The sequence below is a fragment of the Chionomys nivalis genome, chromosome 5 (assembly GCF_950005125.1).
Source record: "Chionomys nivalis chromosome 5, mChiNiv1.1, whole genome shotgun sequence".
Taxonomy (NCBI): domain Eukaryota; kingdom Metazoa; phylum Chordata; class Mammalia; order Rodentia; family Cricetidae; genus Chionomys; species Chionomys nivalis.
In genome coordinates, this window is record NC_080090.1 from 67,326,758 (window position 1) to 67,387,705 (window position 60,948).

General features: G+C 45.2%; 1 protein-coding gene across 2 annotated transcripts; it reads left to right on the top strand.

The window, feature by feature from the left end:
- Window positions 1-18,106: 18,106 nt before the first annotated feature.
- Npl (N-acetylneuraminate pyruvate lyase) lies at window positions 18,107-60,685 on the top strand. Of its 2 annotated transcripts, none has more exons than XM_057770041.1 (12): window positions 18,107-18,373; window positions 22,478-22,561; window positions 31,666-31,739; window positions 32,606-32,693; window positions 36,706-36,763; window positions 39,720-39,795; window positions 43,828-43,920; window positions 46,296-46,444; window positions 46,559-46,605; window positions 50,133-50,217; window positions 52,082-52,121; window positions 59,682-60,685. In XM_057770041.1, the coding sequence occupies exons 2-12, from the start codon at window positions 22,494-22,496 to the stop codon at window positions 59,864-59,866; spliced, it is 963 nt and encodes a 320-aa protein (XP_057626024.1). In that variant the 5' UTR covers window positions 18,107-18,373; window positions 22,478-22,493; the 3' UTR covers window positions 59,867-60,685. The 2 variants fall into 2 exon arrangements, with proteins under 2 accessions (XP_057626024.1, XP_057626023.1); XM_057770040.1 differs by having other exon boundaries at window positions 18,107-18,369.
- The last annotated feature ends 263 nt before the right edge of the window (window positions 60,686-60,948 follow it).

Consider the following 60,948-nt stretch of genomic DNA (forward strand, 5'->3'; position numbering starts at 1 on the left):
GCATGCATCATCATGCCCAGCCTTTGAACTTGATTGTTTGATGGTTTTTATCATTTATTATTATTATTATTATTAATTCATATGTGCATGCATATGATTTTCGTTGTTGTTATTGTTTGGTTTTTCGAGACAGAGTTTCTCTGTGTTGCTCTGGTTGTCCTGGAACTCATTCAGTAGACAAGGCTGGCCTCGAACTCACAGAGATTCACCTAACTCTGCCTCCTTTGGTGCTGGGATTAAAGACATGTGCCACCACCACGTACCCAGTCACATTTGCTTGTTGTTTTTGTGTTGTTGTTTGAGAAAGTTGTCTCTCAATATAGCCTTGGATGTCCTGGAGCTTGCATGTAGACTAGGCTAGCCTCAAGCTCATAGAGATCCTCCTACTTCCACCGCCCAAGTGTTGGAATTAAAGGCATGTTACCATGCCACACTGTGTGTGGCCAAGTGTACGTAAGTGTGTGTGTGTGTGTGTGTGTGTGTGTGTGTGTGTGTGTATTACATGTGTAGGGATACCTAAAGAAGCCAGAGCGGGTATCAGATGCCCTGAAGCTGAAGTAACAGGTGGAGTGAGCTGCACAATGTGGGTTCTGGGAACCAAGCTCTGGTCCTTAGCAGAACAGCAAGTGTTCTCACCCACTGAACCCTCCCTCCAGCTCCAGGCCTGTTTTGATGATAATGATTGAGACCGGATATCTCCCAGGTACTTATCCCTGCTACCACATCTTCTGCATTTACTCGCGGTAAGACCTATGGGACACCCCAGACCAGGCTATGCTTCTGCCGCTTTTCCAAAACTGTCAGTCTATTCCCTGGTCTCTTCTTCCTAGCTGAGGCTCACTTACTGGGCTCCAGTTAGTGATCAGGCAAAACACATGATAAAACCATGTGTGGTTGTGTATGCCTTTAATGCTGGCACTCGGGAGACTCAGAAGGCAGAGACACAAAGATCTGTATGAACTTAAGGCCAGTATGGAACTCTTCATAGTGAGTTCCAAGGCAGGCAGTGTTACATGGTGAGACTCATAATATATATCACCAGGGTGTGGTGGCCCATGCCTTTAATTCCAGCACTCAGGGAACAGAGGCAAACAGATTTTTATAAGTTCCAGCCAGTCCAGAATAATCTATATCATGAGTTGCAGGCCAACCAAGAATAAGCAGTGAGAGCCTGTCTTAAAAGAACAAATAAATAAATAGAAAAATAAAGAAAGAAAAGAAAAAGTAGGATACCTAGCCAAGCAGTGGTGGCACACGCCTTTAATTCCAGCACCCAAGAGACACAGGTAGGTGGATCTCTGAGTTCAAGGTCAGCCTGGTCTATGGAGTGAGTGCAGGACAGCCAGGGATACACAGAGAAACTGTCTCAAAAAAAAAAATAAGATAATTAATAAGTAATTCAATTTTAATTTCAAATAAATGACACAACATTCACTTACACTAAAAAGTGCTGTGCTGTTGATCTGGAATTCAGGTTTAACTAATATATTAGTTGTGTCAATGCTGTGATCAAATGCCTGGCAAGAAGCAGATTATGGGAGAAGAGGTTTCTTCTGGCTCCCAGTTCAGGTATCCATCTATCATGGTGGAGAACACACAGAAACAACTGGGGAAGCATGGTAGTAGGAAGCCACTAGTCACATTGCGTCAGACTCCGGAAGCAGAGAGTGGACAGGAAGTGGAGCCAGGCTACAAAGCCTCAAGGCTGGTCCAGCAGTGACCCATTTTCTCCAGTTAATCTTCCGAAAACAACGTTACTAACTGGGGACCTCGTCCGTGGGAGTAAGAGGAATGGGGTCACACTCAAATCACAGCTGGGTTTACCTAGCTAAACCACAGTTCCCCCAACTACCCTCAGCCTGAGGCTGACCCAAGGTCTTATCAGCGCGCCCAGCAGCAGCAGCCTCCTGGACAGACCGCTGAGTTTCATGCCTACTACCTCAAGGAGACCGCTTCCCTTGTTCTTGTCGTATTGGTTCTATATGGGCACTTTAAATGGTTGCCACACTTAGTCAAGATGTTCCGTGTAGCCACAGTAAAAGACTTCTCATGTGAGCTAGTCTGCCATGTTCTCGGAAGTACTTAATTGTGTTCTATAAGCCCCTTGCTCTCCAGCTGAGCAATGTATTACATCACTCAGTAAAAATGCTGCAGTGCAGAGGGGCTATTCCTCACGGATTAGTCAGAAGACAGGAATGTCCAGGATATCCTGTGAGCATCCTTGCTGCCCATCTCAGTAAAGGAAGCTTTCCGGGGGGAGTGACGACCTAGGGCCCACACATGCGGGGCAAGCACTCTACCATTGAACTACAACTCCAACTTTCAGAAGGATTTTTCTATAAGGATTTTCTTAAAAAAAAAAAAAAAAAAAAAAAAAGATTCAAACAGGTTGGCAAAATGATTCCAGAGATGATTCCTGATGACCCAAGTTCCATCTCCAGAACCTATGGTGAAAGGAGAGAACTCATTCCGGAAGTAATCCTCTGGTCTACACTTCTCTCTCTCTCTCTTTCTCTCTCTCTCTCTCTCTCTCTCTCTCTCACACACACACACACACACACACACACACACACCATACACTATACACATAATAATAAAATAATTTTCAAAGCTTAAATAAAAAAAAGCAAGGGCTGGAGGTGGTAGCTCAGTTGGTAGACCGCTTGCCTAGCATACAGAAAAGGAAGACCTGGGTTCAGTTCCTAGCAGTGATAAATCTGGGCATGGTGGTGCAAGCCTGCAATCCCAACTCTTGGGAGACAGAGACAGCATGATCAGAAAGGTCATTGTCATCTTCAGCAAAATGGTGAGTTTAAGGCCAGTCTGGGATACAAGAAATTCTGTCTTGGAATGTTTTTCTTCATTTTGAAGAGGTAAACATGTCCCCGTATTGACTAAAGTTGAGTCGTAATGATCACCTCTGCATTCTTGGAGCACAACCCTTCTGACCTGGCTGTGTTTGTGTTTTCACTGAGCCAGTGTAAAAACGAAAAGTGAGACGGAAAAACTAAAATAGAAAGCCATCGGCTAGAAAGGGTGAAACATGCATATTTTAAGACACCATATTAGTCAAAATCTAGGAAATGGAAGACACCGAGTCATAGGCTGAGAAAGTAGTGTGGTTTAGTGTTGGAATGTTCCAGAGAAAGGCCTCTTTCAAGACAGCGCTATATAAAGTTCTCAGAAAAGAAGACTGCTTTGTTCTCATTTTAGAAATGGAAAATCCCCTGGACCCAAAATTCCCAAGTCCTCTACACATATTTCTGACCCCCAACTCCCACCCCTACCCCAATAACCTCATCCTCCGCACAATTCTAACCAGGCCTAGGTTGGAGTGATCCTCATCTCAAACTCAGGCCTTTGACATGATCTCGCAATGAAAAGCTTCTTTCTTTTTATTTTTATTATTTATTTGTGATTAGATATCATTATCATTCCTTTATCAGTCAGGGACCGTGTAAGAGACTTGATGGTACATTCCTAGGAAAGGGCTTAATAAAGAGACTTTGGGGATGTGCTGGAAGATCAGAGGACAACCTTGGGATGTCCCAGCTCTTGTGGATTCCAGGGACTGAATTCAGGTCCTCATAAGAACAAGGACAGCATTTTACCAACTGTGCCATCTCGCTAGCCTCAAGAAGAATTCTTTCCTGGCTACATAGTCTCCGAGTTAACAGTAACAATTTGTCCAAGACAAACATTTTAAAATGTCACAAACTTTGAGACTGTTTCAGCACATCTCAATTTTTTAAAAAGTATTTTAGAAGTCTTAAAAACTGATCCATGCCCGGACTTCCCACCCCCTCTGGCAAGCTCTGCTGCTAAAACATCACGTTATCCAAGCTTTTGAGGAGGATTTTCTCCCAAACAGCTTCAACAAGGATGAGAACTCAAGGAAAAAAGGCAAGGTTTCCGCCAATAGGAATATTTATAATTCAACACACATGGACACATACATACGCATATACACGTAGAGATGCCAAAAACGAGCCGATAAGATAAAATGCGATTTTAAGTTTCTGTGGAATTTTTTCTGTAGCATAACTAATATAGAACCAGCACAGAAATAAGGTTTCTCTGTACTTGATTTCCTTTTCATAGAGAAGGCCAGCTCTCTGAGGACTCGCTTTCTGCCCTCTCTGGAGTAGAGCGACGCCGGTGCAGCATCATCCTCCTGAACTTCATATTCCATCTCCCAGCATGCCCCGGGTAAACACATCAGCGCTGAGATGATGAGAAGCCTTCCCTGAAGAGCGCAGCCCACACTCACCCATCCCTTCCCTGAACTCCTATTATACTTATTGTCTGTACCGCACAATTAGCACTTTATTACATACTGTCTTGTTCTCTAATTGTCTGTACCACACAGTTTAGCACGTTTATTACATTCTGTCAGATCCTGTAACTGTGTCATGTATTTTTGTCCTCGTTCTCTGCCTGGATTACAGGCACAGGGCGGCAGGGTCCGCGCTGGTCCTGCTTTGCCGTTCCCCACGCTATGGTTACTGCGCCAAACACAAGCAAATGGACCCCCAGTCTCCTGGCTGCAGGGAGACGAGGAGGTTGAAAGGTGGCTTGATTGACTTTCCGGTAGACTTTAAACAGGCTGAGTTATCTAAACTCGGAGCTAGAAACAAAGGAGGCTCGAGGTAAGGAAGGGTCACCATTGGCTGCAGCCTGTCCCTTTAGTCCCATCTGCCCTGATGCTTACTAGGCATTTAGTTTGATTTTCTATGCAGACAGAACAGGAACACCCAAACATATGACAACACATATGTTCCAACGATTCTACAGTATAGCACTCTCCAGCTGGGGAGGTACTGCCATGAACAGGAAAAGAGATTATTCCTGGGAATTAGAGAGACTTCGAATCCATTGGGTCATCTTCAGCTGACTGTTTAAACTTTCTCCTCTCTCTCTGGTGCTAAACACTGGCTCTCCGTCCTGAAATGATTCCAGGGTCTGTGATTATGCAAGATGCCACCGAGTGTCGGTAACCTGCTGGAGTAGTTTTGCTTTTCTCAATTTCTCCCACAGGAATGTCTTGAAGTAAATATGAAGCCTTGTTATAAACATAACTAGTATAATTAATACTTCTGCTTGCCTCACACACTCCTTGGACAGTGTCTGCTTTGCCTGTGATTCCCAAGTTTGTCCCTCAACAAGTGTAGAAAACAAAGTCAGACCGAATTAAGCAATTTAATTTCTCTTCCCAGCTGAGGTCGTTTCTATTGGATGGTCTACCACATGACATCAGAGTGGCTTCTAAAGTAACAAGAGAAGGAACACCCCGCCTCCAGAACTTACGAATCCCTGACATAGTCTGACTCTCACCTCTGCTGTAAACACTTAGGTGAACTGATCCTTGCATTTACCATGTTTCTCTGACTTGAAATGATGCAAAAAAAGTTCTGTGCCCAAGTGCCACCAGCTTTCCTCTTTCTGATCAATATGCTTTGCCACACCACACCCTTTCACATTTTTGTTCTTGTTTATTTTTTTTAACTGGTAGGTGCACATAAATCCCACCAAGGAGGACAGTGGCATAACTCGTGACTCTCTGGGGACTGAACAATAAGGCCTATCGAGGAAGTCATTCATGGAGGGGCTTTCCCATCCCCAAGGATCTAAGTAGACTTCTTAGGATCTTTAGTAGGACAGAGGACCTGCTTAAGAACACTTTCCTGCTGGGCGGTGGTGGCACAAGCCTTTAATCCCAGCACTCAGGAGGCAGAGGCAGGAGGATCTCTATGAGTTCAGGGCCAGCCTGGTCTACAAGGACTAGTTCCAGGACGAGCTCCAAAGCTGCAAAGAATTCTTGTCTCCGAAAACCAAAAAAGACTACTTGCCTTTGCTTGTACTGTGGAGTTTCCCTTTCATGAAACCACTTTTGCTATCTATGCCTCTATGCCAGTTGTCTGGGTTTGCTTGTTCTTTCAGAAGTGTCTACACAGGACAGTCATGACATAGGCTGGGCCTTGCATGCGGCAGAAAGAAAAATAAACATTACCCAGACAGAAACTCATATTCTAGGAAAATACAAGCTGATGAAAACAGACCTGCCAATAGACAGTCCCCATCTAGGAGCTCATTATTAATAGAATTTAGGTTCCTGCTTGAGCCGGTTGTGCCTTCCACCAAGTCAGTTCTGATGGTTAAGATCTAAGGGGAGGGTTGACCTGATTGTAGGTATGCTTTGATCCAAAGAGAAAGGGATTGTTCGAAAACTATGGTATGGTGGTCTCGGGGTGAAGAAGGTACAAGAAGGGGCATCCTCAGTGAGATGTTTGTCTCAGCCTTGGTTCCCACCCTAGCTCCATAGACTTTTGTCTGGACCAGCAGGGAGCCTGCAGAAGAGTGATGTGAAGGTGTGTTAGCTGCTTCGGAATGTGGGTGGAAAGCAGTGAAACACTCGTGACAGGGAACCTCTCCTCCCAGGTTTAGAGGAGGTGAGTTTGATGGCCCTAAGATACAAGAAGACATCTGGGCTGAGAGTGGCTGAAAAGAGACACTGCCCCCCAGTGGGAGGGGATGTCAACCAAGAGCCCAGAGTCAAAGAATTCTGAAAGGACAGCAGAATACTTTAGATGCAGCGCCACAAACCAATGGGGAGAGCTGCAAGAAAGCCAAAGTCTGCCCTAGGCAGGTTCAGATGCAGCTAACACCGTGTGAGCTGTGTGGGTCCCACCCAGGCTGCACCCAGAAAACCCAAGACGCACAGGTTCTACAGTCAGAACACTCAGGTTCTGGTCAGGAGCTTAGGCAAAGTGATGCCTTCTTTTCTGGTAATAATGAAATTGAAGTCAGGTAGTGAAAAAAAAAAAAGAGGCCCAAGATAAACATCAGAAAGAGACAATTGTGGGCCCTGAGTGAGGAGAGAGAACTCAGGTAGCTTCTCCTCCTTGAAGAAGTGAAGGAGCTTGAGCACTCAGTGGAGACTGGAGACAGACTGACTAGGCCAGCAGCAGGTGAGCAGACAAAAAATACCAGAACTGAATTCTGGCAAAAAGGAAGAAAAAAAAGGTATCCCCCTAAGTCTTGTTGACTGAGGGACTGAGGTTTCTGTCCACAGCCATTCAGTCCCAAAGAAACACACAGAGGTCTACATTAATTATAAACTGGTTGACCTATTAGCTCAGGCTTCTTATTAACTATTACATCTTAAAGTAATCTATTATTCTTGTCTGTGTTAGTCACATGACTTGATACCTTTTATCACTGAGGCATTCTCATCTTGCGTCCTCTGCGTCTGGGTGACGACTGCAGACTGAGCCTTTCCTCTTCCCAGAATTCTCCTGTTCTGGTCACCCAGCCTATACTTCCTGCCTGGCTACTGACCAATCAGCTTTTTATTAAAACAACACAAGTGACAAATCTTTTCAGGGTACAAGATCATTGTCCCACCTCAAAGCCTAATGAAATAAAATTCTGCCTACATACGCAAGAAACATTTTGAACAGTATTATAACATACATTCTGCCAAGTGTGCTGGCTCATGCCTTTAATCCCAATACTTGGGAGGCAGAGGTAGGTGGATCTCTGTGAGTTTGAGACCAGCCTAGCCTACAAAACAAGTTCTAGGACAGCCAAGGCTACACAGAGAAACCCTGTCATGAAAACAAACAAACAAAAGCATACACTCTGCCTCTGGCCTCTTTCCCAGAGAAACAGTGTTAAATTTGGATTGTTCTCCCTCCCTCCCCTCCCTTCAGAGGGCCCCAAAGTCCCTGGAATGCTGCAGGCAGAACCTCTATCATCTTAAAGGGTCAAAGCACAGATATCGGGGACCTCCAGAAACCCTCAGTTCTCAGGGCAGCATCCATGTATTTGCTAATGTGGAGCATTTTAAACATATCCTTGCCCTCCTAGACATGCCAATGCATATGTAGTTGTATTTTCCCTTTGGCACAGACTGGAGAACTAAATAGATACTGTTCTGGGTTTGGCTTTTCCTGCCTTCCTGGTCCACCTTTAAACACATCAAATATTGAATTAGGCTTTTTCTTTCAGAGGAAACACAATTCAGCCTACAGGAAGATGTCTAACCTGAGAAATGGTACCCAAGGGGAAGGGGGAAGACTCTGAAATATTCTGGGAGCTTGCCACAGGCCAGATGAACCTGGCCAAAGGGGGCACTGACAACAGTCCTGAAAGCTAGGGTCAGAGTGCGCCCACTGGCTGCAGGTTGACGGCTGCAAGAAGGTCAGGGGCAGAATCAGTTACATTCCCTGAAGGCCTAGGAGAGGCCTGGGTGCTCCCATCCTGGATAGTTAACCCCCAGCTATTAACAAGGCCAATGGAGAAGAAGCAAATTATACTTCAAATTTCACCTACTTCATACAATTCTCAGGAAGGTCTTTCTTTTGTCAGAGGCATATAAAATGAAATTCATTGGGGAAAAAAAAAAGCTGAAATGTTTTTCTCCTGGTTGTCCTTTCTTTTACTGAAAATGATGAGGGAAGACAGTCCTCCTCTGCCCTTCGCTACCCCCCTCTCGTTCCTCTCTCCAAGTCTTCCCATACACCCCTCCTTGCTCTCTTTCAGACTCATAACTCTGACACATGGTGTTCTAACTCATGAAAGAAAATACTAATTAAAATATTTGCCAGGCAGTGGTGGCACACACCCTTAATCCCAGCACTAGGCAGGCAGAGGCAGGTGGATCTCTGTGCGTTCGTGGGCAGCCTGGTGTACAAAGCAAGTTCCATGACAGTCAAGCCTACACAAAAAAACCCTGTCTGGGGAGAAAAAAAGCAAAAACAAGATTTATTAAAAGTGTGTGTGTGTGTGTGTGTGTGTGTGTGTGTGTGTGTGTGTGTGTGCATTTCATGGAGGTTAGAGGACAACTTGGGGAAGTTGATTCCTTCCTTCTACCCCATGGGTCCTGGAAATTCGACTCAGGTCATCAGGTTTGGTGGCAGATTCCTTTTCCCTTGGAGTCGTCCTGGCCTATAAAACAAGATCATCAATTATCTTCTACTTTTCAAGTAGTCAATACCACTGGGCATGCTGTCTGAAGTGTTTTGTTTTGTTTTGAGGCAGGATCTCATGTAGTCCAGGCTTCCCTCGACCTTGATGACCTTGAACTCCCGGTTCTCCTGCCTGCACCTCACAAGCACTGGGGTTACAGGTGTTTGTCACCACACCTGGCAAAACTTCCATCTGCTGGGTTTCTATCTGGCCTGTCCTGGAGATCCCACTCATGACTTTGTACACACTGTGATGTCATTGTATCACTGAGCTACATCCTCAGCCCTGGTATCCTCGTCAAAATTATCTGTCTCATCTTCATGCTCAAAACACAGGGAACCAGTGCTTGGGGGGAGGTTATGCTATTTTATTCCTATGGGTATTGTGCCTGCTTGTATAGTGTGCACCAGGGGCATGCCTGGTTCCTGCAGTGGACAAAAGAGGGTATGTTCCTTGGGACTCCAGTCACAAATCATTGTAAGCTACCATTAGGGGTGCTAGGAATTGAACCTGGGTTCCCTGGAAGAACAGCAGTGATTTAACCACTGAGCCATCTCTCCAGTCCTAATATTTTCATTGATTGCTAAAGTTTCAAGAAACTTGCAGTCTGTGAAAGAAAAAGCAATTTCTGCTGGTAGATTGCCATCTAGTGGTAAGTTTCTGTAATATAGTGCCTAGGGATGCTTGTGTGTTCTTGCACACAATAGCACACAGACTGAGCATTCTTCAAAAGAACTTTTGTCTCTTGTTTACGTGGATATTATCAAAGAAACCCTACCAATAAAAATTAATATTAACTTTCTTTTCTGCTAACAACCAATGGTTTGTTGATAGTTTCCTATGCTGATCATCAAATCAGGTTGCATTTTCAAAGGCTTTCCCCACTACTAGATTATTGCAAAGTGATGTATGTGACCAATTGTCACATATGCCAAAAGGTGTTATGGATGAATCAGAAGTCGCAGGTGCAGCAGTGAGGCAATGTGCCCCAGATTTAATCCTTGCTAGGGGGTTTCCTTTTTGCTCTGGAAGAGCGTGACAGTCTTCAGAGTCCTCAAAAGCTATTGTTAGCTTTCCCACTTAGCCACCCTTTTGCTGTCTTAACACCCACTACAGGCAGTCATCCTTCTTCTGCCGAGCTAATGGCTGTTCTGGGGCCACAGTACTGCCACGTGATCTGCTAACCATGGCTAGTCTGCTTTCCATACCAATCCATACCAATTTGACCTTGGTAGGGTAGGAACTCGAGTGTCCCAAAGAACAGAAAAGACCAGACACATTAGATGTGATCAGAAGAGAAGGTGCTGGCCATTAGGGGAGGGAAGCAGCCTCCCTTCCCACAAAGTGGAAGGGTCTGAAACAAGAGCTTGTATAAGGATGAGAAATCAGTGGGATGGAAAACATCCTGAGTGTATGGAAACCCCCAATCTTGACAAGAATTTGGGATCTCTGAGGAACTAAAGAGAGGCCAGCTTTCTATCCACTAGTCCACTGAATAAAAATACAACAGCATTTAGAAGGCAGAAGCAAGGCATTTGGAGAGATGGCTCACCCATTAAGAGCACTTGCAATTCGTCCAGAGAACCTGGATATGGTGGTTCACAATCATCTGTCACTCCAATTCAAAGAGCTCTGATGCTGTCTCCTGACGTCCGCAGTAACCAAGCACACATATGGTGTCCATACATAAATATAGGCAGAACGCTCATACACATTTTAAAAAATGGGCATTTTTTCTCTTTTATTAGATTTTGTTTATTTATTATGTATATTATGTATACAGTGTTCTGCCTGCATGAAAGCCTGCAGGCCAGAAGAGGGCACCAGATCTCATTACAGATGGTTGTGAGGGACCATGTGGTCACTGAAAGTTAAACTCAGGACCTCTGGAAGAGCAGCCAGTGCTCTTAACCTCTGAACCATCTCTCCAGCCCCAAATGGGCAAATCTAAAAAAAAAAAAAAAGAAAGAAAAAAAAAGAAAGAGAGAGAGAGAGAGAGAGAGAGAGAGAGAGAAGGCACAAGCAAAACTACCTATAAGTCGAAGGCCAGCCAGGTCTCCATAACAAGACACTATCTCAAAACAAACAATGGGGTCAGTGATATGGTTCAGCATGATGTTCTGAGAACTATCCCCAGAACCTCACAGATTGCTCTCTGCCCTCTTTACCCAAACTCACAATACACACACACACACATACACACTCACACACACACACACACTCACATGTAATAATGATAACAATAACAAAGTTTATTTAATAATGAAAAAAGGTTCCAAGAGTGATGGTGCTCTCCTTTAATCCCAGCACTCAGGAGGCAGAGGCAGGTGGATCTCTGTGAGTTCCAGGACAGCTTGGTCCACATAGTGAGTTCTAAGACAGCCAGAGCTGCATAATTGAGAGACCCTGGCTAAAACTACAGATACTGCTCTGCCCATTGCTCCCTCTCCTGATACTAAACTATTCTCTCAAGAAAGAAAGAAAGAAAGAAAGAAAGAAAGAAAGAAAGAAAGAAAGATCTGTAGGGCATGGAGGTGCACATCTTTAATCCCAGTGCTAGAGAGGCAGAAGCAGGCAGATCTCCTTGAAGTCAAGCCCAGCCTGGTCTGCAAAGTGAATTTCAGGAGAGAAACTATTTGAAGAATAAGAAGGAGGGGGGGGGAGGGGAAGGGAAGGGGGAGAGGGAGGAAGAGGAGGAGGAGAAGAAGAAATGATACCTCAAAAGCCCAGAAGGTTTAAAATCAACAATCACAACAGCCATAGTAACCAAAATAGAAACAACCTGAATCCATTGACTAGTAATGGACAGACACCATGCGATTCATCCATATGTAGAATATTAAGCAAACACAGAAAAGAATGAAGTGTGGCATACAATATGGACAACTCTTGCAATACTGTGGGCACACAGCCCTGTTGGCAGAGTGCTTAGTTGGTGAGTGCTCACCTGGGATCTACACACCCCAACCAACAACTCCAGAGGTGTCACACCTCTGCGGGCTTTATAGTTGGCTTCTGGGAAGAGCATTATCCCTCTTATGGGGTATAAAGTAAACACATATTATATATGCACACATGTATGCATTCCCATGCATATATATCATTGTACTTTGTTGATTTTTACCCACATACATACTACCATAACCCCCAACTCCACTGGTCCTTTCCTCCCTCAAATAGTCCCCTTTTTATACTATTAAATGTAGATTTTTTTCAAAAAAAATCTAGATTCTTCATTTTTCTTTGTCCCCCTTATTTTCTCTTGCTCCCTTCTCCTCCACTCCCTTTGAACCCCTCTTTTCTCACTATAGTCTCCCTTCTACCTCCATGTCACACACATATATAAAGAGGAATAATCTCTGTGGTTAAGTCCGGTTTATTAAACAGGTGCAAAATAAAAATACACTCACAATATAGAATGAGGGAGAAACACTGCTTCAGCTGCAGCTGTTGATCCTCTAGCTCCCAAGGACTATCAGGGAGATCGGGGAAGGTCACCAAGCCGCTGCTGCCAGTGACCCGCCACAGTGGGGGGGGGAGCTTTGCCCCCACCCTGGCCTTTTATTTGAAGGTCTTTGGGTCGTGTAACCCCAAAGAAGACCATGCCCATTGGCCAAGCCTCTTCAATACGATTGACCATCAGATCGAATTCCCACAACATATACGTACATGTGTGTGTTAGGACATATATGTATGTGTATTAGAACATATATATACTGTTGTGTATTAGAACATATATATGTGTGCATATTAGAACATATATACATACGTGTGTGTTCTGCAAATTAAAAGAACTGTGTCTTTGTGAATCTTGTTCATTTCTTTTAACAAGATGGTCCTCAGTTCTATCCATTTCCCCACAAGTGTCATAATTGCATTCTTCCTTATGGCTGAACAAAAGCATTACGTTTTCTTTACCCGTTCACCTGCTGACGTCTGGACTGTTTCCATAGCTTGACCATGATGAATAATTGAATGGTAAACATTGATATACATGAATCTCTGTGGCACAGTCCCAGGAGCGGTACAATTGGATCTCATGGTAGTTTTTATTTGTTTGTTTGCTTTTCATGGGGAATATAGTAAGGTCTGATGTAACCTAGGCTGACCTTGAACTCATCTTACCTCTATCTCCCAAATGCTGGGTTCACTGCGTACAACACCACACCTGTCTGGTATTCTATGGTTGGTTTACTAAGAAACTTCCATACTAATTTCCACAGTGGCTGCACCAGGATCCTTCTCTCAACACATCCTCAACAGCTATTGGAGTGTGTGTGTGTGTGTGTGTGTGTGTGTGTGTGTGTTAAAAAGTTTAATCTTTTGTTTTGTGGGTATGGGTATTTCTGTGCACCATGTGCATGCAGTGCCTGTGGAGGCCAGAAGAGGGCATTGGGTGCCCTGGTACTGGAGTTAGACAGCTGTAAGCCACCCTGTGGGTGCTGGGACTGGAGCCTAGGTGCTCTGGAAGAGCAGTCAGTGCTCTTATCCACAGAGCCATCTCTCCAGTCCATAATATTTTTAACATTTACTATACGTGTGTGTGCACACACATGTCACTGTGGGCATATGGAAACCAAAGAATAAATTGTGAGAATCAATTTTCTTCTTCCACCATGTCGGTCCTGGGGACTTAACTCAGTTTGTCAGGCTTAAAAGCAAGTCACTGAGGTCTTTGTCTCTGCGCCATCTTGTAGAGTGCTTGCCTAGCACATACATAGGCCTGAGTTCCACCCCCAGAACCACTTAACACCGATCCCTGTGTCATACATTACGCTTGTGACAGAGGCCAACCTGGGTTATAGATGTCCCTTTCAAAAACAAAACAGGCATTCAAAAGACAGAAGCAGTGATTCTCCAAAGTTCAGCCATGGTCTACAAAGCAAATTGCTGGCTAGCCAGAGCTATACCATGAGATCCTGTATATAAAAGAAAAAAATTACAAAAATAGTTTTTAATGTACAAGGCTGTGCTGGCTAGTCTTGTGTAGCACGAATTCTGATTGATATTAATAATAAAAACCCAGAGTCAGATATAGGTATTAATGCTGAAGACTGAGAAGCAAAACGGCCAGTCACTAGAGAATTTTTACCTCTACCAATGCTCAGACAAAAAGGGTGATCCTATCTCTACAAATCTTCAGACTGCATCTCCAGACTGCATCCTCAGACTTGATCTGAGCTCCTGTCTCCTCCTGTCTTATATTTCTCTCTCTGCCCAGCCATATGCCTTCCTGTCTCCATCTCTCTAGGGCTGGGATTAAAGGCATGTGACTCCCAAGTACTGGGAGTTAAAGGTATGAGCCACCCCTGCCTGGCTCTGTTTTCCTTTTAGACTGGATCAATTCCGTGTAGCCCAGGGTGGCCTTGAACTAACAGAGATCCGTTGAACACACAGAGATCCGTCTGCCTCTGTCTCCTGAGTGCTGGGATTAAAAGTGTGTGCCACCACCGACTGGCCTTTATGGCTAATTAGTGGTTTAGCTCTGCACTCTGATCTTCAGGCAAGTTTTATTTGTTAGATTACAAACAAAATATCACTACAGTCTTATGTTGTAGGGAGTCGCTTGTTTGTTTCCCAGCCTCCCAGCAGCTCAGATCCAAAATATATTATCACACAAAAACTATATTATTTAAATTACTGACTAGCCCATTAGTTCTAGCTTCTTATTGGCTAACTCTTACATCTTAATTTAACCCATCTCCATTAATCTGTGTATCGCCACGTGGCAGTAGCTTACTGGGTAAAATTCCGGCATCTGTCTCCAGTGGGGCTACATGGCTTCTCTCTTCTTCTGCTTTCTTCCCCGCCAGCATTCAGTTTAGTTTTCTCCACCTAGCTCTGTTCTACCCTATCAGGTCAAGCCAGTTTCTTTTATTCATTAATGGTAATCACAGCATACAGAAGGGAATCCCACCTTATGACATAAGGAATCACCTTATGTCTACTTAACACCAAACTAGAGTTATCTGAAAGGAAGGAATCTTAATTGAAGAAATACTTTGATAAGATCAGTCTTAAGGCATTTTCTTAATTAGTGATTGATGAGGGAGGTCCCAACCCATTGGGGGTGATGCCATCCCCGGGCTGCTGGTCCTGGGTTCTGTAAGAAAGTAAGCTGATGCTAGGCGGTAGTGGCGCATGCCTTTAATCCCAGCACACAGTAGGCAGAGGCAGGTGGATCTCTGTGAGTTTGAGACTAGTCCTGATCTACAGAGCAAGTTCCAGAAAAGGCTCCAAAGCTACACAGAGAAACCTTGCTGCGCGGGGGGGGGGGGGGGGGGGGGGTGTAGATTGAGCAAGTCATGGTGAGCAAGTCAGGAAGTGCACCTTCTCTGCATCTGCTCCTGCTTCCAGGTTACTTCCCTGTTTGAGTTCCTGTCCTGACTTCCTTCAGTGATGAACAATGACGCAGAAGTGTAAGCCAAATAAACTTTTCTTTCCCAACTTTCAGTTTTGGTCACGGTGTTTCATCACAGCAACAGAAACCCTAACTAAGACAAAGGCCTTTGGTCTGACACTCAGACTTCAATGGGAGAGAATAAAAGACCACAAATTTTCAGACTCATGAAATTAAATTACAACTCCATCTTTTGTAACATTTGACATTACTGAAGTTCTTTCAGCCTCAGCTTCTGAGCCATAAAAAGGAATGGTTCTTCTTCTTCATTCATAGTAGATAAATTACTTTTAACATGCATAGATCCAAATGGGATAACACAATTTTCTCTATTGTTATTGTTGGTTTTAAGATGGGTCCTATTATGTAGTTGTGGTTGGTCTGAAGTCTGTCAAACCAGGCTGGCCTCAGCTGTAGAGGTACCCTGCCTCTGTTTTGGTTTGGTTTGGTTATTTGGACAGAGTCCTTGACCCTTTTGATCCTCCTGTTTCTACACATGTTGTAGGGAGAAGGCCCGCTTGTTCTTCCTGGCTGCCCAACTAGCTTAGCTCAGAAATAACCACACAGAATTGTATTAATTAAATCACTGCTTGGTCCATTAGTTCTAGTTTCTTATTGGCTAATTCTCACATCTTGATTTAACCCATTCCTATTAATCTGTATATCGCCACATGGCAGTGGCTTACCCGGAAAGATTCTAACCGGCGTCTGTCTCAGGCAGAGGATCCATGGCTTCTCTGACTCTGCTTTCTTCCTCCCAGAATTCAGTTCTATCTTCTCCACCTACCTAAGTTCTGCCCCTATCAGGCCAAGGCAGTTTCTTTATTCATTAACCAATACAAGCAACACATAGAAAGAAGGACCTCCTATACCACACATCCTCAGGTTGGGACTAGAGGCATGTATCACCATTCAGAAGATCCAATCTCTTTGTATAAGTCTCCTTTCCTCAGCTGGATTTTTCTCTAAAGGGCGGAGATAAGGACTGTCCCAGAAAAATCACTCATCATAAGGATGGTTCCAGCACTTTAAACGGGTGAGAACTTTCCCTTCTTCATAGCCAATGTCTTCAATGGGAGTAGGATACTTGAAATGCAGGACTGCAAGCAAGGCTTCCTTCTGGGGAGGGAGGAGCTACGTAACTCAGTGAGGGGCCAAGCAGTCTTCTAGAGGATCCAGTATCACCCTGAGCTTGGTTCGTGAATAGTACACATCTTTATTCCTAGCCAGAGCTATATAATGAGATATTGTCTCAAAGAAATTTAGTATGCACAGGGCCTGGAGAAATGGCTCATCAGTTAAGAGGACTGGTTGCTCTATCTGAGGACCTGGGTTCAAGTCCCAGTACACACCTGGTAGCTAACAAGCGGTTGTAACTCCAGTTCCAAAACATCTGGTACCCTCTTCTGACTTCCTTGGGTACCAGGCACATGGGTGATGTGCACGCAGACAAAACACACAAATAAAATAAATACGTCTTTTTCAAAAAGTGCACACCACACGGGTTTGTTTTATAAATTGTTAAATAGCCGGAATGGTGCAGGCAAAAAAAAGCACTTGAGAAAGTGCTTGATTATTGGTTATTTATAATCTCTTGAGCCCCACGCAAAGAACCACAATGGAGTCAAAAGCACTTTGAAAACTAGAAGGACTTTTGAATATATTTTCCCTAGATAAAATAATAAGTATTAGCCATGGCCTTTCATGGAAAATTGAGATCGATTCACATCACCAAAAGAGCTGTGGGCTTGTTTCCAGCTGTGTTCTTGATTTCTGAGTACAGAGCCTGGTACTGGAAAGACTTGAAGAGCCAGGCATGGGTGGGGAAATGTAGCTCCATCGGTCAGTGTGTGCACCTCAGAGAGCGCGAGGCCCTGGATTTGATCCCAGCCACAGCGTCACACACCTGAAACCCCATTATTGGGGGGGGGGCGGTTTAAGGCAGGGGGGACATGGAGTTTAAAGACATCCTAGACAGAGTTCGAGGACAAATTGGGATTCAGGAGACTCTAAAAAACACTGATGATCCCGAAACTAAATATGTAGAGGTGTTTTGATTAAAAACACGTGGTTCCCTTTCAAAGATCTTTTAATTGTTCTCAAGAACAGGGGGGAAAAAAACTCCTGTCTGAGTTTACGGCTAACTCATTTTTTTTTTAATTTTATGTTTGTGGATGAGTGTATGCAGGAGGCATTCGATCCCCTAGATTGAAGTTAACAGCCAATTGTGAGACACCATATGGGTGCTGGAGATAGAAACTGGGTATGCCTGACGGGGATTGAACCCTGGTCCTCTGCAAGAGCAGTAAGCCCTTTTAATCGCTGAGCCATCTCTCCAGCCCATAATTCTTTTTCGTTTGTCTTGTTTTGGTTTGCGTTTGTTTGCTTTTGCGAGAAAGGGTTTACGACCATAGGACTGGTTGCCGTGTCTGTGTAGTCCTGGCTGTCCTTGGACTTGTAGACGTTGGCAACGGATCTCAGAGATCCGCCTGCCTCTGTCTTCCAGTGCAGGGATTAAAATCGTGCACAACCACCATCGACCTATAAACCTTCTCACTTCTCCTTTTTGTCTCGGAGAGAGTGCCGGGTTGGGGCACCAGCATCAGCTTGGAGAGAGCCAAGTGCCGGCTGAGCAGCTGTGACGTTTTGCAGGCTCGTGACACAACGTCTCAAATCTCACATTCAGTACCACCAAGACTTTTTCTTACAGCTCCCAGACAGGAGGAAATTCAGGACTTCAGGAGTAGCAGGGTGCTCACGAGGTGCAGGCGCAGGCCACACCCAGGGAGGAGCAACTAGTGCCCTGCCTAGGGATTCAAGCCAGTGGAAAAGCGGCCCCAGGGCCAGACTACAACCCCCAGGCTCCCCTCGCGGCCGCACGTGGTCCCGCAGCCCCTGAAAGAAAAGTGCAACAGCTTGGCTCAGTGGAAACCGCGTCCCCCGTGCATAGGAGCAACAGGGTGGCTAAAGTGAGCGTGGTGCCAACCGGAGGAGCAAAGGTAGGTACGCTGGACGGGGGAGCTTGGGGACTGTGTGGTTGTCCCTACCTCCTGGGGCCGGTGACACTCGGGATTCTTTGCAGACCCGGAGTAGCCCGGCCTCCAGGGTCCCTCTTCTGAATCGGTCATTTAGCCTTTGAACAGAAGGGAATTTAACCATTGACTCTAATATACCTATCTCTTTTTAGAAGAGGTTGCTTTTTTTGGGGGGGGGGAGGGCTTCTTGTTTTCCAAATTTCTAGTTTGCCAAGTATTTCTCAAGTAATTCTCCTTGTTCAGAGGTATAGCAAATCCCCTGGCTCCTTTTTAAACTGCGGTTTTAAAAAGAACTCTGGCTTCTCCGCTCGGGTGTTCCTACGTGTGAATGCAGCTGTGAGGATTCCAGGGTACTTCCCCGTTTCAACAAGAACTTTCCAAATTCTCTATAAGTCATGGCTGTGAGAACATTGTGATCATTTGCTGTTAATTCAAACTATAAAGAATTTTAGAGCGTAACGTTCCCAAGTTGTTCTTAAAGTTTTTGTGTTTTAAAAATACTGATTATTCATTGTTAAAGCTTGTTTTTGTTTTGTTGGGATGGGGGGGGTGGCACTTGAAACAGGGTCTCTCTATGTAGCCCTGGTTGTCCTAAAACTTTCTCCGTAGACCAGACTGACCTTGAACTCACAGAGATCTGCCTCCTGAGTGCTGAGATTAATGGCACCTGTAACTAGACCTGGCTGGGGTTTTGTCTCCTTAAGACAGTGTGGTGTGTCTGGAGCTGACCTCAGACTGATCCTCCTGCCTCAGGTGACTTGCAGTCTTGGACAGGAATAAATGTGCATCCGGTTTATAAGTCTGTGAGGTTGTTTGTGTTTTACGAGACAGAGTTTCTCTGTGTAGCCTGGCTGTCCTGCAATTTACTTGATTGACCAAGCTGGCCTCAAACTTAGAGATCCACCTGCCTCTGTCTCCCAAGTGCTAGGACTAAAGGTGTGTACCACCATGCCCGGCTTCTGTGAGGTTTTTTTTTTAATGAAAAACAACTCTTCAGGGGAAGTTCTGAAGCTAAATAATTTCCAGTTTGGATCAAGGTATCTTTTTCTTTTGCTTCACAAGGTCTCTTTGTTGTGTAGCCCTGGTTGACCGGGAACTCACAGGTCTTCCTGCCTGTCTCCCAAGTGTTGGGATCATTCACCCTGCCTGGATGAATCCTCTGATTTTTGTTCTGGGCCTTACATAACCCAGGCTGGTTTCCACTCACTAAGTAGCCACAGATGGATTCGAACTCCTGACCCTCCTATCTCCACCTCCCAGGTGCTGGTCCTTGGATGTACGACAATTTCCTGACTCTTAAAGTGAGTTTAAAAATAGGGCTACATTGAAAGGGTTGAGGTGGGAGACAGAGGCTGCGAAGCAGTGACAAGGCTCAGGGGGAGGCTGGTGGCAGCGACAAGATGGGTTCGAGCAGTGGGCTGGTACACTGCAGGCATGAAGAAACATTCCAGGCAGACGGGAATTGACACCTTCTGAATAGGACAGAGACGAGATTAGAAATACGGTGTTCTGGGGGTTTCTCAGTGGTTCCCAGCCCTCGTTCTTGTCTCCCACAGGCCCTATGTTTTTAACTACTCAAACCGCATCTAAGTGGTTACTAATTTAATAGCTCTCAAAGACACATAAGGCTGCCAATCCGAACTTAAAGAATGTTCTTGTTAAATGTGAACTAAGTGCAGCGTGAAGCAGAAGAACATGAATGTCTACGTAGCCAGAGCAGACCATTTTATCAAAGATGCTCAATGGTGGCTGGCTCAAGAGCTTGGCTTTCTTATCTTTGTAATGTTCTTGTCTCGTGAAGGTCCTCTTGGACCTAGGTCGATGACCACGGATCCAGATAAAAAAGTAGCATGGGGTAAGTCATGAGAAGGATGGGAGAGAGGAAGGAAGCCCCAGGTAAGAAGATAGCAGAGTTTAAATGACTCAGAACCTCAATAAACAAAAGTGCTGAGTGCTCTGGAGGAGTCACTAGTCCAGATAACTGTTCCCACTGGATAGGGCTTCATGGAGAACAATGAGCCTGTGCTTCTGTGACCTTGTGCCTGGCACATCACGTGTGTTGTGTCAGTTCATTCATTTTACCCTATGAACTATGGTTACTATCATCCTCGTTACAGAAGGATAAAGAAGCATAGAGACATAAATGATAGCGCCAAGCTGCGGGCCCTTGGTGTCTGACTCCAGAGCTACCCTCTCTCTCCTCTCCTGGAAGGAAAGGGAAGAACTTGAGAGACTAGGATTGAACGGCTCACTCTGGGTATCCTGTTACCATCATTATAGGTGTGCCGGATGCATTGTGATTTGCCTGGATCCTGGCTCTTTCCCAGGATACCCATTTCCTCTGTTAGGTCTGCATTAATCTAGATAGGTTCACTCTGCCCAATGGGAAGGCCCGCCGGATCCAGATGAGTGAATGAAACGAGGTTGCTCGCTCCAGTGAGTCCCTGTCGGAGAGCATCGTCAGGTGCAATGAGAAGAGCTCCTTCAGTCTCCCGCATCATCAGACAGGCATTGAAAACCAGGTGATAGCGAGCATGTGGCTTAATTGGCTAAGTGCCGACCATGCACAAAAACCTGGGTTTCATCCTGAACCACAAAAAAATAAGTGTGTTGGCACATGCCTGTAATGCAGTTTGCGAGACGAGATTGGATATGGTTGTAGGACCCTCACCCCTTATTCTCAAAGGGGCAAGAAGAAATTTCCTAGCGGAATGTTTTCCCAGGAAGATAGTAAGTAGCCTTTCCCTCTCTCACCTGGGAGATTCCAAGCACAAGGTCACTTAGCTCAGCCCAGCCAGCCTCCTGGTACATAAAGATGGCCTAACTCAAGAACAGTGGCCTTGCTCTAAGAACAAGGAAAAAGCTGACTTAGCAGAATGGGAGGGAGCAAAAGTCCTTGCACCCATGCCAAAGCAGCTTCAAAGATTCTCTTTGTAATTGTGCCTTTAAAAGCTTACCCCACAGAGGAGATACAACTCCTCTCTCTACCTCGTTGTAATGGGGATGGAGATGAGTTCCAAACATGTTTGTATTATGCTGATTAAACCTTGCTTATTACAGTCTGGACCTCTCTGGTGGTCTCTCTCTCTGGGGGTTGTAATCTGGACACAGCATGGTGACACACACCAGTAATCCCAGAGAGACAGGAAGAGCAGGAGTTCAAGGTCACCCCCAGCTGCATAGTGAATTAAAGGCCAGTAGGGCTTATAGAAAAAAAAAAAAGCAAAGCATCCGCAGCTTGATGCCAAGCCTGACAACCAGAGTTTGATTCCCAAAATCCACATGGGGAACGGAATGAACGGATTCCCAAAGTTGCCCTTTGACCTCTGCACATATATTGTGGTATATGTGTGCTCATATACCTAGACACATCCACAATAAATAACTGTTAAAAAAGAGACCCCAGAAAAAATCAAATTTAGCATATCAGAGGATACATAGGTTAATTGGATGATAGTTAATATTCTTTTTTTTTTTCAAGTCAAGGTTTCTCTGTATAGCTTTGGAGTCTGGCCTGGCACTTGCTCTGTAGACCAGGCTGGCCTCAAACTCACAGAGATGTGCCTGCCTCTACCTCTTGAGTGCTGGGATTAAAGGTGTGTGCCACCACCACCACCTGGCTAGTTAATGTGATTCACTCAACCCTTAAGTGCTAGGTTTTGTTGGGATGCCCCGTAAGATATGGAGAAGAAAAGGCCTTCTTTCTGATTACTCCAGTTTAATAGCAATTTCTCATGTGTTTGAGGCCCCAGAGTGAAGTTGCAGCTCTGGTCCTGGTTCTGCTGGGTTTTACTTTTACTTCTGCTCTTAAGATCTGGAGTTTCCCCAACTTTATGTAGCTGAAAGAGAAGGCCTCCCAGAAGGTGTTTTCCTAGGTCCACCCTCTCTCTACTCTAAAATCTCCCCACAAATGTAATTCATCTCTAATTTTTTTACATTCTCTTCTCCTTGCTCTGGATGTTTCTATGTTGTAAGCGTAATTACAATACTAACCTGGGATTGAACTTTGGCCTGGGAGTTTGGTCATTAATTGACATTCCTTGAAGAAAGAGAATGACACTGTGTTTCCCAGCCCTTCCAGAAGCTCGATGGCCTTCCCTAAGAAGAAACTCCGAGGTCTTGTTGCTGCCACCCTCACCCCAATGACCGAGAATGGGTAACTATCACGGGGGGCAGGGAAGGGCAGGGGCACAGTGGGTCCTGTTCCCATCCACTGAAAACGTTAGAAGCTCCAGGAGTCGCTGCACCTCTGGGGTGGTCTGCACATGTAAACATGTGCCCATCTACATGTATACTCAGAAACACATCCACTCCACATTACACACATCCATCAGCACACACACAAGCGCACATACCACAAAGAAACCAAAGCATGTTCATACGCGTTATCTTAGTTAGAATATTGCTGTGATGAAGCCATGACCAAAAGCAGCTGAGGAGGAAAGGGTTCGTTTTGCTTACACTACATATCACCAGTCACCATCAAAGGCAGTCAGGCAGGAACTCAAACAGGACAGGAGCTGATGCAGAGGTCATGGAGGGGTACTGTTTACTGACTTAATTCCCCCTGGCCTCCTCAGCCTTTCTTTTTGGTTTTTCGAGACAGGGTTTCTCTGTGGTTTTGGAGCCTGTCCTGGAACTAGCTCTTGTAGACCAGGCTGATCTCGAACTCACAGAGATCCGCCTGCCTCTGCCTCCCAAGTGCTGGGATTAAAGGCGTGCACCACCACCGCCCGGCTCCTCAGCCTTTCTTATAGCACCCCAGAACCACCTGCCCAGAGATGTCACCGCCCACAGTGGGCTGATCCTTCCCACAGCAATCAGTAATTATGGTTTTGATTTGTTTTGTTTTGTTAGGTTTTTGAGACACGGTTTCTCTGGGTAACTTCTGCTGCCTTAGAACTAACTCTGTAGACCAGGCTGGCTTCAAATTCATAGATTCTCTGCTCTGCCTCCCGAGTGCTGGGGTCAAAGGTGCGCACCACCACTACCCAGCTTGGTTTTGTTTCTTTGGCCATACCCCATACATGACCATGCACCATACATGACCACACACCACACATGACCATACACTTATATATGACCATACATGACCATGCCCCACCATACATAACCATGCACCATCATACATGACTTCACCACACATGACCATGCACTTATATATGACCATGCACCATGCATGACCATGCATCATACATGACTATGCTCCTCCTTGGACACTTGACACAGGGGAGCAGCCTCTTCCTTGTGCTGAATGTTATTGACCCATCAGAGGTGAATTTGCCACCTTTAAGCTTCCTCCTCCTGTAAGAAAAGAAACTTACCTCATACCTACAGAATGATAAGCGTTAAGTAAGATAATCCTTAGAACAGTGCTTATTCTCTGCACTTAGGGCAACAGCTTGAGCTGTTACTGTGGCCAGAGACAAGGATAAGAGGAAGATGGGCCAACTAGTACTCCTCTTAAAAGGCTGTTTTGGGGGGAGTTCTGTTCCTGAATTTGTAACCTTTTTAGAACTTTGAATTCTCATTCAAAGGTGGCCATGTCACATATTCCTTTGCTATTTCGAGCCCAAGACTCTATGAAAAACTCCCATCCTTCCTGGAACTAAACTTGCTGACATATTTTTTAGATCACTCTGTTGGCTAATAGTCTTTTTTTTTCCCCCATTACTTCTCCTTTTCCACAGCTTCTGGGAAAGACTGAAGTCAGCTGTTTTTCAGTTTCAGCTACTGGTTGGGTAGATAAGCAGGAGCCATGTGACTTCATGAGCAGGCTGGGTTTGCTTCCGGCTACAGAGTCAGATCCTGTCTGAAACATAGCTCAGCACATTCCCTCTTGTCCTTGCTGTGTTAACCTCTGAGATGGCTTCACCAAGCAGCCTTTTCATCTGGGACACACTGAGAGCGGCTGTGTGTCCTTCCCTACACTGCTGTTACCTGGAATCACAGACCCAAAGTGTTAGAGGTGACGAACAGGTCTCTGAAATCTAGGGGTGGTTGTACACACCTGCAAACTCACTACCATGAGAATTTGTTGAAGGCAACCAAATTAGCTACTCAGTGAGGGCAGGGGCAACCTGAGCATGTTAACTGTTTTCTCTCATCACTTGTCCCATCAAAATACTCTTAGACTGAAGAGATGGCTCAGTGGTTCAGACACTGCCTACTGTTCCAAAGGATCTGGGTTCAAGTCCCAGCACCCATATAGTAGCTTACAATCATCTATCGAGGCATCTGATGCCCTCTTCTGGCCTTCGAGGGCACCGGGGCATGCACATGGTGCACTGACTTACATGCAGACAAAATACCCATACACATTAAATAAGCAAATTTAAAAGAAAATTAAAACAAAGCCATTCCTGTATACACAAAGTGCTTTAGAACACCCAAGAACAAGTGGACATTAACCTGTTTAGCCACAGTAAAAGCTGGCCTTCTGACATTGTTTCCAAAACACTGGATAGAAAGAAAAGGCACATGGAATGTAGTACGTTCGCCCAGGTCATGTGGCATTGTGGCAGTGCTCTAAGCTGGCTTGCAACAGAAAACCACAGCTCCATATGCCAAGTAACTGAATACAAACTATTGCACACACACACATGGATAACTTTGGCTGTCCTGGAACTTGATTTTTGGATCAGGCTATCCTTGAACTCACAGAGAACCACCTGCCTCTGCCTCCCAAGTGCTGGGATTAAAGGTAGGCAAAACTATGCCCAGCATTTTTTTCTCCTTAATCTCATAAATGCTAATAATTTGTCTCTTATATAAGATGATATCCTAGAATAGGGAAATTGGAAGGGGAGAACAAAAAACTACGTAAATGAGTTTTTCTTTAAAGTGTCTGCCAGCGCCACTGGGTGGCACATGCCCTTAATCCTAGCACTCGGGAGGCAGAGGCGGGCAGCTCCCTGAGTTCCAGGACAGCCTGGGCTACAGAACAAGTTCCAGGACAGCCTGGGCTACACAAGGAAGCCCTGCCCCCCCCCCAAGTATCTTCCAGGTTTACATCAAGGAGCTACCTTGCCTTTAAGAGTTGTCACTCGGCCCTCGAGAGACGACTGAGTGATTCAGAGAACTTGCAGCCCTTGTAAAGGGCCCAACACCACATGTTGACATTCAAAGGTCCTTAACTCCTAACTCCAGTTCCATTGTGCTCTCTTCTGGACTTCTCAGCTACTAGGTGCTCACATAGTATACAAACATACATCCAACTAAAACATTCACACGCTGAAAAAAATAATAAATAAGCCTTAAAAATACTGTCCTTGGGCAGTTGGGCGGTGGTGGTACACACTTTTAATCCTAGCACTCAGGAGGCAGAGGCAGACGAGTTCGAGGCCAGCCTGGTCTACAGAGTGAGTTCCAGGACAGGCTCCAATGCTACAGAGAAACCCTGTCTCAATAAACAAACAAATAACAACAACAACAACAAAAAACCCAAAGCAATTGGCCATACCCCATACATGGCCCAATGGGTCAAGAGCTTAAATCCCCAGGACCCACATAAAAAACAGGCTTGATAGCCCTTGTCTGTAATCCCCAAACAGTAGATAAAGCCAGGGGGATCATGGGAAGTTCTGGTGCTATCTAGCCTGGATTACACAGCAGCAAACAAAAGACCTTGTCTGAACCAAGGTACAGAGCGAGGCTGCTAGCTGAGGCTATCCTCCGACCTGCACACGCTCTGTCACACATGAACATACCCAAGTATAAGGACACACACAAAGATAAAGACAAGCTGTCCTTCGTGTCCTGCAAAGGAAGACTTCAGCCCTAAAGCGCTCTGGTGCTTGAGTTTCTACAGCCCTCTGCTCTGACACCATTAGCGACTGTGGGCTTCACAATTCAGTAAGACTTTTCAAAGTTCTAGCCACACCAGTCCATCTCCACCTGGCAGCCTAGTGAGCATCCTCGTAAGTAAATCTGGCAGATCATTCTCCTCTCCCAAAGCCTTACTTCTCGCTGTACGGTCCTTGGACCAGTTATTCCAGTACCACACAGGAACCTGATAGGATCGCAGGCCTCGGGCCCTGCCACATCCCGCTAGTCAGAACCTGCCTTCGAACAGTAGTTTGTTAGAGCCTGAGATGAACTAGCCTGCAGATGAAAGTCAGACTCCCAGAGACACAGGAGTCCTGCACAAGCTGCCTTTCGTTTCTGGCTTCGCTTGTTTCCCCAAACAGCATCACATCCTCTCTTTCTTCCCAGGCTCCGTACCCTGTCTCATTCTGTTTTCTCGACTTTTTCCACTACCACCTTCTCCTTAACATATCAGTTTACCCGTCCAAATGTTTGCAGGAGTGGAAGGGAGGAATTTCTTTTCCTCCTCCCCCTCTGAAGAGTTCATCTTCCCCTTCACTGAAACACACTAACAATAGATGGGTGAAGATACAACACTCATTCACCGGGCCTGGGAATGGCAACCACAACACTAAAGAGACAACATCGGTTAGGTTTGAGCATCCTCTTTAGTGAGTGGGGGGTGGGAGGACTGCAGGTGCTTTTAGAGGAAAATACCCAAGCCCAGAGTAAACAGTAGTTTGTAAATGGTTCTCTAGAAAGATTGTCTTAGCATGGTGACATTCCTAGTCACCGCAGGTGATTACCTCTAGATAAGGTTTCAGGAGGACATAGGATAGCAATTGTCCCTCTGGAGGGATGTCCAGTAAGAGAATTTCCAAGAGTGGTCCACCCTGCACCCAGGAGAAGCAACAGCAGGTCAGAAAGTCCCTGATTCTGAGGGGGTTTGTTTTGCTTTGTTTTTGTTTATTGAGACAGGGTTTCTTTGTTTATTGAGCCTGTCCTGGAACTCACTCTATAGACCAGGCTGGCCTCAAACTCCTCTGCCTCTGCCTCCTGAGTGCTAGGATTAAAAGCGTGTACCACCACTGCCCAGCTGATTGTGAGGACTTTTAAATATTTAGTTCAAAGCTCTTAGTGTACTAAGCATCATAAGCTGGGGTATCATTTCTCAAGCCCCAACCCATCCTTGGCAATTTTTCCCATTTCTTCTTAAAAAAAAAAAGAGAAAAAAAGGGTAGAGGCTCCCTCCTGTGTGACCCCCACAGTACTCTGTGTATAGCTTTTATATTGCATCAAATGCATCTCTTTTATGATGACTTCTATCATAACTTATTTATTTTATATCTGTATGGGGGCACACGTGCCACGGCACACACATGAAGGTCAGAAGACAACTTGTGGCCGCCAGTTCTTCCCTCCCACCATGGAGATCCCAGGGGTTGAACTCAGGTTGTCAGGCTTGGCCTTAAGTGCCATTACCCACTGAGCCATCTTGCAGCCCACGATAACATTTGATTGTTCTGTGCCTGCGTTTTTCCAGCGGGATTTGAGCTGTTTTAACTTAGGGTGGGCATCATACAAGGACCAAACGTGTGTCTTATTTATCTTTATATGTTCACCATCTAACAGAGTCGACTTGTCATTTTATCAGGGAACGTACCACAGGGATGACTAATGTGACTGTCAGAGAAAGGAAGTCAGTGTTTGACTGAACAAACATTGCGTGTCAGTCATCATGATGGGCATTTTATCCGTGCAGTCCAGCTTCATCTGACACCTCCACCGGGGACCTGGAACCTGCAGCTCTATTTCATAGCTGAGGAAATTTTACTTGGGGACACTAATATGTACCTGTGGTCCAATTCCTTAGGAGACTCAGACAAGATCATTTCAAACTGGACAATGCAGTAAACTGGAGAGAGCAGGGGTGCGGGGGGGGGGGGCAAAATGTCAAGCAAGAAAAAGTTGCATTTTCTCTGTCAGATGCCAGAGCGTGGCAAGTGCCTTTTTCTGAATGTCTCAGTCAAGAGTCGCAAACTTAAGCACCTCCAGCAATTGTCAGGCAGGGATCGCAAGCTCTGAGGTAGCTGGCAGGACGTGGGGCCTTTAACCGTGCAGGGCTAGCCTTCCTGTTTTGAGAAGTTAGCCTTAGCCAGATGTGGCGCCCCAGGCCTTTAATCTCAACACACTAGGGGAAGAGTCTCCATAGTTCCAGACAGCCAGGGCTATGTAGAGAGGCTTTGTCTAGGATAGTCAGGGCTACATAGTGAGACCCCGTCTCCAAAAACGAAAGAAAAAAAAAAGCCTTATTAGATATATGACTTTTTAGTCATTTGTGGACACACATGATCACGTGTGTGTGCGTGTAGAAGGCAGAAAAAACTCAAAATATTGTTCCTCACATGCCATCTGCCTTATTTTTTGAAACAGTCAGTAGCCTGGAACTCCCCAAGTAGGCTAGGCTGGCAGGCCTGTGAACCCCGGGATCTGCTGCCTGTCAGGAAATATTTTTTGGTATATTTTTACCTGGGTTCTATGCACTAGGCTCGGGTCCTTGTGCTTGCAGGGCAAATGTGTCACCAAAGTCCCCAGCCCAAAAGTCTTTTCCTACATGAAAGAAATTTTAACATTGTGACAGTCAGATAGACGTTGTTCTAAAGTCTGCCCCTTTTCAGCCTATGCCGTAGTTCCAAAGGGGCACAGGTGGAGAACCTTTTCTAGATGATTCTTCCCTTGCCCTAGAAATTCCAGCATTAGCGCCATTCCTAAAGGTGTTTCTTTAAAAAATAGATAATGCAGCTCCTATGAGCCTGAGTAGAATTGACACCCAGCACAGCCTGAAGGAGTATGGCAGGGAAGAGGGAGAGTATGGGTGGAAACCCTTTCGCCTGAGGCCAAGCATAATAAAATAGAATAAATAAAAAACAAAAAAAGCACATGTGAAGTTCACTGAGGAAGGGGAAGAAGCTTGAGTTTCACCTTCCTACCCCTGACTGAGGGTACTGCCAGCTCCCTAGAAAGAGGAGCGTGCCCAGACAGGCCCAGACAGTGGTAGCTACCAGAAGAGTGGGAGGAACTGAGAAGGCAGGTTCTCCCCCAGACATCCCGCCCATGACTTCTTCCCAACCTCCCTTAATTCTTAACTTAGTCATCGCTTTTGGGTTTTAGTTAATTATATACACAGCCTCCTAATGTAATGGCCAAGTTACAGAATATCACAGGCCTGAAAGCAAAGTAGCTGTGAGTACCCTCCCACATCAGCATGTGTTTGTGTGTACAGAGCACTGGGGCAGAGAGCGGGCAGCGCTGTGATGTTGGGGCCCTAACCACGGTAGAAAGAGCCTTCCCCTTGTGGCCTTAAAACGCCCCCTAAGCACCCCTTTCCCCAGCTGTGGGCCCAGCTCTGTCTTCCCTCACCCCTGTAGGCAGACGCTGTGTCTGCAGTCTCTGCTTTTAGTATCTTTTCCTTTCAAACTCAAAATCCGCCTAATTTTCTCTTCTCTCTTTGTTTCTAATCCCTTGGCTGAAATACACTTTGATGTCTGCTATCTAGGTGCACCAGATTTTTTTTTTATTGTTGTTTAAGGAATAGAATAAGTAAAGATGAAAAGAATGGTAATAAGGCTAAACGCAAAATAGGCGGCTCCAGTCCTTCTGCACAAAAGCGCAAGTGACAGCGTGCTAAGTTCTCTGTGTTCTTGGCAGTGTAACCATGGTTCTGCATCAGTAAACCCAGACTCGCCATGCTGCTTTCCTTTGAGTTTTTACTCAGTCATCCATCCTCACCACATCAATTTTTCTTTTTTTTTTTCTTTTCTTTTTTGTTTGGTTTTGGTTTTAATGAGTTATCTTTTATAATTTATTATTATTTTATGTGCATTGATGTTTTGCCTGCAGGTATGTCCATGCAAGGGAGCCAGATTCCCTAGAATAGAGTTACAAACTGCCATGTGGGTGCTGGGAATTGAACCGAGTCCTCTGGAAGAGCAGCCAGTGCTCTTAAATCTCTCCAGCCCCTTGGGTTTTTTGTTTGTTTTTTGTTTTGTTTTGAGACAGTGTCTCTCTATGTAGCTTTGGCTGTCCTGGAACTCACTCTGTAGATCAGGCTGGCCTCAAACTCAAAGATTCGCCTGCCTCTACTTCCCGGGTACTGGGATTAAAGGTGTCCACCACCATCACCCCGTGCCACCTAATTTTCTGTAGTAGTAGGCCATTTCATGCAGTTTTGGAGCCCATTTACCAATCTTTGAATTGATATGACTTTAAAGGGAAGCACCCTTATCACCTTCAGCGTCAGATCTTCATGAGGTCATTTTGCTTCAGGCTGAACAGTGCAGGCAGAGCACGTGGGAGTTCACTAACGTGCCAACCAGTTGTTGGAGACCAGGCCTGCATGCAATGTCAGGACTTTAGAAGCTGAAACAGGAATATCAGGAGTTCAAGGCCAGCTGCAGCTACACAGGGAGAGTCCAGCCTGAGCTACATGAGACCATCCAGGTGGACATAGTGGATTCACATCTTACTGAGAGAGCTCAGCTAAGACATGAAAAAGTGAAGACAGAGAATATGGACGTTATTTCCAAAACCATGCTCTCCCCAACAAAGGAAGCATGGGTATTTGATTTAGGGAGTCTAGACAGATTCAGCCCTAGGATCAAGTTAAGAGGTCACTCCTGAGCATTCTCAGTTGAAAGTCATACTTTTTTTAAAAAACGATTTGTTTATTTCTAGTTTATATGTCCGGGTGTTTTGCTTGTATGTATGTATGTGTATCACATGTATGGTTGTTGCCCTAGGAGCAGGGTATCAAGTCCTCTGGTACTAGAGTTTCAGACGATTGTAAGCCAACATGTGGGTGCTGGAATCAAACCTGGGACTTCTGCAAAAGCAGCAAGTGTTCTTACCCACTGAACCATCACTCTAGTCCCAGGTCATAATTTTAAGAGAAAAGATGGGAGAATCATTTGGAGGCATGCTTAGCTCAGTCATGGAGCACTTATGAAAGGATTAAAGTGGCAGAAGCGCCTCTGGGAATGCTTGCCTTGCACCAGAAGGTTTCGCCTGAAAATAAAGGGAAGGGTACCAGGCTGCTGAGACGGCTCGGTGGGTAAAGGTGTTTGCGACATCCCCAAACCTGTTGATTTGGTTCAATCCCTGGGACCCACATGATGGAGAGAAAGAATAGACTCCCCAAAAGTTGTCCTCTGACCTCTACACATATGTTGTCTGTCTGTCTCTCTCTCTCTCACACACACACACACTTGTGTGTATACATCATCATCACTACCACCAGTTGATGTCTGGTACACACTAGGCACACTATCTACTGAGCTATGTACACAACCCTGGAGTAGATTTTTAATAATTATTAATATGAACAGTTCTTAAGCGGTGAACTAGTTAAATAATCACCTAAAAAAGACATTCTTACTTATTTTTCTTGTCTTTCAGAGAAATCAACTTTCCTGTAATTGGTCAGTATGTGGATTACCTGGTTAAAGAACAGGGCGTGAAGAACATTTTTGGCAAGTCACCTCGTGAATTCTCTGTATGTATTTAGCTCAAGCCTTAGCTAGTAGTAGACCTCACCTGACCAGGACCTCTGGGCATGTGTCAGAGGTTATAGGGGAACCTGCTGGGATAACTAAACGTTCTGAGTGTATAGACTCAATAATATTAGGTCTGCAGATTCCTTGGGAGTATCTCGTTTGACAGTGTGCAACAAACATTGTTTTTATCCCCATTTAGAGACAAAACTCTCTAGCATAGAGATTCTTGAGATCATGAAACCAAAAGGCAGTAGAATAGCAGCAAAACCTGTTTAAGTGATATTGTAGCCCAGCATGCCATGAGCACCAGCACTTGGGATCTCTGATTTCAGGGCCAGCCTGGTCTACAAAGCAAGTTCCAGAACAGCCAGGGCTACACAGAGAAACCCTATCTAAAGACCTGGAGAGGTGATTCAATAGTTAAGACTCTTGCCCTCCTTGTAAAGGACCTGATTTGATTCCCAGCGCCCACATCAAAATAAGTCACAGCTGGCCTTCCTATTATCTTTGATAAGATAAAGGTAGAAAGAAAGCCCAAGAGGCTGGAGAGCACTGGCTGCTCTTCCAGAGGTCCTGAGTTCAGTCTCTGGTAACCACATGGTGAATCCCATCCATCCATAATGAGATCTGGTGCCCTCTTCTGGCCTGCAGGCATGCATGCATGACCAAGTCTGAGGTAAAAATGGCCAAGTGGCACTTCCCGCTCCAGGCGCCATCCTCTGTTTACTCAGTGTGCCACTTCCTCTCAAGCAGGGGCTTCATACCCTCTACCACCAGACTTAGGGTTGGAGGAACAAAAGGCACTGACTGGTCCCACTGACTGACCTCTTTGTTTGCAACAGTGAATGGCACCACGGGAGAAGGCCTGTCCCTGAGTGTCTCTGAGCGTCGCCAGGTGGCAGCGGAATGGGTGACACAGGGGAGGAACAAGTGAGTAACTGTTCTGGGATGAGATGCAGTTCATGGGCAAGGTCTAGACGGAGCAAGACTTTTCCCGCTGTCCGAGCCCTGCCACCTCCCCGTCAGCTGCGGGGCAAGATCGGGGGCTCTGAGCCTCCCACACATGGCAAGGAGCGGCCTTCCCTTCTCTGTGGAAGGATAGCCAGGCCACAGAGCACACCTGCCCCCTTTCAGGAACATATCATCCCTCTGTCATAGTCAAGGTTTCTATGGCTGTGATGAAACCCATGACCATAAGCAGCTTAGAGGGAAAGGGTTTATTTGGTCTATGCTTCCACATCATAGTTCATCCCTGAGGGAAGGCAGGGTGGTTGCTCAAACAAAGCAGGGTCCTGGAGGCAGGGGCTGATGCAGGGACCGTGGAGAGGTGCGGCTTGCTCCTCCTGATTTCCTCAATGGGTTTTTCTATGCACCATCTCTTTAAGAGCTGAGCCCTCCCACATCTTCCATAAAGACTTGCCTACAGGGCACTCTATGGAGGGATTTTCTCACTAAGATTCCTTTTTCTAGATGACCCTACCTTGTCAAATTGACATGAAACTAGCCAGGACACCTGCTGCTTCACACCAGAGACCTGGAGCAAAGTCTTTGCCCTCAGTCTGCTTTCCGTCCAATGGGGAGTCAGGTTGTGAAACCCAAGACTCTTCCCCCGCCCCCGCCACCTTCTGATTAAGTGTAAACTGAGATGAAGAAGTGATTGGTAGTGTTTAAATGGAGGCAGAATATTGGAGGTCAGCAGAAACAGCTGAGCAAAGACCCTCCTCCATGTGGCTCAGTGGGGTAGAGAGCAGGAAGATGGCGTCTACCCAGGAACCTTTTTCATCTCTGTGTTGGAATGCTAGCACATCCCAGCAGAGTGATTTGCTGGGTGGACTTTTTGTTATTACTATTTTCACTTATTTTTATTTATTTGTCTATTTTGAGTGGTTTATTTTTTACACAGGTGAATTTACAGGTCAATTACCTGCCCAGTTCCTTTATTTTAATTATTATTATTGTGTGTGTGTGTGAAATGGGGGGGGGGACATGTGATGATCAGAGGACAGCTTGGGGGAGTGCGTGTTCTCCTCCCACCCTTTGGGGCCTGAGGATAGAACTCTGACCCTTTTGCTTGACAGCACGCACCCTTACCCAAGAGTTGTCTCTCCAGGCTTGCATGCTCTCTCTCTCTCTCTCTCTCTCTCTCTCTCTCTCTCTCTCTCTCTCTCTCTCTCTCTCTCACACACACACACACACACACACACACCCCTCCTTGTGTAGCTAAGGATAGCCTTGAACTTTTGATCCTCCTGGGTACACAGTGCACCAGGAAACGGGAGTGTTCTACTATTTTATTTTTGCTTTTTGAAACGGGGTCTCTCTACATTGCCCTGTCTGTCCTGGGACTCACTCTGTAGACCAGGCTGGCCTTGAACTCACAGAGAGGCCCCCTGCCTCCCAAGTTCTGAGATTAAAAGTGGGCCGCCATGCTTGGTTTCTAAGGAGTGCTCTAGTCTTAAACGCAGTCATACTAGCTAATGTCAAAGCCATCCCTCTTCCTCCCTCAGTTCTGCTGCCCTTATGTCCTCTTGGTTCACCTTTAACCGTCTTTATGGGAGGGTGTTTCTGTGATGGGGAGCTGAGGTTCCCTTTATTTGATGGGTGAGAGGAAGTCCCTCCCTGCTGTCTCGGCTTCAGGAAGCTGAAGTCAGCCTTCGCTCTTCCCACAGAAGATTGTTATTTTCTCTGTAGTTTGCCTTTTTCTCCCCTTCACTTCTTTTTTAAAATGTTTTTATTATAGAGCCATCTATTTTATGTTATGAGTGTTTGGCCTGCATGTATGTATGTGTACCACATGTGTGATTGGTGCCCAAAGAGGTCAGAGGAGGCATTGGATCACTTGGTACCTAAGTTACAGATGGTTTCAACTGCTAGGAATCAAACTTTTTTTTTTTTTTGAACCTCTTTTTAGTTAAAACAATTTCCCTCTGTTTATGTGAGACAAGTTCTCAGACAATTCCTACTGTCCTCCCTTTGTAGCTAACTCTGACCTTGAACTCCTGATCCTTCTGCCTCTACTTCCCAAATGCCGGAATTTAAAGCATTAGACATAAATCTGGCCTTCAGTTCTCTTTTTCTCCAATACCCACTCCCCACTTGTTTATTCAGACAAAGGCTCACTGTGCACCCCAGCTGGCTTTGGCTCAGCCTCCTGAGTGCTGAGATTGCAGCCATGAGCCACCACATTGGTGTCACACACACATTCACACAACACACACACACACGCAGGCACACTCATACATGCATACTTTTTTTAAAGATTTCTTTTTTTAGCTTGGGTGGGTGGGTGTGTGTATTCATACAGGTTTCCATGGAGACCAAAGATCACCTAAAGTTGGTGTTACAGGTGGTTATGAGCCACTCAATGTGGATGCTGGGAACTGAACTTGGGTCCTCTGGAAGAGAGCAAGCACTGAGCCATCTCTCAGCCCCCTGATAAAGCCTTTGTACCCACATTTCTGCTGTATATCTTGTACTTGATATGAAGAAGCTCTTAAGTAGAAGAGTACCCCTGATGTTCTGAAGAAAGCCTATATAAATTAGGATCCTGATAGAACTGCCTTGCTGTGGTCCTCAAAAAGTTTCTTTCTCCATACCCTTGAGTATATGGCTTTTATATAGAAAGTGTGTAAGGCCTGTGGCCTTAAAATCTCCAAGTGCTTCTTATCAGGTAGTCAATACCAGTAGCAAATGAGAGTTTGTAAATTGGGGGGAAGGGGCAATTTAAAATAATTTTGGAGGGCTGGGTATGGTGGCACATCATTTAATCCCAGCTTTCGGGGACAGAGGCAGGTGAATCTCTGTGAGTTTGAGGTCAGCCTGGTCTACATAATGAGTTCCAGAGCTACATAATAGATAGATAGATAGATAGATAGATAGATAGATAGATAGATAGATAGATAGATAACCTAAGGGTAGAGAAATGGTTTAGCAGGTAAAGGCACTTTCATACAAGCCTAACAACTGGAGTTCAATACCACCCCCCGTACACACACAGGATTATTGAATGTCCCTGGGTCACCATGTGTGTGCTGAGAATCAAACCTGGCTCCTCTGAAAGAGCTGCCAAGTGCTTTTAAATGCTGACCCATCTCTCCAGCCCTAAAATAACTTCCTCTTGGGGCCAGTTTATTTGCTAAATGAGCACAGAGAAATGTCTTCATGCACTTTTTAAAACTGCACTGCCAGGGATCGAATCCAGAGCTGCTTCCTGCACGTTAGGCCAGCGCCGTGCCCCTGAGCTCTAGCTCAGATATCTCTGGCCCTTTTGTATTTTTCATTTTGAGACAAGGGTCTCCATAACTTCCCAAGGTTTACTTGAACTTGTGATCCTCCTGTGGTTGTTGAGAATTAATTATAGACCTGGGTGCCACTAGGACTTATTTTTATTTATTCTTGCCTACTTTTTAGTTTTAAAATAATATTTTTTTAATTCCTTGAGAGTATTACATAATGTATTTTTAATTTTGTTATGTTTTGAAGACAAGGTTTTAGTACGTTCCCCAGGTTGGCCTTGAATTTGAGGTCCTCCTGCCTCAGCTTTCCAAGTATCAGAGATCGCAGACCTGTGCCACTAGGCCCTGTTTTCATTTATTCTTGCTTAGTATTGGGGTTTGGAGTTTTTGTTGTTTAGTTTTGTGTTTGTTTTGATTTTTTATTATACTGTATGTATAATTATTATATTGTATATATGTGTGTGTGTGTACACATGACACACACATACATGTACATAAACTCCTGTGCCATGGTATGTGGATAGAGGTCAAAGGACAACTTTTGGGAATGGGTTCTCTTGTTTCATGTTGTGGGTCCCAAGAACCATGATAGAATTGATTCAACTGTTGTATTAGTCTTGAGGCCATTAAACCAGCACACACAGGATGGTGCAGCCGTTCTGTGTTCTTCTAAACCCCATGTGGTTCACACTGCTTCTCTCTTGCAGGTTGGACCAGGTGGTAATTCACGTGGGAGCACTAAGCTTGAAGGAGTCACAAGAACTGGTATGGATATTCGAGGGACCTTCATTCTTATGCTAGAATTCAAACCAGTCCTATATTTGGCTGGAAGAGATCAAATGTGGGACCTCTGAAGCAGGCACTGACCATGGAAAGGCAGTAGCTCAAAAGAAATGACAACTGGAAGACAAGAGACAAGGGAACTTCTCTCAAATAGAGCTGAGGTTGGCTGTAAATGCAGAACTTAAGCCAGCATCAGTCTTCTCTGGGAAATGAGAGGCATCGCCATCTGCTGGACAGAAAGGGAATAGGCAGTGGGGCTATCCTGAGAATGTTTCTTTCAGAGGTTCAAAACCAAAACTGTAGCCAGTGGTGGTAGTGCATGCCTCTTCCAGCACTCAGAGGGCAGAGGCAGGTGGATCTCTGTGAGTTCAGAGCAGCCTGGTCTACAGATCGAGTTCCAGGACACCCAGGGCTACACAAAGAAACCCTTTGAAAAACCCAAAAACAAACAAAAAACAAATATAAAAAACGAAGTTGTAAGCCAGAAACATATCAGACCACTGTTCAGCAGAACTGTAAAAACTGTCTAGATACAGTCTTCAACTAGGACATAGGATCAAGGTTGCAGAGACTCGGGTCACTCTAGGCTTAGTGATTGAGCTAGGTTTGCGCAAAAAAAAAGCTAGACAGGAGCCAGGCATGGCGGCACACACCTGTAATCCTAACTTTCCAGAGACTGAAGCTGGGGCATTGGGAGGTAGAAGACAACCCGGGCCACACAAGAGAAAACAAAGCAAAAGTAGACGGTGATGGTTCTGAGGCCTGGGCGAATTAACTAAGAAACTAAAGTACAAAGAGGCTTTAAATTGTTTATCAGAAGGCCCAGTCCCCGTACACCTGCTCACTGACTGTGTCCCCAGGACACTCTAGCTCCATGATTACACAGTTTTCATCTAGCCCAGTTCTTTGTGAAATGTTTGTTTCCTTACTATTTGGATTTAATGTGTAATGGCGGTAAAATATTCGTAAATAATTAAAGAGATGGGTAGGGAAGCAGCTCAATTGGTAAAGTATGTGCAGCAAGCAGGACAACCTGAATTTAGACCCTTGGGAACCACATGAAAATGATGGGTGTAGCTACAGTGTCTGTAACCCTAGCCTTAGGCTGGGTGGAGACAGCAGATCTCTAAAGCTCAGTAGTCAGCCAGCCCAGCCCAAGGGATGAGCTTTGGATCCAGTGAGAGACTTTTAAAAAGTAATAAAGATAAACCAGGCAGTGGTGGCACGTGCATTTAATCCCAGCACCCGGGAGGCAGAGACAGACGGATCTCTGTGAGTTCGAGGCCAGCCTGGTCTACAGAGCGAGTTCCAGGACAGGCTCCAAAGCTACACAGAGAAATCCTGTTTTGAAAAACCAATAATAATAATATAATAATAATAAAGGCTAATGAGGTAGTAGATGCCTTTAGTCCCAGTACTTGAGGGGCAGAGACAGGTGGATCTCTGAATTCCAAACCAAAGTGGTCTACACAGTGAGATAAATTACATAGGCACACAGTGGTACACAGACCTACATATAGACAAAACACCTATATTCATAAAATATTTTAAAAGTGTTATGAATGCCCAAGGAGAAGAAATGTCCTTTATACTTTTCCCTGGGGGAATTCAAGAAGCTGTCAAAGCATGGTGCTATGTATCTTTTGTGATATATATAATCCTTTTCTTCTTAACCTTTCTCATCTGCATTCCCAATCTGTAATGTCAACTTGAAATATGACTGTTATACCATCCCATGGGAAAGATAATACCATTGAGTAGGCAGAGCAGTGGAAGAAAAATTATACAAGCGGGCTTCGCTGTTAACAGTTGTAAATGAGCTGCTCGTGTCTTAGCAAAGTGACTTTGGCGGCATGGTAGGATTTTGTTGTGTGCGTATCCTGACAGAAATCCAAGTAGCCACGCATAGTGGCACAGGCCCATAACCCTTGTTTTTCAGAAGGTGAAAAGATTAGCCTAGGGAGCCTAAGTGTGGAGGAATATGAGTTCAGGTCTGGTCTCCATGGGAGCTCCAGGCCAGCCAAGGCTACATAGTGAGACCCTGTCTCAAAAAACAAAAGCCAGCAACATAGTTTCTGTGTGATCAGAAAGATGATTTAGAGATTAAGGACACTGCCTTCCAGAGAACCCCAGTTTGATTCCCAGCACCCACGTGGCGGCTTACCACTGTCTGTAACCCCAACTCTGGGGGACCTGACACCTCTTCTGGTCTCTGTGGATGCCTGTGTACATGCATGAACACACATAAAATAAATCTTATAAAAAGTCAGTGAGTGAGAATAAATCAAGAGAGGCAGTGAGATGGCCCAGAGACAGGTATGCAAACATGAAATTAAGCACTCAGCTTACCTACACCAGGTGTCTCTCCAGCAACCTGGGACATTCCTGGAATGACGTTTTAATTCAGCAGTTCTCAACCTGTGAGTCTCAACTCCTTGTGGTCACCCAAAGACCATCAGGAAACATAGATATTTTACATTACGATTCACAACAGTAGGAAAATTACAGTTAAGAAGTAGCAACAAGAGCCGGGCGATGGTGGTGCACGCCTTTAATCCCAGCACTCGGAAGGCAGAGGCAGGTGGATCTCTGTGAGTTCGAGACCAGCTTGGTCTACAGAGCTAGTTCCAGGACAGGCTCCAAAGCCACAGAGAAACCCTGTCTTGAAAAAACCAAAAAAAAAAAGTAGCAACAAAAATAATTTTATGGGTTGGAGGGGGTCACTCAAACATTATTATTATTATTATATTATTATTATCGGGTCACAGCATTCAGCATTAGGAAGGTTGCGAACCATTGTTCTAATTAAATGGTTTAATCCTTCTGTTCTCTAGAGGGGGCAACAAATATGAAGAGGTTGTTGCTGAACTCTAGAGTTTGTTGGTGAGTATAGGGACTGTGATCACTCACTCTGTTATGGTCTTTTCTTCCTGTAAAGGCCCAACATGCAGCAGAAATTGGAGCTGATGGCATTGCTGTCATTGCACCTTTCTTTTTCAAGTCACAGAGCAAAGGTAAGTAAATAATGGCCTTTTTGAGAGCCTGCTCCAAGGCCACCTCCAGGGAATGCAAAAAAAAAAAAAAAAAAAAAAAATCCTCGGGGGCCAAACATTTCTATCTAAGGGGTAAATAAGAAAATGCACACTTTCCAATGGTAACTTTCTCTTTTACTTCATCTTGAAAAATCTCTTTCTGAAAATCTGTCTCCACACAGCGACATCTCTTTCCACACAGCTATATAACCCTTCTGTCTCCATCACACCTCTCTCCTACTCCCCCCCCCACAGCAAAGCCTCTGGATGAATATAAACCACATTTTCAGGGTCACACAGCACTTCCTGAGTAAACAATAAGAAACAGAGCCAAACTGATCTAAGTTTCTGTCAGGCTAGGGATGTTAGATTGACCCGGTCAGTGAGTAATACTTAGCCATGCATGTAGCCAGGGCTATAAGGAGAAACTCTGTCTTGAAACACTGCCCCACCCCCAAGAAAAAACCTAGTGTTTTCCAAAACAAACTATGGATTTCTTCTTCTATGATGATTTCTCTGTAGGAACTATTTGTGTCCAAGTATAAGGAAATTTGTGTGTGTATACATGTGTGTATTTTTTTAAGATAGTATCTCAAGTAGCCCAACCTTCCCTTGGACTCTTGTTTGTTTATTTGGCGAGAAGGGGTGAGACAGGATCTCTCTATACAGCTCTGGCTGTCCTGGAACTCACTATGTAGACCAGGCTAGCCTCATACTCACTGAGATCTGCCTGCCTCTGCTTCCTGAGTGCTGGGATTAGAGGCATAAGCACTACCCCTAGCCTTTGAACTCTTTACATAGCAGGAAATGTTGACTTCCTGATCTCCCTATCCCCACTGATAAGGGACTATGATGTGGTGTGGTTTGTAGAGTACTTGCCTAGCATGCACAAAGCTTTAGGACCCCAGGTTCTTCATGCCTGAAATCCCAGGCCTGAAGAGGTAAAGACAGGAAGATCAGAAGTTCAAAGTCATCTTACAGCTACATGGGGAGTTTGAGGCCATCCTAGGATATATGATGTCCTGATTTGTAGGGAGGAGAAAGGGAGGTATTTGTGCAGATGATTAAAGCCATAATTAAATCCATAAATTGTAATGAAATGACATTCATGGTTGGCAGATAGAAAACCATTCCACATGTAGGTAAATAATTTATTTACTGATAGTTTGGAAATTTAGAATGGACATTTTTTCATGCTATTTTGCAAATTTTTTATGTAAGCAGTTTTTCTGAAAAATGAGCAGAGAGATGAATTATTCATAACAACTTTATTTGAAGCATTTCCCAAGTGCTGAGCATGTTTTCACGGTACGCAGAGGAGATGACACATGAAATTGTCTCTCCCGCATGGGGCCCCATCCACAGTGTGAGCCTACTCTCTGTGGCCTGCAGTAGTGCAGTTGACTTGATGAACAAAGGAAACCCACTTCCTTAACAGCCAGAGTCTCGCTTCTGCTCTGTCCAGATCAGTCCCAAGAGGGAAAGAGTGTCCAACGCTGTCAAGTGTTTATGGTGTGTGCCACCACTCTTTTTTTTTTTTTCAAGACGGAGTTTCTCTGTGTGATAGTCCTGGCTGTTCTGGAACTCACTTTGTAGACAAAGTTGGCCTCAAACTCACTGAGATCCGCCTGCCTCTGCCTCCCAAGTATTGGGATTAAAGGCGTGCGCCACCACCGCTGACCTTTTTTAAGCTCTTTTAACACAAGGGATTGAACCCAGGGCCTCAAGTATGCTGGTCTGCATGCTACAGCGGAGCTATACTCCCCTCTCTTGTTTAAATTTTTAAGAAAATGTCTAAGTTACCCAGGCTGGTCCTGAGTTAATCTTGTTGCCCAAATGGGCTGTTTATAAGTGCGTGTGTGCATAAATGCATGCCTATATGTATGTGTGCATGCGTGCGTGCATACTTGCGTGCCTGTGTGTGTTTGCGTGATCCATGCGTGCGTACCTGTGTGTGCGTGTGTGTGTGTGTATGTGTGTAGATATGCATATGCCACACATGAATGCACATGGCCACAGGTAAGTATATGGAGGTGAGGAGACGAGTCCTTTGAAGACTCAGTTCTCTTCCTTCCACTATGGATCTCAGGGATCAAACTCAGGTCATCAGGGTTGTGTTACAAGTACTTCTATCCGTGGAGCCCTCTCCCAGGCCCTGGCCTTGAACTTCTGAACATCTCACCTCAGTCTCGCAGGAAACTGGGATCACAGGCCTACAATGCCAGGCCCAGCTATAACTCCATCTTAAAACTGAGGTTTCTCTGCCGAGTGGTGGTGGCACACGCCTTTAATCCCAGCACTTGGGAGGCAGAGACAGGCGGATCTCTGTGAGTTCGAGGCCAGCCTGGTCTATAAGAGCTAGTTCCAGGACAGGAACCAAAAGCTACAGAGAAACCCTGTCTCGAAAAAAAAAAAAAAAAAACTGAGGTTTCTCTCTGTTGCTGTTGTAGAATTGTCCCTGTTGATTGTCACACTAGCCCTTCTGGGGTAAGAACACTGGAGTCTGTCCTGATAGGACCCTGGTTTTCTTAGTAATATGTAATGATTGTCTCTCCATAGTGGAGAAGTACGTGCCTGGCTTTCCCCACCCCTCTCCCCTTGTGCTGGTGACCAAACCCAGGCCCTTGAGTATGATATATATACACCTACCACTGAGCTACACCCTCAGCTCCAATTTGTGTGTGTATGTTTGTGCACATATGTGCAGGGATGCTTGCATGTGTGCCTATGTGGACGTCAGAATGTCTTCCTTAATCACTGAGACGGGGTTACTCTCTCACTGGTCTGGAGTTCAGAGTCCGGCTAGCAGTCCTCAAGGATCCACCTGGCTCTACTTCCCCAGTGCAGGAAGTGCAGGCATGCACTGCTGTGCCTGTGGGTGCTAAGGATCTGAACTCAGGTCCTCATTCAACAAGCATGCACTGCTGTGCCTGTGGGTGCTAAGGATCTGAACTCAGGTCCTCATTCAACAAGCAAGGAAAGCAAGTACTGACTAGATCATCTTCCAGACTCCCTAGAACATTTTGCTCTTTTTCTTTTCTTTCTTTCTTCTTTTTCTTTGTTTCTTTGTTTTTGTTTTTGTTTTTGTTTTTTGGTTTCTCTGTGGCTTTGGAGCCTGTCCTGGAACTAGCTCTGTAGACCAGGCTGATCTCGAACTCACAGAGATCCGCCTGCCTCTGCCTCCCAAGTGCTGGGATTAAAGATGTGCGCCACCATCGCCCGGCTTGTTTGTTTGTTTTGGGAAAGGGTCTCACTATGCAATACTGGCTAGCCTGGAACTTGCTATGTATATCAGGCTAGAACTCACATACACCCAACTGCCTCTGCCTCCTGAGTCTGAGTGATGGGGATTAAAGGTGTGCCCTACCCTGCCCAGTTTTTTAACAGTGGATTAGTGTGATACACTAGTGTGAAAAACAAAGCAATTATGATTTTTAGTTTTATTGTGTGTGTGTGTATGTGTGTTTGCATGTTTGCATGTATGTCTATGAACAACAATGTACGCCTGGTGCCCTTAGAGACCAGAAGACAGCGTCAGATCCTCTGAGACTGGAGTAATAGATGGTTGTGAGTCACTATGTAAGTGTAGAAACCAGATCAGATCCTCTGGCAGACCAGCCAGTGTTTGTAATTGCTGGACCATCTCTCCAGCCCTCTTATTTTGGCCTCAAAAAATAAGACTTTGCTGAAGTGACATTGTAATCTCACAGTTGAGAATGGTAAGGGCAGTCAGGAGTTTTCAGTTTCTGAGAGGATGACTGCATCTCATTGAATGATTTACTTATTTATTTTGTATACAGTATTCTGCTTGCATGTATGCCTGCAGGCCAGAAGAGGGCACCAGATCTCATCATAGATGCTTGTGAGCCATCATGTGGTTGCTGAAAATTGAACTCAAGTCCTCTGGAAGAGCAGCCTTTAGCCTCTGAGCCACTTCTTCAGCCTGAATGATTCATGCTCTCATACAGGAAAGCCATTGTTCTAATCTTGTTCACCTGACTCTTGTTCTTTCAGATGCCCTGATAAGTTTCCTGAGGGAGGTGGCTGCTGCGGCCCCTGCTTTGCCTTTTTATTACTACCACATTCCTTCCTTGACGGGGCTGAAAAGTAAGTATTGCTGTATTTAACTACATTTAACTTTGCTTTATGTGTCTGCATACGAGTGCTTTACTTGCATGTGTGTCTGCACCACATGGGTGCTCAGTGACCACAAATATCAGAAGAGGGCAGCAGATGCCATGGGACTGGAGTCAGAGATGGTTGTGAGCTGCTATGTGAGTACGGGGAATCAGACACCGTCCTCTAGAAGGAGAATCGGTCTTCTTCCACTGAGCCCTTTGTCTGAAACACAAATATTGCATTTTTTTTCCTACATTGTCTCCAACTCTCACATATTTCATCAAGACACTCCATTTGGGGGCCTGGAGAGATGATGACTCAGGGGTTAAGAGCACTGGCTGCTCTTCCAGAGGTCCTGTGGTTCAATTCCCAGGAACCACACGGTGGTTCATGATCATCTATAATGAGATCCGGTGCCCTCTTCTGATGTACAGAGCACTGTATACATAATAAATAAAAAAAGGAAGAAAAAAAAAGAAGCTCCATTTCATCCCACCCCATCCAACTACACAGGACACTGATGAGGCAGCTAAAGTTGCTTCAAATAGAACTGCTCTAAGACCTCAGCCATTCATGTCACTTTACACAGAGGTCCTTGTGCTTTACAAGAAGAGTGGATAAAACTGGGTGTGGCTGCGCAAGCCTGTAATTCATGGTAGAGGCAGGTGGACCAGGAATTTAAGGTTGTCCTCTGCTACACAGCAAGTTCAAGGCCAGGCTAGGATACCTGAGACTTCGTCTTAAAAGGAATAAGAAAATTTGACAGGCAAGCCAGGCCACGGTCGCTCACACATCTTTAATCCCCTATAGGTAGACGCAAGTGGATCTCTGTGAGTTAGAGACCAGCCAGGGCTCTGTTACACAGAGAAACCCTGTCTCAAAGAAAAGGGGCTGGAGAGATGGCTCAGAGGTTAAGAGCACTGACTGCTCTGCCAGAGGTCCTGAGTTCAATTCCCAGCAACCACATGGTGGCTCACAACCATCTATAATGGGATCTGGAACTGTCTCCTGGAAAGTGTATATATAATAGAGAGAGAAAGAGAGAGAGAGAAAAAAAAATTGACAAGCTAAAGCAGGAAGATTGCCATGAATTTGAAGTTAACCTATCCCCATAGGATAGGGGGATATGTAGCATATATGTAGGATAGCTACATAGTAAGTTACAGTCCAGCCTAGGCTACAGCACGAGGTCCTAGACATCTATAACAAGCACTTTGTAGATCCATATTCATTTAGTCGGTTAGTTTTGCAATACTGGATCTTGAACCAAAGGTATCGCTCAAACTAGGCAAGTAGTCTACCACTAAGCTATATCCCCAGTCACTTCATCAGATCACAAGACGGGCTAGGGTAGTCACCTCATCAGATCACGGGATGCACTAAGGGTGGTCACCTCATCACATTACGGGATGGGCTAGGGGTGGTCACCACATCAGATCACAGGATGGGCTAGGGGTGGTCACCTCATCAGATCACGGGATGGGCTAGGGGTGGTCACCACATCAGATCACGGGATGGGCTAGGGGTGGTCACCACATCAGATCACGGGATGGGCTAGGGGTGGTCACCACATCAGATCACGGGATGGGCTAGGGGTGGTCACCTCATCAGATCACAGGATGGGCTAGGGGTGGACCTTGTCAGATCCCAGGATAGGCTGGGGTGGACTTTATCAGATCCCAAGATAGGCTAGGGGTGGTCACCTCATCGGATCACAGGATGGGCTGGGGTGGATGAAGATCTAAAGTACAGTGTTCACCTTGGATGTGCACAGCTTCCCATGAACAAAGCATGGCAGTGCACACCTACAATCCCAGAACTTGCATGGTGGAGGCAGGAAGACCAGAAGTTCAGTGTCATCCTCAGCAGCTTTGTAGAGACCACCCTCGGTTACAAGTGACTATTCTCAAGAAGAAAGAGAAAAGAATCCATAGCCCTTTCTTCCAATAGCCTGACTGCCCTGAAACTGACGCTCACTGTATAGATCAGGCCAGCCTCGAACTCAGAGATCCGCCTGCCTCTGCCTCCTGAGTGCTGGGATTAAAGGCGTGCGCCACGTCCGCCAGGCTGGACACAGTCTCACTATGTATCCCACCCTGGCTGGCCTGGAAATGTAGACCAGGCTAACCTCAACCTCACAGAGACTGCCTGCTTTTGCCTCCTGAATGCTAGGGTTAAAGGTGTGCACCACCATGCCCAGGCTGTTGCTATGCAGCCCAGACTGGCCCCAGAATCACCTTGCCTCTGCCTTCAGAGTGCTGGGAATGGGAATATAGTCATGTGCCAAAAGGCCAGCTCAAGACAGTAATTGACAGTCTCTGTTGCTGTGTGGATTGATAAAGTAAGTGTTTGTTGTTCCGAAGTTCGTGCAGAAGAGCTGCTTGATGGGATTCAGGAGAAGATCCCCAGCTTTCAAGGACTGAAGTTCAGTGACACGGATCTCTTAGACTTTGGGCAGTGCGTGGATCAGAATCAGCAGCGACAGTTTGCTTTGCTGTTTGGGGTAGATGAGGTAAGTTATCCCCTGGGCATATCCCAGCTTCACGGTGATCCATTTTAGCTGTTTATGATATGACAGCTCTTCTTGTTTCAAAAAAAACAAGTCTTTTTGTCTCTTTTTCCTCAGCAATTGCTGAGTGGTCTGATCATGGGGGCAAATGGAGCCGTAGGCAGGTAAGCACGGCGTGCCCTTTCCCAGTGAGTACAGATTTAAAGTCACTCATCACTGGAGTGCATGGGCTTCTTGCATATTCGTCCTCTCTCATTTCCATGCCATTCATTGGAAAGAAGCTGGGTAATTTGCTCGACTGGTGCAATTTAACTCAGTCATGGGAAGATGGACCCTAACTGAAAAGGAGTGGCATTCTCTGCTCCTCTTCCTCTCTCCCCTCCCCTCTGCTCACTCTGGCTTTCCTCTCAAATGCTAATGAAATGATCCTCAAGCTTTAATAGGGAGGGAGGGAGGGAGGGGGGAGGGGGAGGGAGGGGGGAGGGAGGGAGGGAGGGAGGAGCATGGAGTAGTGACACAAACCTATAATCCAACAGTGAGAGGTAGAGGCAGGAGGATTAGGATTTCAAGGTCATCCTCAACTACCGGGAAAGTTTTTAAAAGAGTCTGAACTACTTGAGACTCTGCCTCAATACTGACAGCAAAACCAGAAGCACTTTAGTAGTGGTCACTAACAGGTTCCTCCCCACACAACCCCATCCAGAAACTTGACAGGGGTCACCTCATCCATCACAAGATGGGCAAGCCAGATCAAGCCAAATTGAAAAAGTAGAACAGTTTTATTTGAGCAAAGCAACTCCTGGGCAGGTTCTCTACTCCCAGAGACCCAGGCCTGAAAAGCCGTGTCCACAAACAAAAGCAGGGAAACTTTATAGGTTGTAGGTGAGGAGTGATAACCCGTCCACCACAGGCTGGGTTTGTGCCCATGTGTGATCAAAAGCTGAGCGTTTGAGGTGGGGGACTTATTGGATGGCTAGAAACTTCAGGGGAGGAAGCTGCAGTCACCGCCAAGAATGCAGAACTGGGCTTTTTGGCACCTTTCTTGTGTTCAGAGGCTCTCTGAGCAGGCAGGGTTTGGAGAGAGAGAGACAGGAATGGGGCAAGCTGGAGGTTCCAACTACACAGTCACATATAATGATCCATGCTTTTAATGCCAACATTCAAAGAACTGAGGTAGGAGGATAGCCATGATTTTGAGGTTATGATACCTGATAGACTCTGTTTCAGAGAGAGCAAGAGAAGGAAAAAGAGACAAGCAATTGCCGGCTGCTCTTGCAAATCTCACCTCTGCAGGCTCCTACAAGCACATGATATACATAAACTCATAAGACAAAACACATACACATAAAAATAATAGTTTTTTATTTTTTATATATTTTTATTTTTCCATTCAAAAATTTCCACTTCCTCCCCTCCTCCCATTCCCCTCCTGTTCCCCCACTCACCCTCTTTCCTCTCCCTCCAGTCTTAAGAGATAGCAGGGTACCCTACCCTGTGGGAAGTCCAAGACCCTGCCCCCTCTATCCAGGCCTAGGAAGCTGTGCATCCAAATAGACTAGGGTCCCAAAAGCCAGTACATGCAGTAGAAACAAGTCCTAGTGCCTTTATCAATGGCTTCTCAGTCAGCCCCCATTGTCAGCCACATTCAGAGAGTCCGGTTTGATCACATGCTCGTTCAGTCCCAGTCCAGCTGGATTTGGTGAGCTCCCATTAGAACAAGCACACTGTCTTAGTGGGTGGACCAACCCCTCGCAGTCCTGACTTCCTTGCTCATCTTCTCCCTCCTTCTGTTCTTCAGCTGGACCTTGGGAGCTCAGTCCAGTACTCTGATGTGGGACCTCCTGGTACAGGAGCAGGGCCTCTTGCTGGCCCAGGACCCCTCTGGATGGACCTCCTGGTACAGGAGCCAAAATAATAGTTTTTAATCTTAAAAAGGAAAGCTGTGTTATGTGATAGTATCCATTGTAGTCAGGTGAAGCAGGTGAGCATGTGAACAGAAGGGGCCCAGGGACCCCATCTTTGCAGGGCCTCCTGTTAGCTCTGTAGACCCCGATGGTCAGTATCTCAAAGCTAGAGTATCAGAAGCTTAGTTACAAATGACAGAAATCCATTCAAACTAGCCCCTGTTTTAAAAAAAAAAAAAAAGGCCAGGCAGTGGTGGCACACTCCTTTAATCCCAGCACTAGAGAGGCAGGCGGATCTCTGTGAGTTCGAGGCCCACCTGGTCTACAAGAGCTAGTTTCAGGACAGGCTCCAAAGCTACAGGGAAACCCTGTCTCAAAAAAAAAAAAAAAAAAAAGTAAATTGTTACAAAATTCTGACAAATCGCATACCGCTTCACAGGGATAAATATAGCCAGACCCTAGCCCACCAAAGCCAGAAACCACAAAGCTCTGAACAGCTCCAAAAAGCCACCCTTTCCAAGGGTCCCCTGGAGATGCTCACCTCAACATCTTCCGCATGCCTTTGTTTCTCTTCTCAGGTTTCATTAGCGTTGTCTGACCTAGTCTAGGATCCAAGGTCCAGCCCGCCATGGCCAGGAAACCACGATCGTGTGTCCCAGTGTCTGCTCAGCACGTTAGGCAGTGCAGTCAGCAAAGCCACTCTGCTTGCCGACTTCACTTGAGAATGCTGCAGGTCCAGCGACCTGTTTGCTCTGGCTGAGAGTCTCTTTCCTCGGGAGCAGCTAAGGCACCGTGCACAATGTGTCTTGGTATGCCTGCCTTTGACAAGCCCTGTTGACTTGATGCCTTTTTAAACATTGATGATCAAACCCAGCGCCTCGCGAATGCTATGCACACCTGTAATACTACACTACACCCCAGCCCAACTTGAATAATCTTTTTTATCGTGTTTTGTATTTGAGACATGGTCTCATATAGCCCAGACTGACCTCAGACTCACTAGGTAGCCAGAGATGACTTTGAATTCCTCATCCTCCTGCTCCACCTCCCAAGTGTCTAGTACCTGCTGTACATCCCAGGCTGGCCTCAAACTCAAAGAGGTCCTCCTGCCTCCGCCTCCTGAATGCTGATATCGTGGGCATGTGTAATCGTGCACGGCCAGCATATGGCTTTTAGTTCTTACCTCAGGGGCTGCTTTTGAGCCCCAGTTGTCTATCTCTGAGCCTGTGTGTGCTTCAGGCAGTCTCTCCCAGCTAAAGCATGCCACCAGCCTTTTACTCCCCAATTTTAAAACTTTGTTCCTTTCCTTTTCCGTGCGGCCTTTCTCTGTCTCCTCTGTTGGCCCTGCTTTGTGTTGCTGCAGAACTCAGAACTGAAGACAATTGGATTCTCCAATCCACTGGCCCTACAGACTAGTAGGGGCCCTCACTATGTTTTCCTTTGTTTTGATTTTTTTTTCTCCAAGACAAGATCTCATGTAGCTCAAGTTCATACTCACTATATAGCTAGAGGTGGCCTTTAACTCCTAATCCTCCTGTCTCCACCGACCTAGTCCCCCATTTGGGGACTAGGTCAGGTCCTTACTATGCTGCCCAGGTTGGCTGGCCTGGCATTCTTTTATGGAGTGAGGGGTGACTAAACCTTGGCCCATGTATGTGTGAGATGAGCCTCTACCCACTGAGCCCATCCGCAATCCCTATCTCTTTCCTTTTAAGCATCAGGTAAAAATGGTTTGGATCTTTCCCACTGAATGATTAAGCTTGGAATATTTCCTGTTGTCTTGCCAGTACCTATAACTACCTGGGAAAAAAGACAAACCAGATGCTGGAGGCTTTTGAACAGAAAGACTTCACTTCAGCCCTCAATTACCAGGTACCCTGTCCTACCCTCACTTGTCTGCACAGAGTAGTTACACGGAGAAACCCTGTCTCAAACAACAAAATTCAAAAAGGAACCTGCCCCATCCTCCCTGTCCTCCTATCTAAGGAGATACAAGGCCCATATGGGACAGGGTCTTCTCTTCTTCCTACAAAGAATCTTATTTTTATTTTATCATCAAAGTATGTTTTGTTGTAAAATAATAGTCATAGATTTTTGTTAAAGTGAGTACATGCCATCCTCAATTTTGTTGTTTTTTTTTTTTTCAAGACAGGGTTTCTCTGCATAGCTTTGGATCCTGTCCTGAAACTCACTCTGTAGACCAATCTGGCCTCAAACTCACAGAAATCCACCTGCTTCTACCTACCAAGTACTGTGATTAAAGGTGTGCACCACCACCACCTGGCCATTCTTAATTTTTTAAATTAATTTACTTTTATTTCTTGTGCATTGATGTTTTGGTTGCATATATGTCTGTCAAATCTCCTGGAACTAGAGTAACAAACAGTTGTGAGCCACTATGTGGGTGCTGGGAATTGAACCTGGGTCCTCTGGAAGAGCAGTCATTGCTCTTAATTTTTGTTATCATTAGCCGAGCGGTGGTGGCGCACGCCTTTAATCCCAGCACTCGGGAGGCAGAGGCAGGCGGATCTCTGTGAGTTCAAGACCAGACTAGTTCCAGCACAGGCTCCAAAACCACAGAGAAACCTGTCTCGAAAAACCAAAAAAAAAAAAAAAAAAAAAAAAAAATTTTTTTTGTTATTATTGTTTTGTCTGAGGGACAGGGTCTCACACTCTGGCCCAGGCTAGCCAGGAACTCATGGCAGGTCTCCTGCCTCAGCTTTTCCTGTATTGATGTTTGTCAGGAGTACAGTAAAGAACTACCAACATGGCAACTGGCTTCATTAGGGGAAGGTTTGGTTTTTCTTGTGGGTAAGAAAGAAGGGTCCAGAGCAGGGAGAGAAGAGGCAGACTGGACATGGCCAGGGCTAGGGAAGTGGGAGAGCAGTGGGAATGGCGAGAGGGATGAGAAAGAGAGAGGATAAAAAGTAGCAAGGGGGGATGGGGCGGACAAATCATTCGGATTATAGGGACGAATAGCTGCCGGGGAAGCACTCCTTTTGGGATTAGTAAACCTCTCTTGCAAGTGCTGGTTTTTAATCTGACTACCAGAAATCCTATAGTCCAGCTTGAGCTCATTTCTAGACTGCAGAGGGCTGGGAGACCTAACAGCTGCAAAGATAGATGTATATGCCTACCTGTCTTCTTGAAGAAGTCCCTCCTGAGTCACCAAAGAATAGGAGAAAGGTTGAAGGGGAGAACCAAAACGGGGAAGGGTAATCAGTGTACACCCCGAAGTGTGCTGAGAATGGGAACCACCCACCAGGCAGGAAGCAAACTGATGCCGCAAAGCACGGCGCTGGCCTTGAGGAGTGTGTGTGTCTGTGTGCACACGTGTTGTGTTGGAGGACAAGTTTTCAGAATCGGTCCCCGTATTGTTTGTGAGTTCCAGGGATTTAACTCCTGAGAAGCATCCTTTAAAGGTAAAACTCTAGGAAGTTAAGATGGCTTCGCTAGAAACAAAACTCCATAGTTTTCTGGTTTTTACATGTATTTACCTGTATGCACATGCACACACATGTGGAGCTCAGAGGACAGCTTGGGGAAGTTGAGTTTCTCCTGTCATAGCCTGAGCAGATCGTGTTGATCTCATTGACTTCTTTCTCCTATTCTGATAGACCTACAGAAAACTAAGGTGGCTGGACTTCATAGAGGTTCCGTCATTTGACTTCTGAACTGTGTAAATGGCTTTCACGGCATGGCGATACTGACTGCGGACTTCTCTGTTCTCTTCTAGTTTTGTATCCAGAGATTTATCAACCATGTGATCAAACTCGGTGAGTACCCTTGCTGCTCTCTGCCTCGCTGCTGACTGAAAGCAATAGTGCTTACTTACCAAGCCAGGGTTGGTAAGAGGGACAGTCATCTATCAGGCATGGGTCAGAGGGGTCACAGCCAGAACTGAGACTGTGACGAGATTATTGCAAGCAATCAGGCTTTTTTTTTTTTTTAAAGATTTATTTATTATGTATACAGCATTCTGTCTGCATGGATGTCTGCAGGTCAGAAGAGGGCATCAGACTTCATTACAGATGGTTGTGAGCCACCATGTGGTTGCTGGGAATTGAACTCAGGACCTTTGGAACAGCAGCCAGTGCTCTTAAACCTCTGAGCCATCTCTCCAGCCCCGCAATCAGGCTTTTTATACCATTATCAGAAACAGAACATAATGGTGGTTACCAGGAAGAATACAATTGTAGTTGCCAGGATACCACGTCGTTTAAGAGCTATACAGGGTGTACTAGATTAATATCTAAGACTAATTGTTCTGTCAAGACTCTATATGCTTCGCTGACTTCTAGAGAAGCAGAGAGAGATAAACAGGCAGCCTCAGTGCTCCACTGCCTGAGGGAATGTCTCAAGTTCTAAGGAACTGAAAGGCACACAGGGCCCCAGGAGCCACACAGACTCTAACATGAAAAACCTCTGATACATGTCTGTCAAGGCATCTAGACCAGGCCAACTCCATGATTCCCAGAGGCTGACCAGGTATAAAAGATGGATTTCCACTACTCCCTATGAGTGTTCAACCAGCATACCTACAGTGCTCAGTCACGGCCCTGGCAGTCAGGAGCAACTGAATAACATGACCACACACACACCATTTTCTATTCTTTCTTCCTTATAGCATCAGCCCTCCCTCCCATTATTTGCCTCTACTCATTAAAATTCTGCTACTGAGCTATGGCTGATTTCATCCTAAGTACTTGGAGGAAGGCAATCTGAGTATAGATCCTACGGACTGGCGAATGACTGACAGTTCCCCCGCGTTTGTGAAATGTAAAATGAGTTTATTAACGCAAGTAAATTTAAACGGATGGGGGTTTGGATGACAAAGGGAAGTTAGGAGGAAACAGAGTCTGGGCAGAGGAACCTCTGCGAGGTGTCTTAACTTACTGCAGCCAAGGACAGGCGCTGCCGTTCACGCCACTTCTGCAAGAGATGCCTTTGGGGCAGCTGGACGTGGGTCAAGGCCAGTGCTCAGTGTGTTCTTGGCCAACCTCCCACTTCCCTTTCAGAGCCTTTCTGCCTTGCTTGCAACTCTCTCCTCTGCCCAGCACCTGCTGTCTGCCTGGTCGCATTTGCACAGTCTCAGCTAGCCTTCTCCATCCTGCCGAGACAGTGTTTCCCTTTGCTTTCACACTCAGGTTACGCTGTCCAGTAACGCTGTCATAGTGGGGTACCTCTAGTTTTGTTGAATATCATTATTATTCCTTTGCCCTAACCAATACTTTCCACAAAGATTGTGATTTTAATACAATAATTACTTGTTTCTAGAGTACATTAAGATAGAAAATTAGGGGCCTGGAGAGATGGCTCAGAGGTTAAGAACACTGGCTGTTCTTCCAGAGGTCCTGAGTTCAATTTCCAGCAACTGCATGGTGGCTCACAACCATCTGTAATGAGATCTGGTGCCCTTTTCTGGCGGGCAGGCATCCATCCTGGCGGACAGGTAGAATACTGTATGCATAATAAATAAATCATTAAAAAAATTTAAAAAGATAAAAAATTAACTGGTAAAGAAGGCATAGTAGTACATGTCTGTAATTCCAGAACTCGGGTAGTGAAGGCAGGAGGACCAACATCAAGGTCATTCTTATTAAGGCCACCTGGACTATAGTCTGCCAAAATAAATAAATGAAATATAAAATAAAATACCTATAGTCGAGTATAGTAGCACATGTGTGTAATACCAGCCCCAAAGAATTGGCGGCAAGAGGATTTCCACAAGTTCCAGGCCAGCTGGTCCACATGATTCAGGACACAACCAGGGATATATAGCTAGACCCTATCTCTGGGAGGATTTTAGGGGCTGGAGAGATGGTTCAGTAGTTAAGAGCACTGGCTGTCCTTTCAAAGTGCAATTTCCAAGTACCCACAAGGTGACTCACAACCATGCTAACTCCAGTTCCAGGGGACCTGGCACACTCTTCTGACCCCCACAGGCACCAGGCACTCCTGTGGTACAAAATCAAATATGCAGGCAAAACACCCATATGCATAGAATAAAATCTAAATTTTGAAAAAGGTGGGGGGGAGTTAAAAGGATGGAGTGCTCTGTGAGTTCGAGACCAGCCTGGTCTACAAGAGCTAGTTCCAGGACAGGCTCCAAAGCTACAGAGAAACCCTGTCTCGAAAAACCAAAAAAAAAAAAAAAAAAAAAAAAAAAAAGGATGGAGTGATTGATGGCTCACTGCTTAAGAACATTCCTTGTAGCCGGGTGGTGGTGGTGCACGCCTTTAATCCCAGCACTCGGGAGGCAGAGGCAGGCGGATCTCTGTGAGTTCGAGGCCAGCCTGGTCTAGAAGAGCTAGTTCCAGGATAGGAACCAAAAAAGCTATGAAGAAACCCTGTCTTGAAAATAAAAAAAATAAAAAAAAAATAAAAAAAACAAAACAAAAAAAAAAAAAAAGAAAATAAAAAAAATAAAGAACATTCCTTGTGCCAGGCAGTGGTGGCACACGCCTTTAATCCCAGCACTCAGGAGGCAGAAACAGGCGGATCTCTGTGAGTTTGAGGCCAGCCTGGTCTACAGAGCAAGTTCCAGGACTGGCTCCATAGCTACTGAGAAACCCTGTCTCGACAAACCAAAAAATAAAAAATAAATAAAGTTAGATTAAAAACTAGAAGAGAGCTGGGCGGCGGTAGCACCTTTAATCCCAGCACTCAGGAGGCAGAGGCGGGTGGAACTCAGTGAGTTTGAGACCAGCCTGGTCTACAGAGTGAGTTCCAGGACAGCCAGGAGTGTCTCACAGAAAAACCCTGCCATGAAAAACAAAAACAACAAACAAAACAAAACAAAAGCTAAAAAAGAGAAAGAGAACAGTGGACACATTCCTATATTCTCAACAGCACTTGAGGAACTGAGGCAGGAGGATTGTTGTAGATTAAGGCTAACATATATATATATATATATATATATATATATATATATATATATATACCAAATGTCAAGCCAGTAAAAACTGAATAGCAAGACCCCGACTCAAAGCAAAAACAAGATGATACATACATTTTTTAACATTTTTTGCTTTATTTATTTTTTATTTTATTTTATATGTATTTGTGTATGTCTGAGCACATGCTTGTAGATGCCTGAGGAGGCCAGAAAATTATGTCAAATTCCCCAGAGCTGGATTACCAGTCTGGATGTGTGAGCCCCATAACCTCGGTGCTGAGAACTGAACTGGTCCTCTGCGAGAGCAGTACATGCTCTTAACCGCTGAGCCCACTCCTCTCCTGCCCACATATACGTATATAGTCAACAGCAGACCTTCTGATTATTGGGGTGATAGATACAGACACTGTTATGTACCTTTTGACTATTGGGGTGATAGGTATAGACACCATTACCAGTTTATGCAGTACTAGGCATTACACCTATGGCTTCATGCATGCCAGACAAGCACGCTACCAAATGAGCTACATCCCCAGCCTGTATTTAGTATTTCTACTTTCCTTTGAAAAGATGTGCCTGTTCCTTTTCTCCGAATCTTTCCCATGATGTGTGACTTCTCATACTTTTTCCTCATAAAATCCTTCTGAATTTCCTGTCTTCTCAGGATGTTAATTGTGTCACCTGCACCTTTGCTGGCTCTTCTGCTAATCCTTCTCATTGCTTTGTAACATCGCACTCCAAATTCCTTCAGATACCAGGGTCCTCTGAGGAAGCAGCTGTTCCCACACTGCCAGGTGCCTCTGTGAGTGGATTTCCGTTTGCTCCTGCTAGAACTCTTTAGTCCCACTAGCTCTAGTGTTTTAGTCTGGAGCCTAAAACACTGAGTGATGCAAACTCGGATTGAGACTTCACTTGTGGCCAAGGCCAGGGTATCAGGATGTCCCGTTGTCTGTGTGTCTATAGATATGTATGTGTGAGAGTGAGTATTGCCAATGTCAGGTGTCTTCCTCCACTCTTTCTTTCTTTCTTTCTTTCTTTCTTTCTTTCTTCTCTCTTTCTTTCTTTCTTTCTTTCTTTCTTTCTTTCTTTCTTTCTTTCTTTCTTTCTTTCTTTCTTTCTCTGAGACAGCATTTCTCTATGTATTCCTGGCTGTCCTAGAACTCACTCAATAGACCAGGGTGCCCTCAAATTCAGAGATCCGTCTGCCTCTGCCACCCAGTACTAGGATTAAGGGTGTGCACCACTACTGCCCCATTGATTTCTCTTTCTTTAGAAAGCCAACCTTCAGGGCTGGAGAGATGACTCAGCAGTTAAAAGCACTGGCTGTCCTTCCAGAGGTTCTGAGTTCAGTTCCCAACAACCACATGGTTGCTCACGACCATCTGTAATGAGATCTGGCATCCTCCTCTGGCCTGCAGGCACACATGCAGGTAGAACACTATATAAATCTTTAAAAAATGGAAGGAAGGAAGGAAGGAAGGAAGGAAGGAAGGAAGGAAGGAAGGAAGGAAGAGAGAAAGAGAGGGCTGGAGAGGTGGCTCAGAGGTTAAAAGAATTGACTGCTGTTCCGGAGGTCCTGAGTTCAATTACCAGCAACCACATGATGGCTCACACCATAATCTATAATGAGATCTGGTGCCCAGAACATTATATACATAATAAATAAATTAAAAAAAAAGAAATAGAGGGAGAGAAAGCCAACCTTCTGACAAAAAAGCAAACTATAAAATAGATGAGGAAATAAATGAGTGAATGAATAAAATAAAAAGAAAAAAGAGAAAGCACAAGGAACACGCACACACAGAACCTATAGAAAGAAACACAGCATTCGAAACTGTAATATACAAGCCAAAGACTGGGAAGACCAAAAAATACCCAAACAAAGCAATATAAGACAAAAAAATTCTACAAAATGACCATTGATTTGTTTTGTGTTGGCCATCTACTGACTGCTGGGCTGTGGACTACCCTTGAGTTTAGCATATGTACCCAGCGAGGTTCTGTTGGACAGAACCAATGTCCACTTCCCCTCTCAGCACCACCTGACTTAAACCTACGCTGGCCTCTATGGAGGGTGAGGACACGGGTCAAAGAATCCCAGGCTAACCCCAAAATATTCCAATTATATTTTCTTTGTTATAAGGGACAAACTCACCAAACAGGAATGCTTTTTTTTCTTTTTTTTCTTTTTTTTTTTTTTTGGTTTTTTGAGACAGGGTTTCTCTGTGATTTTGGAGCCTGTCCTGGAACTAGCTCTTGTAGACCAGGCTGGTCTCGAACTCACAGAGATCCGCCTGCCTCTGCCTCCCAAGTGCTGGGATTAAAGGCGTGCGCCACCACCGCCGGCACGAAATGGGAATGCGAGAGAAGTCCAACCTCAGCTGTGTAGTATGGGAACCAGAGAGAGAAAACCCTGAGCTGGCTGGCAGTTTTCTCTGAGTACCCATAAGGTCACGCCCTCATCTGGTCCAACCTCTTTTTTTTTTTTTTTAAAGATTTATTTATTTATTATGTTTACAGTATTGTGTCTGCCTGCAGACCAGAAGAGGGAACCAGATCTCATTACAGATGGCTGTGAGCCACCATGTGGTTGCTGGGAATTGAACTCAGGACCTTTGGAAGAGCAGGCAGTGCTCTTAACCACTGAGCCATCTCTCCAGCCCCCTCTGGTCCAACCTCTTAAAGATCATTGGCTGACAGTTCCCCCGTCAGGCCTCTGCATGCTGCCACAGTCTCTGAGTTCATAAGTGCATCAGTTCCACTATGTCCGGAGAACCCTGCTTCCTCGACATCACCCATCCCTTCTGTCTCTTGGGATTGTTCCTCCTCCTCTTCCCCATAGTTCTCTGAGCCCTGAGTGGAGGGCTATGATGAAGACATCCCATTTAGGACTGACAGTTCTCCACTTTTATTTGTTGAGACACAGTCTGAATGCTATTGATTTAGCTCACTTGCTGGCCCATGAGCTTCAGGAATCATCTACCTTAAACTCTTTTTTTTAAGTCAGCTTTATTATTTATTTTAAATTTATTCTTATGTCTATTTTATGTGTAAGAGTGTTCTGCTACATATATGTCTGTGTATCACATGTGTCTGGTACCCCAGGAGGCCAGAAGTGGGTGTTGGCTCTTCTGGAGTTATGAACAGTTGTGAGCTGCCATGTGAGTGCTGGAAATTGAACCCAGGTCTTCTGAAAGAGCAGCCAATGCTCTTAACCACTGAGCCAACTCTTTACCTACGCACCCACCTTGAACTCTTGGCCCTCACGCTCCGCTCCACGTCCTAAATGCTGGGATTATCAAAGTGTTTGTTCCACCGCGCCTGGCTCCCTCAAGGTTGATTTTGACTCTGTAGGTTTTGTGTTTGTTTGGGGTTGTTTGTTTGTTTTCATTTGATTTATTTATTTCAAGTATTAGTGTGGACTTACATAGCCCCATATGTGGAGGTCAGAGGCCAACTTGAGGGAATCAGTCCTCTCCTCCACCATGTGGGTCCTGGGGATTGAACCTGGGTGACTTGGCCGCTTCTGCCTTTATGTGCTGAGCCAATACTGCAGGCTCCAACCTTGACTCTGTATTGTTTTATTTAGTTTGTTTGTTTACTTACTGTAATTCAGGAATTTGAACCCAGGGGCTCTCATATACTAAGCAAACATTCTACCGTAGAGCTACACTCCCAGCCTCTTTTTTGTTTCATAGTTTGTTAATTTGTTAGCACAAGCAAGCAGGATTTATTTTAATATTCATTCATTCCTTTGTATTCGCGCATGCTCATGTCACAGCGTGAGTGTGGAAGTCAGAAGGAAATTTGCAGACGTCCCAGGGATTGAACTTCAGCCCTCAGGTTTGGCTGCAAGTGCCTTGACCGACTGAGCCATCTCATAGGCACAAAAAGGATGATTTCTTTGTCAAAAAGATTGCATTTCATTTTTTAGTTGTATGTTGGGAGTGGCGGGGAAGGGGGGGGCAGGGATGAGTTTGGATTTTTGCATATGAGTGCAGATACCAGAGGCCAGAAGAAGGTATTGGATTTCTAAAGCTGGAGTTACAGGGGTTTCCAAGATACCCTACATTGGTGCTGGGAAGCAAACTGGGACCTTCTGAAAGAACAGGGACTGCTTTTAATTCCTGAGCCCTCTCTCCAGCCCTGAGAGGATGGCACCCGTTCTGCTTTGTCTGCAGAAGACAGGGTCTCAAGCAGCCCAGACTGACCTTGAACTCTTGATTCTCCCTTCTTAGTCTCCCCAGTATTGGAATTAAGGTGTGTGCTACCACGCCCAGCTCAGTCAAACTGACAAGTGTTCTTTTATGTTTACCATTCTCTTATTGTAGTGCTTACTTTGTGGCATATAACCATTAGGGGGCGGGGTTGTGGGAAAGTAGGTGGTACCAGATATGTTTCACTCTTTATTCCCCCCCCCCCCCCCCCCCCCGTCCAGGTTTTGGAGTGTCACAGACCAAAGCCATCATGACACTGGTCTCTGGGATTCCAATGGGCCCACCCCGGCTTCCTCTGCAGAAAGCCACCCAGGAGTTTACTGCTAAGGCTGAGGCCAAGCTGAAGAGCCTGGACTTCCTTCCTTTCCCTGGTATAAAGGAAGGGAACGTGGGAGCCTGCAGCTAGGGCCTGTTAAGTCTGGTTATGTTTACTGAGACTTCACCCATCTTCAATAGTACATTCTCTTCTCAGGGACTTTTTAGATGATTTTGAGCTAATCTTTCTTTTAGCAAATGGAATCCCACACTAATAAATATTTAAATAACAAATGTGGTTGTTTTGTTTATCAAGACAGGGATTCTCTGCAGAGCCCTAGCTGGCCTGGAATGCACTCTGTTGACCAGGCTGATCTTGAACTCAGAGACCTGCCTACCTCTGCCTGCCTCTGCCTCCTAAATTCTGAGATTAAAGGAATGTACCAGTACAGTCACCCAGCCTAAATATCAATTATGAACCTAAAAATGTTTGCATTATAAAATGTTAGACCCTGAATTTCTTGTAAACAACTTGTTTTCCTCTGCTCTGAGCATGAGACCCTAATGGCAGGCTGGTGGGGCTGCAGTTGAAAGATACTGAGAGCTGGGGGCGTGGCCAGAGCCCTATATAAGCTGCCCCTGAGCACAATAAATTGGCATTCTTGGCATTTTTATACCAGAGATGACCCGGGTCCCCGTGTCACTGTCTGTGTGCGTGTGTTTTTAAGTCTTCAGCTTAGATCCCAGCTCACGTACCATCCCATAGTACAGGTGCTACAATAAAGAAGTCATAAGCCATAAGTTATTAATTTCACAAAATAATTGTAGAGAAATATCTGGTTATATAGATGAAATGGGACCAAGTGAAAACTGTAATAATAATTACAATTATTAATTATGTGAATTCATATAATTACTATTATATTGAATACTGTATTAATTATATGATTGATTAATAAATTTCATCTGCCTTTTGGGAGCATTCATTGTCTTAATCTTACTTTAAAGTTTTGTAATTTGAGTATTCTATCTCATTGAATTTTTTTTGTTTGTTTCTTTTGAGACAGGGTCTCATCGCATGGACCAGGCTGGCCTTGAACAGACCAGCTGTTTTCAAATAATTTAACTGGGACTGGAGAGATTGCTCAGTGGTTAAGCGCTTGACATCTCTTCTAGAGGACCCAGGTTCAAATTCCCAGCACCCACATGGCCTCATACCTAATCTGTAACTCC

Excerpts from the sequence above, each read along its gene's own strand:
- Npl (XM_057770041.1), top strand. The coding sequence starts at position 22,494 with ATGGCCTTCCCTAAGAAGAAACTCCGAGGTCTTGTTGCTGCCACCCTC. Across the intron at positions 39,796-43,827 it reads TTTCAAGTCACAGAGCAAAG|ATGCCCTGATAAGTTTCCTG; the intron begins GTAAGTAAATAA and ends TTGTTCTTTCAG. Across the intron at positions 46,445-46,558 it reads TGCTGTTTGGGGTAGATGAG|CAATTGCTGAGTGGTCTGAT; the intron begins GTAAGTTATCCC and ends CTTTTTCCTCAG.